At 44.9% G+C, this 71,684-nt stretch overlaps 12 non-coding genes across 12 annotated transcripts; all 12 read left to right on the plus strand.

Moving 5' to 3' along the window:
• Positions 1-26,624: 26,624 nt before the first annotated feature.
• On the plus strand, positions 26,625-26,706 carry TRNAS-AGA (transfer RNA serine (anticodon AGA)). Its single transcript has one exon. It is a non-coding gene; the product is annotated as a tRNA-Ser (tRNA).
• Positions 26,707-28,363: 1,657 nt separating this feature from the next.
• Positions 28,364-28,445, plus strand: TRNAS-AGA (transfer RNA serine (anticodon AGA)). The gene has a single exon. It is a non-coding gene; the product is annotated as a tRNA-Ser (tRNA).
• A 6,393-nt stretch (positions 28,446-34,838) lies between these two features.
• Positions 34,839-34,920, plus strand: TRNAS-AGA (transfer RNA serine (anticodon AGA)). The gene has a single exon. It is a non-coding gene; the product is annotated as a tRNA-Ser (tRNA).
• Positions 34,921-37,776: 2,856 nt separating this feature from the next.
• On the plus strand, positions 37,777-37,858 carry TRNAS-AGA (transfer RNA serine (anticodon AGA)). The gene has a single exon. It is a non-coding gene; the product is annotated as a tRNA-Ser (tRNA).
• A 1,286-nt stretch (positions 37,859-39,144) lies between these two features.
• TRNAH-GUG (transfer RNA histidin (anticodon GUG)) lies at positions 39,145-39,216 on the plus strand. The gene has a single exon. It is a non-coding gene; the product is annotated as a tRNA-His (tRNA).
• A 1,490-nt stretch (positions 39,217-40,706) lies between these two features.
• TRNAS-AGA (transfer RNA serine (anticodon AGA)) lies at positions 40,707-40,788 on the plus strand. The gene has a single exon. It is a non-coding gene; the product is annotated as a tRNA-Ser (tRNA).
• Positions 40,789-42,073: 1,285 nt separating this feature from the next.
• Positions 42,074-42,145, plus strand: TRNAH-GUG (transfer RNA histidin (anticodon GUG)). Its single transcript has one exon. It is a non-coding gene; the product is annotated as a tRNA-His (tRNA).
• Positions 42,146-42,440: 295 nt separating this feature from the next.
• On the plus strand, positions 42,441-42,522 carry TRNAS-AGA (transfer RNA serine (anticodon AGA)). The gene has a single exon. It is a non-coding gene; the product is annotated as a tRNA-Ser (tRNA).
• Positions 42,523-45,380: 2,858 nt separating this feature from the next.
• TRNAS-AGA (transfer RNA serine (anticodon AGA)) lies at positions 45,381-45,462 on the plus strand. Its single transcript has one exon. It is a non-coding gene; the product is annotated as a tRNA-Ser (tRNA).
• Positions 45,463-56,382: 10,920 nt separating this feature from the next.
• Positions 56,383-56,464, plus strand: TRNAS-AGA (transfer RNA serine (anticodon AGA)). Its single transcript has one exon. It is a non-coding gene; the product is annotated as a tRNA-Ser (tRNA).
• Positions 56,465-57,750: 1,286 nt separating this feature from the next.
• TRNAH-GUG (transfer RNA histidin (anticodon GUG)) lies at positions 57,751-57,822 on the plus strand. Its single transcript has one exon. It is a non-coding gene; the product is annotated as a tRNA-His (tRNA).
• Positions 57,823-62,568: 4,746 nt separating this feature from the next.
• On the plus strand, positions 62,569-62,650 carry TRNAS-AGA (transfer RNA serine (anticodon AGA)). Its single transcript has one exon. It is a non-coding gene; the product is annotated as a tRNA-Ser (tRNA).
• Positions 62,651-71,684: the final 9,034 nt, after the last annotated feature.

Genomic DNA, 71,684 nt, shown 5'->3' on the forward strand with positions numbered 1-71,684 from the left:
TTCCCATTGATTATAATTTAAAACATTTCTAGGTTGTGCAGATCTATGTAGAAAATGGTTACCATAGTGGTTATAACAGTACATACTATCATAATTTGTCGAACCCTGCAAATAATCATGTTTGGTAAATTTAGCAGACATCACTAAGTCAGACATCATATTATTTATACTTTCAAAGTCCCAATCATCAGCAAATGAGCTTGGTTTTGCAAAGTCACTCAACGAGATCTTAATTTGGTGTGGATATTTCAGGATTTCAACCGGACCATAAATTTCGTAGTCAGTGTTGTCCCATGCTACCCCACCCGGTATAGGATTGGCTGTGAAGTTGACTGAAGAAAGTTCTCTTTTCTCGACGTGTGAAGATGTGTGTGGTTTGAGGATCAAGTTGATTTTCTGACTTGCTGTGTCCATTTTAGCATATTTTCCCTCAATGAAGCGTCCCAAAGTTAGTACCATGATGAGCCAAAGTATGAGGATAAATGCACCAAAACCCACCCAAAATTCAATCCATGGAGAAATCAGATATGTTTCTTTCAGTTGTTTCAAAAGTACTTTAACTTTATCTTTAAAGGTTTTTGTTGATGGCTGTGATTTTGATTCAGTGAAGCCTTCAGAGGAATCATCGAAGTTTATGAAGTAGCCGGATGCAGTTCTGTCAATAGTTCCAATTGCTTCAGGATTGCTGTTTCTTGCATAGTCGTTTGTTACTTCATTATAGATTGGTGTGTCTCTGCTAAATGTTTTTATTTGGGTTTTCAGAGGTCTAAGTTCCATTGCATTGTTGCATAGTCCTTGTTGTAGTACTGTAGGCGTTTCGAATGTGATTAGCCTCTTAGATTGAACCTCTGTGTTTGTAGCAAATCTTGGTGTTCTACTACTTATCGGGAGTCCACTTGGCCTACTATTTGTTATCGGCCACATGATTGTGGTTTTACCAGGTCGATGGATACAACTCGGTTCTCCTTTTTACCAGCAAGCGGCGGTAGTACAACTGATCTTGTCCCGTTGACAGACAAGACAGGAACTGCTTTTCTGTAAGAAGGCCCAAATTCCTTCTTTACCGCGATCTTTTCTCTGACTAGATCCCCGACTTTTGGAATCCAGACAGGTCTTGCTGGGACAGGTGGTGGTTCTTCAGTGGTTGTTGGCTGCTGTTTCAACTTTATGTTGCTCAGGTCTTTTCTTGTTTCATTTAAGTCCTGCAAAATAGTAAGCATGGGCGGATCTAGCGGATCTCGCGTACGCGAACTTGCGGATTTACGGATTCGCAATCCACGAAGATCCGCGAACTCTAGCGGATTTGCGGATTTTCCCGTTTTTTGTGTTTGTGCGCGTTCGCGCCGATTTTGGGACAAGTTCGCAATTGCGAACTTACTTTTCGGCTCGCAACGGCCGCGACTATGTTGTTTCTACGTCTGGTTTATCATCACAGGTTCACAGCACCCTCTGTTTCACCACTGCCACCCTCTGGGACACCCATGCCACCCTCTGGTACATCCTCACTGCCACCCATTAGGTTTATTTATCACTGTAGATTATGGTGGTTGAAAAAAGCAAGCACACCTGCCCTTCTTCAACTGCCATCAATTAATTTGTGTTTCATTAATGTGTCAGTAATTTTGAAAGTTCCAGTCTGGCTGGCACCTGCTTCCTTCCTTATCTGTAATTTGCTTTTTGTTGCAGTGAAAATTTTTTTTCACAGGACCTTTATGGTCTACTTGTAGCTATTCTATGAGCCTGCTGTTTGGGTCATAGCAGGGTCATAGAATAGTTGCAAACTCTGGAGGGGCCCATCAGGAAGCACTACCTTGAATGTTACTAATGTTAAGTTTGAACTTTTGCACCTGCTCATTGCTTTCAGTTTAGCTAAAATCGTTTTTTTCTGCAATTTTGCGCGTTTTTTGGGGCGCGAATCCGTGCAAGATCGATTTCGGAAGCCGCGAATACGTGCGAATACAAAATTGTTTTTTTTGCGACGTGTATGTTCACGTGATCTTGCGCGTGTTCGCGAGGCGCTTCTAGCTATACGTTTGCCAAGTTACCCTATCGGTCGTACACGGGCGCGGCCATCTTGTTTGCGTGACGTATTCCGTTTCCGGCCGCTATGTGTAATCTCGCAAAGTGTGCTGCTCGCTAGTACAATTTCGCGCGTACTCGCAAGGAAAATCTCGCGCGAACTTACCCACGCGGTCGTGAACGGGCGCGGCCATCTTGTTTCTCATTCATTGCTATGGTTCTGGGCATGCTTTCTCTATCCTCTCTCAATCTCTGCCATCCTTTGCTTGTTTGAAGTTTTTTTGATCTAATTTTACTTATTATCTATCCCTCTATTTTTCTAGCTCTATATTTTTGTGTTTTCTGCAGCTTTTAGTTACTTTTAAACTACTTTTTTAAACTCTTTTCTTTTCTTCTTCACTATTCTATTTCTTGTTTATCATTTAACTCTATTTCTGCCCAGACCATGGTAAAGGGAGCCGGGAAGCACCCTGAGAAGGGGAAGGGTCCCGCACCCCGTGCCCGGCTCCCGTGCGGGCGTTTAAGGGGGGAGCAAGTGGTCCCGCGGGAGATCTTCAGCGCGGAGGAAGTGGCGGCACTGATCTTCCACGTCCAGCGCCGCCTCCCCAAGACGATCCTGGGAGGCGGCAAGATCGCGACTGGCTATGGCATCCGGGAGCGTCGCAAGCGGTGGGAGAAGGTGTGCCGGGCCATGTACAAGATCTCTGGGGTCCGGCGCACATATAACCAGGCCACCCACCGCTGGACCGATGTCATGGACCGGGAGCGGGACTTGCTGGACGCGCTCGGCGTAGAGGTCCCCGGGCTTGGTGAGTAGTAGTAGTAGTACATTTACTACTCTGTTTTATCCTGCTCTGTTATTTGCAAATCTTTGTTCTTTACCAAGAGCAATAATGCTGCCGATTACATTGAGGTAAATTATATTTCAAAATCTTCTATGCATTTCAGGTGCACTGCTCTCCTTCTCAGTAGCCTTGCTTGCTACTATGCTTCTTTGTGTTGTATGTTGTGTTCAGAAGCATTTCATTGGCCTGAGAAATTATGTATGAGTGTAGTGTAAAGATAAGAACTGCGTAATGCTAGACAGTAAGGGTCATATTTTCAATTACCGGCGCATCCCTGCAAAGTAGCAGGGATGCGGCAGTAATTGTGTGCCATGCCACCACCACCCATTGGCCCAAAACGTCACAGAAGCCTTACGCATCTGTGCCGTAAAGGCAGCGCATTGCTGGAGTTGCGTGCCAACGATGGCGCAGCTCCAGCAATGCTCTGGGGTACCCTATCTCCCCAATGCTGCATCAAGCCGTACGTCGGCTTCAAGCGCGCAGGGTTTGAGTCATGCATCATTGTCCTAAAAGTGACTGATTGACATCTTGTAGATTTCCCTCAGCCACTTTTAGGATTCGTTCCTGCGCAGGTACGTCCTCCCTTGCGCCGGAACGCCCCCTGATGGCGCAGGGCTTTACAACGTGATGCATCGCCCATATGCCCATATGTGTTTTTTTTTAATATATACGCCGCACCAACACAATGGCGAGTCTTTTGTTCTGCCGCTGCGTCACAAAAGGCACGCAACAATGGAGGAAAATGAGCCGCAACTTCCGCAAGGGACTTCTAAATCAGCCCCAACAGACTGAAGTCCAGTCCTTCCTTTAGACACATGGCTATAAGAAGAAATAGTGGCGGTGGTGGCGGGTGGATTGATAGTTTGAGTATTCACTGATCTGCAAGCAGGATGGACTTTGTCTGTCACTTCGCGTGCTGCGCACTGCTGCCTGCAGTGCCAGGCCTAGGCAAACCTCTTTAGTAGTCTGTTTATTGAGTTACATAGGAACTTTCTAAGTCAACGTTCCGCAAATCAGGCAATACGAATAATGTAGTATACCACATGAGATAGATCCCGTGGAATAGTTGTCTATCTATTTGCTATTTTTCCAAAATATTTTGTTATTGTTCTTTTGAAATGTTTGATTTGGTTGAAAAATCTCATCCATGTTTTCTGTTTTTTCTTTCTTTCATGTTGTACATCAGCTCCCCCCAAGGGCAAGAGGACACAGGAGGAGGGTGCTGAGGATGCAGGCCAGGATCGGGCAGGCGAGGGCTCCTTTGCTGGCCCCAGTAAGTTTACATTTTAATAAACAGTACCTATTTTTTCCTAGCGTTCCTCATTCGATTTTTTCTAAATCGTCTTTGATCTTCTTGTAGACTGGATATAAATTCTTATCCTTCCTCGAATATGACTCCCTGTGGTATTACTAGACTATTCTTATTAGTCTGTCTGTGTAGCTAACTAAGATTGGACATTTGGCAATTCCATTGGACTCCCATTCTATTCAGCAATACCTCTATGCACTGTCTCCTTACTGACTAGATAGTGTGGCAGAGTCATTCAGCTCCCGAAGTCACCGATTATAGATCCCCAATGATCTCTAGATTATCGTACGCAGGACAAGAGAGTAGTACGGAGTCGCAGCACAGTCAAGAAGTGTCAGAGGCACTCATGCTTGCAAAAATTCCAAAACCTTTAGCTCATCCCCTCTAGTCTGGAGGAACAAAAACCACAGAGTCTATTTAAGTTTAAAAGCTTTATTAAAAGTAAACACATTTATTAAAATCTACTTTGTCATAAAACTATTTAACTGAAAACGGAAAAGTGGTTAGTGCTGACGATTAATTGGACACATTTCTTGTGGTCTAGCCGAGCTCTCACCTGGTTTGAACTTGATCCTGGTCGTGTTCTTAGGAGTCAAGCTTCTGTCTGTTAGGAGAAAAAGTGGTGCGTGTTAAAAATCAAAAGCAAGCATTCATCAGTTGTGCATAAAAGTGCAGCAAGACAACAGCCTTCCCTGGAAAATGGGACATTTTTACTATGGAGTAGACAGTCACAAATTATTACATTGTATTCTGTTTTTTTAACATTTCTCCTAGACCAAATATTATATAGTAGTGAGTGGTGTATTCTAACATTCTTAAATGTACTTTGTAGGTGTAACATCTGGTGACGGGGCCAGCGTGGAGGTGGCTGTGTTGGGCGAGGACTCGGAGCACTCTGGGGAGGAGGCGGTGCAAGAGCCGGCGGACGTTCCTGTGGGGGTTCAAACGGTGGTGGCGGAAACAGGTAAGCTATATATTCCTTACTTATTGAGATTGAAGACTGCATAGTGTGCTTTCTGCACGGGTGTATTACAATTACAAATCAACCAGGTAGTAGCCTCCTCGAAATGTACTTCGACTTAGCTGTGAAGTTTTTGGTGAGAAGAATCCCAATAAGTTCTTAGACGAACGTGATGGATGGGATGAACGAAAAGCGAAAGAAGGGTGTAAGTAAGTGGGACGCGAACTTGTATGATGGCTGGCAAAGAAGAACGATATGTGTTTGCTTGGCCCCCGAGGTGGCTGGGAAGGAAAGAATATGGTATGGTGCATGGCTGGGTCAATGATGAAGCAAGGATGGGTGGAAGGACAGCAGCCTGGGTGGGTGAAACAGAAACTGTATGTGTGTGTATACTTTGACTGAATGGATGCCTGGAGCATGGTATTCTCTGACTCTTAGATAGCACATGTGTATCTAGAGAGAGTAGATGGTCGCCAGGTGAAGTAAGTGTTACCTTGAAGAGCATGTACCACCGCACCCGCACGTCCGTTCCAGTGCAGGGAAGGCAAGGAAAAGAAATTGTAAATGTGTCCAATACTACCATGAATAGTAGCAGTACTTTGTATTGCGTTTGCAATCACAGCATATATCTGGTTATTACGGTGGACACTCCGTACCTCTCTTAATAACTTTAGTTTACTTGTAGTACGTCATTCATGTGTGGGTGTATCACTGTTCACTCAATATTAAGCAAAGCACCTAAAGTCATCTCATATGTCATCAAATACGTCCCATGTGAAGTGATAGATAATCAAATTAGTTAGCTTCTTCATTTTCCTTTTCTAGTACTCATTTGCACTGTAGGGTGAAAGGTAAATTAATTAAGCAGTAGCCCTTGTAACAGAGTATTCTCAGTGCCACCCGTAATAGAAAAGTAATAGCTTCACCACCTGCATGTACTGGACCGGTACAGTAACGCAAGTCTGTCTCACTCATCATGGTGTGCAACTTTTTTTCTCGGGTGCAAGTTCACTGTGCTGTCCATGTCATTCTGCCGGCTTGCATAAGATAACGTACCAATTTCCCTAAACAAGAGAGAAGAAGAAGAATAAGACTGGTGTACTGTCATAGTCGACTGTAATGGAAGTCCATAGTGGTCGTAGAATTTGTTCATTAAACTACCACTAATGTTAGTGCAAGGATGCAGAAGTGGGAGGTTACATAGATACTGTCCTCAATAGTTATGTACTGTGCTTTCAATTTGCTACTTGTACTCTGTGACCCAACTTTCGGCTCAATCACTTTGTGTTATTAATAAGGAGCATTGGTTACAGACTATGTCTTTCTTTCTTCATATAGTTGCTCCTTCCAAATCAACAACACGGAGGGAGCAGGCTAGATTGGCCCGGCAACGGAGGCTGGAGGCCACTGTCGCCGAATATCGGCGGCTGGTGGCCCTGGAGGAGGAGGAGGACACGCAGTCGAGCGGGGCAACAACGACATCCTCGATTGTGACCACTGCATCCTCCTCCGTGACTAAGCCAGCGGGACCGAGCCGGGCTAAGAAAGACGACCGCCACCGCCAAGCAACCGAAATACCAGCTGCCCCCCACAGGAGCTGCAAGGAACGCCAACGCCGCCTACGAGTCCGCATGTCCAACCTGGAGCAGGAGGTCCTGAAGTATAAGAACTTGGTTAAGGGCCTCCGCTCCGAGCTTGCCACCCTCCGCAAGGAGTATGATGCCCATGCCGCATCATGCACCAGCACCAGCACCCTCCAGTAGTGGAGTGTCCCTTGCCCTTTTTTTATAGACTTTTGGGGGGTGGGATTTGGGAGTTGGGATCGTTTTGGGACGTTTCAAAGACAATCGTTGGGGTTAGGGTGGGTGAGGGAGATTATTTTGTTAGGGCTAAATAAATATATTTTTAAACTTTATCTGACCATACCTGTTTTTTACTGCTTTTCAGTCTGGTGGGTGGGGGGCGGGGGTGTAACAGTAACTTTGTTTTCCTGAACAGTCGTAGGACTTTAGTAGTACAACCGTCAATCTCTTGTCTACTCCGAAATAATACTCCATTATACTACCTCCCACCAAACGCTTATCTTACCTGTAATTTGTGTTAGAAATTAGTGCTAGGCCCAGGGCTGGCTCCAGGTGAAATGGGGATTAACGTTGTCAATCCTGGGCGGGTGACATTTCCTCATTGCGGTGGTACTAGTGGTGTGACACAGTGGCAGTTGCATGCCTATGGAAAAAAAGAAAACGAAACCTTGTTTGTCCTCCTTACTGTAGCATTACAACGGTTACGGTACGATCGAGAAAATAGCAGGTGACAGTACACTAGAACAGTGCCATAATGTAGCCTAACAAATGGTAAAGTATTTGCTTGCAAGTATAACTAGTACTTGCGTTGAATTTATTTGACATTGGCTACCACTACTAGAAGATATAGTACTGAAGCTGAGTAAGTCTAGAAGATATCCTCGTATTCCTTCACCAGCCTGTTGCTATGACCTTATCCTCCCCAGCAAGTGTGTGGAATTATTGATGTCATTTTAGTCAGACATCAAGCAAAACAACACAGCCCGGGGGAAGAGGGTTAGGGTTTGTAAAATGGATGGGAATGGGGGTTTCTTTTTGGGTAGGTTTTGTTGAGAGAAGAAAAAAAAAGCAGAGCATGGACAAACAATAATTGAAGATACAGACAATCTTTGGTTACAAACTAAAGGTAAGCACATGCAGTCACACTCATAGAATAAAAGACAACAATGGATACTGTATCTGTATTGCGTATGTTGTTGGAGTTGTCCTGTTGAATTTGGTAAGTAAGTTGCATGCAGCAAACAATTCCTCTTATTGGCGGCACTCCTCCATTCCAGCTGACGCTTCGTCCATCAATGTGGCTGGTGACCACTGACAGAAGACACCCTGTCCACTGCCTGCCTGGCGGATGTTGACTGAAACCCGGCCTGTAATTATTGAACGGAAAACAGGAAGTGCTATTACAATACCACTGATAAATAAATAAAAGGTATGTACGCTGTGTGGTTAAAAAAGTGACACTTTGATTTCCCTAATAGACAGTACAATATTTTTGAAATTGCGTGCTCTGTCTGAGTCACCTTTTTAAGGATCAATAAGTATGGCCAAAATATTATAGCGGATCTTTCCCCTCAAGGTAGGTGTACTGTAAACTGTGTTTTAGAACAAAATTTGACCTTCCCAGCAATGCTCCCACCAAGACCCTTACTAAAGCCAGTCGCAAAATAGTAGAAGAACCCCAATCAGATCTCCAAAAACGATGCCTAGCAGAAAAATGGTTACAAAACGTACTTTGAAAGTAACAGTAGGCCCAAATACAGACCGTGGATTGTATTCAAACCACTTGCAAGCAAGCAAAAGTATCCATAGCCAGCATCGCTCCAACAGTGCTCTACAACAACAGAACTGCGTTGCAATAGAACCCCCCGAAACACATGCAATCCTGCTGCTAGGGCTAACCCTAACGAACCCTAACTTACAAAAAGTGCCAAAACTGGTGTTTCCTTATGGATTTTGTCCAACAAACTTCTAGCCGGTATTAGACCTTCCCAGGAATGCCCCAGGCAAGACCCGCCAACCCACCCGCAAAAAAACACCCGACAACACCCCCAAACAGCGAAAAAGCTAAATCTCATACTTACAATGTCTCTCGGCCTTCGGTCCAAACGCGGCGCTGTGCAGCTAGGTCATCATCATCATCAATCATCATAACTCCTGTTTTCCACCACGGATTTCCTGAAAAGCAAATGCAATCAAGATTAGACTGTCGCAGCAGTGCTTCGACAGAGACCCCGGCCGCAACCCACCCACGAACAGCAGGAAGCCCCCCAAAACGCTACATTGAGCAAGATGTCAGAAGAAATAGCAAAAAAAAAGGCTGTTCCTTATGGATTTTGTCCAAAACACTTCTATCCGGTATTAGACCTTCCCAGGAATGCCCCAGGCAAGACCCGCCAACCCACCCGCAAAAAAACACCCGACAACACCCCCAAACAGCGAAAAAGCTAAATCTCATACTTACAATGTCTCTCGGCCTTCGGTCCAAACGCAGCGCTGTGCAGCTAGGTCATCATCATCATCAATCATCATAACTCCTGTTTTCCACCACGGATTTCCTGAAAAGCAAATGCAATCAAGATTAGACTGTCGCAGCAGTGCTTCGACAGAGACCCCGGCCGCAACCCACCCACGAACAGCAGGAAGCCCCCCAAAACGCTACATTGAGCAAGATGTCAGAAGAAATAGCAAAAAAAAAGGCTGTTCCTTATGGATTTTGTCCAAAACACTTCTATCCGGTATTAGACCTTCCCAGGAATGCCCCAGGCAAGACCCGCCAACCCACCCGCAAAAAAACACCCGACAACACCCCCAAACAGCGAAAAAGCTAAATCTCATACTTACAATATCTCTCGGCCTTCGGTCCAAATGCGGCGCTGTTCAGCTAGGTCATCATCATCAATCATCATAACTCCTGTTTTCCACCACGGATTTCCTGAAAAGCAAATGCAATCAAGATTAGACTGTCGCAGGCTCGCAGCAGTGCTTCGACAGACACCAAAAATTACCCACAAACACCCGGAACCCCGCCAAAGAGCACCTCAAAGGCAAGCAAGTCAGCAAAAACGGCAAGAAATTTCCACCTCATATTTGGTCCAAAACACTTTTGTCCATTATTAGAGCTTCACAGCAATGGGCCCAAATCCGTCAACTCACCCGCAAAGAAGTACAACACCCCCACAAGTGCTGAGTCTTTCTTCATTGGGCGTAATCCAGCACTCTGCTTGGAGGGAAATCGCAGTCTGGAGGAGGAGGATAGAGGAGCATGTTCTTCAGAACTTGTGAACCTGAGGAATGTAGACTGCGGCACCTTCAAATCAATAAGCAAACAAGTGAAGACAGTTCTGATGATGGTCTTGTTTTTGGGATTAGGTGATTAAAGTTTGAATTAAATTAACTGTGCAAAACAAAGAAAGAGAGACACAAAGCACACAGGAATAAAAGTGAAAAGGACGAAAAAGAAAGTTCTTGATTGATTGTCTCATTTTCAGGGCTCGGTGTCAGGGAATAAGAACAAGATTTCGTCATCATACTCTGCGAATTCAGGCTGGATGAGGTCAGTGCCACCGAACAGAGAACAAATCCCCTCATCTACGTTGCCGTCCTCCTCGTCTTCATGCGGCGTGCTTTCTCGTACTTTGTAATCTGGTGGTATGAGGTGCTGATTCATCTTGATCATTGTCAGCCGCTCCACATTTTTGGGCGAGAGGCGGCTCCGTTTGGGAGTTACAATGCCACCAGCAGCACTGAAAACACGTTCAGAAGACACACTTGCGAGTGGGCAAGACAAATAGTTTATAGCCAGGTTGAAGAGCTGTGGCCACAGTTGTTTTTTGCCATGCCAATACTGCAATGGCTCATCATTAAGAAAGACCTCTGTTGAGTCATTCAGATAGTCCTGCACCATCGACTCAAGGTCATCAACGGTTCCTCCACTTTGCTTACTTTTTGCTGTGGCTGTGACATTTTTTCGAGAACCATACCCAAGCAAACTTAGCCAATCCTCTACAACAGCCACTGTTTTTGTTGTGTGTGGTGCAGATGATCCAGTTGCCGGTGTCTTTAACGGCTGAGAGGTCACTTGTGCCCCAGCCACAGGTGCAAAAGTGGATTCTTGTGACTGGGGATGGCCTGCTGATGCTGATGCTGATGTACTGGCTTCTCCTTCAATAACCTGCCGTTCTTTTTCATACCTCTTGGCTGACCAGGCTAACCAATGTTTGTACTTTTGAACATCTGCATCAGCAAAAGGAAAGAATGCTTCGCCTGCCAGCGCCTTTTTGTAGCGTGGATCCAGAATAGTAGCACAAATGTAATGCTGATCTGACTTGATCTTTTCAAGACGTTCATCACCACGTAGGCGCTCTAATAATTTCTCAGACAAAATAAAATGGTCTTTTTTTTTTCATCTTTTTCAAACTCAGAAGACACCGCCATCAGTTGGTGCTCCAGCATGCACAACAATGGGATAGCTTTTCCCAAATTACAGTCCTCCTGGCTGACTGCACGCGTGAAGAACTCAAAAGGACGAAGCATGTCTGTCAGGCTTTTAACTATGTCCCATTGCGCCGCACTCATCCGCAGGGCCTCCTTCTGAGATGTACCCTCTGTGAAGAAATAGTGATCGAGTACCGTATACTGCTCATACAGACGCTCAAGCATGTAGAAGGTTGAGTTCCAACGTGTTGCCACCTCCTGGATGAGTGCTTTCACTGGCATTCCACGTATAAATAGCAGTCTCCGCAGATGCTTCCGGGCCTTAAAAGAATGGCTGAAATGGTTGCACATTTTGCGGCAGGTGGCCATTACCTCGAACGCTGTACTCTGTTTATCCATCAAGAATTTTTGAACTACCAGGTTGATACAGTGCGCCAAACACGGCACTCTAACATGGTCACCCTTCAACATGGCCTTACCTACATTGGCGCCATTATCCGTGGAAACATAACCAATCTTGAGTTTTAGGGGGGATAGCATTTTCAACACCTTTTTGTTAAACTCTTCCAAAAGGTTTTCTGCTGTGTGACTTTTCTCCAAGCCAAACATGGCTAGTGTTGCATGTTTCCGAGCAGCTTTGAAAACTTTGTCCGGGTCAACACCTGCGTTTAGCTTTGCTATAACACCTGAAAAAGAGACCCAGTGTGCAGTGATGCACATGTAATCAGCGCCTGCGCCACTGGTCCACATGTCTGTTGTCAGATGTATTGTGTGAACAGCACTCTTCTGCAAAGCTGCCCCAATCGCCTCCAGCACATCTTCATGTAGTGCTGGAACCACAACTCTGGCAAAATAGAACCAGCTCGGAACCTTCCATTTAGGGCAGAGCGTTGCCACTAATTCAAGAAAACCTACCGCTTCTACAAAAGAAAAAGGTAGAAGGTCCACAGCTAGCATTTTAGCCAGCTTAGTGTTATACAGACGCGTCAGTGGGTGGTTGCGTTCATATGGCACGTCTGAAGTAAGCATTGTTCTAATGTTGCCCTGGACCAAGCATTTACGGGCTGATAATGACTTCGTTGACCCAATTTTGCTCGCTGGTGAACTTTTGTGCGTTGGTGTCTCACTCACTCCAACACTCTTAGTGTGCCTCACATTGGGTGTGCTGCTGACAGGGGTACTGGGTGTGAGGGAAGTGTTTGACACGTCTTCTTCCTGCTCGTCATCATCAGATGAAACATCAACGTTTCCTTGAATTTGGCCTTTCTTGATTGCATCTAGGTGCGCAAACCATTTGACAGTGTGCTGTCTCCTAAGATGACCTCTCTGGCCTCCGGTACCATAGTTGGTACCTGGCTTACCGCGACTAACTGCTTGCTTACAAATGGTACAAATGGCAAACTTTGGATTTTTTGGACAAACAGTAAAGAAGTCCCAAACTGGGGACTTGAAGTGTCTGTGGGACATGGAGGAGGCGGCGATACTGGTGGTGGTGGTCATGAAGCTAATGCCAGATGAAGTGGAGGATGTGGATTGCCCAACTTTTGTACGTTTTGCACTTTCACCGCCACTAATTAAGGTCGAGGTTGACGGAGGTCTCTTCTTGCCAGAAAGAAATATGGAAGCGGGACGAGTTGGTGTACTACTTAACTCCAATGATTGTGGTGTTTCCACTGCCTCCTCATCGACAACATCATCATCATCATCACGCTCAGCAGCTCTTCGGGCTAGGGTCAAAATGTCTGTTTGCTGCATGCCCGCTGGGGCTGCAGTGACCTTTATGATGACTGGGTCGTTGTTGGCAGAGTCTTCATCAGCAGCAGTATCCGCCACTTCTTGTTGAGACTCATCACACTCCATAACTCTGAGACTTTGGACGAGCTTCCTTTTACGCTTAACTACCTGTGTTGGATCATGGTGTGCCTCACTCTCAGACGGCTGTGGTGCTGGTTCCCAAGTTTGATCCGTATCATCAGAAGGAGGTGTGCTTGAAGAGGATGTAGACACCACCCTTGATCTCTTCCTTGCTAGGGGTGTGGAAGACAATGAAGGATCATCAGGAGGAGTGGCTTCCTCAAATGATACCTCGCCTTGATTGTCGATTTCCTGATGTGCCCCTACTTCGGGAGGAACAACTATTGTGGGCACTTGTTGTGACCCTCCATGCACCTCTGCTTGCACATCTCCTTGCGCTGCCTCTCCTTCCACATGTACTTGGGCTTGTACTTGCACATGTGATTGTTGTTGCGGCTGTGGTTGTTCAACACTCATCAGATGAGCTGCAACAACCTGTGTTGATTGAGGGACATTGCTGCTGCTTTCTTGCGATGAGCCAACATCACTGGTCGATGGTGATTGAAGAACTATACTGGCTGCCTCTGCAGCACTCAAGGGCTTGGACTTAAGTTGGCGTGGTGGTGGTGGTGGCACTGAGCCCAATGGAGCGGGGGTGCTGCTGCCAGCTTGGTCCCCAGCAGATCCCGCTGCTGCTGCTGCAGGCATACTTTTTTTTTTACTCCCAAAAAAAGGGGCGGGCGGCACACCAGTGTCCTTGGTAACTTGCTTCTTCTGCTCCTTACTGGCACCTTTCTTGCTAGAGGAGCTACGGGTTACTTTTTTTGGGGCCATCTTCTTCAGAGCAGGTCAGCAGGCAGCAGTTGCACGAGTTGCAGAGGGTTCTGTGTCCAGACGTGACGTCGCGTGACGTTATGCTGCACACACCGCTGCAGGACTTCTTCCTGGCACTGGTGGTTCTCTTGAGTCTTCTTGTGCACCTAAAAGCAATGGAAGACAGAGGAACATCAGTTCAGTTATACACCCCAAAAAATCGACAAAACACAGAAAAATGAGCACAATCCCATGCCATCCATGATGTTTACATTGAAGACACCCCACAGAAAGACTAGGGACATGCAAGTATGCAACACTCACTACCCCTGGGCATAATGGATGAAAAGTAGGCAAAATAAGTGCAGGCCTCAGACACTGTCTCTCCTCAAAATGGCCCCCTTACACCCCAAGCACATGTTGCTTGTACCAGCCAGCACTCAAGATGGCCACCACCACCACCCACATGGCCAGTCCACATCAACAGTACACCCCCAAAAAACAGAAAAACAGCCAGAAATCACCACAATCCAATGCCATCCATGATGTTTACATCAAAGAGAGTGAGACCACACCACAGGCACACTCAGTCCATGCACCACCACCACCCCTGGGCAAGCAAAAGGCCACACCAGCAGCCCCCCAAAAACGACAAAAAACAATAAAATAAGCACAATCCCAGCCCATCCATGGCCTCAATTATGTTTAAATTCAAGAAGACACCCCTCAGAAACACTAGGCCCATGCAACACTCACTACCCCTGGGCATAAGGGATGAAAAGTAGGCAAAATAAGTGCAGGCCTCAGACACTGCCTCTCCTCAAAATGGCCCCCTTACACCCCAAGCACATGTTGCCTATACCAGCCAGCACTCAAGATGGCCACCACCACCACCCACATGGCCAGTCCACATCAACAGTACACCCCCAAAAAACAGAAAAACAGCCAGAAATCACCACAATTCAATGCCATCCATGATGTTTACATCAAAGAGAGTGAGACCACACCACAGGCACACTCAGTCCATGCACCACCACCACCCCTGGGCAAGCAAAAGGCCACACCAGCAGCCCCCCAAAAACGACAGAAAACAATAAAATAAGCACAATCCCAGCCCATCCATGGCCTCAATTATGTTTAAATTCAAGAAGACACCCCACAGAAAGACTAGGCCCATGCAACACTCACCACCCCTGGGCAAAGGGCCACACCAGCAGGCCCAAAAAAACGACAAAAAACAATAAAATCTGCACAATCCCAGCCCATCCATGGCCTCAATGGTGTTTAAATTCAAGAAGACACCCCTCAGAAACACCAGGCCCATGCAACACTCACTACCCCTGGGCATAAGGGATGAAAAGTAGGCAAAATAAGTGCAGGCCTCAGACACTGCCTCTCCTCAAAATGGCCCCCTTACACCCCAAGCACATGTTGCCTGTACCAGCCAGCACTCAAGATGGCCACCACCACCACCCACATGGCCAGTCCACATCAACAGTACACCCCCAAAAAACAGAAAAACAGCCAGAAATCATCACAATCCAATGCCATCCATGATGTTTACATCAAAGAGAGTGAGACCACACCACAGGCACACTCAGTCCATGCACCACCACCACCCCATGGCAAGCAAAAGGCCACACCAGCATCCCCCCAAAAACGACAGAAAACAATAAAATAAGCACAATCCCAGCCCATCCATGGCCTCAATTATGTTTAAATTCAAGAAGACACCCCACAGAAAGACTAGGCCCATGCAACACTCACCACCCCTGGGCAAAGGGCCACACCAGCAGGCCCAAAAAAACGACAAAAAACAATAAAATCTGCACAATCCCAGCCCATCCATGGCCTCAATAGAGTTTAAATTCAAGAAGACACCCCTCAGGAACACTAGGCCCATGCAACACTCACTACCCCTGGGCATAAGGGATGAAAAGTAGGCAAAATAAGTGCAGGCCTCAGACACTGCCTCTCCTCAAAATGGCCCCCTTATACCCCAAGCACATGTTGCCTGTACCAGCCAGCACTCAAGATGGCCACCACCACCACCCACATGGCCAGTCCACATCAACAGTACACCCCCAAAAAACAGAAAAACAGCCAGAAATCACCACAATCCAATGCCATCCATGATGTTTACATCAAAGAGAGTGAGACCACACCACAGGCACACTCAGTCCATGCACCACCACCACCCCTGGGCAAGCAAAAGGCCACACCAGCAGCCCCCCAAAAACGACAAAAAACAATAAAATAAGCACAATCCCAGCCCATCCATGGCCTCAATTATGTTTAAATTCAAGAAGACACCCCACAGAAAGACTAGGCCCATGCAACACTCACCACCCCTGGGCAAAGGGCCCCACCAGCAGGCCCAAAAAAACGACAAAAATCAGCACAATCCCAGCCCATCCATGGCCTCAATGGTGTTTAAATTCAACAAAACAGTTGTATCATGCACCCATAACCAACCCTGGTCCTACTGGATACTGTGGCTACCCACAATATAATTTATTTAATTTTCTGAAAAAGTTCCAAAATTGTACTTGCAGCAACTGTAATGCCCCAAACAAACTTACTTGTGAAAGTTGATTTCTAATCCAAAAGTGATCCAAAGACAGTCAAAAAGGCCTCAAATCCAAATATCCAGCAGCACCCACAAAAAGTAATCCTTCCAGCTCCAGATCCAAATGAAAGTGACCAGGAGATGGACAAAGCACTGGGAGGAGCCTGCTGGACAGGAACAGGAAGTTGGAGACTGTGGGGCACTTCCTTCCTCCCCCCCCCCCAAATGGACTCCTTGCAAAAAGAAAGGCCATGCAAATGTCAACCTGAGGAGTGATTCTGATAAAAATCATCATTTTCTGAAGGTTTATCCTGTTTGCTGGTGATTTTCTTGTGCGAAATTGCAAAATCTCTACTTCGCAAGTGCGAGATTGTTCCTTTCCGCCGCAACTACGTGTTCGCAATTGCGAACTCTCGCGAGATGTGCTGTGCAAGGTGGCAAGCCGCGATTACGTATTCGCGGGAGCCAAACTCCCGCGGGAACACGCAGCAAGATCCAAAATGGCGCAGCACTCTCAAAATATGATAGAGAAAAACAACTCGGCAAACGCTAAATGACGGAAAGTGAACGCCGTGCACCACGCCGCGCGCCGCAACCAAGCAAAAAATCCGCCGCGAGCGGATTCACGGATTTTCGACAAATTCGCGAGCGTTCGCGGATTGCGAATTTGCCGAAAATCCGAAAAATCCGCGAGCGGAGCGGATTTTACGCCCATGCTTACAAAATAGCCAAACGATCTTTGATATCAAAGCTTTTTTCCTTCACCACTGAAGTCTGACTGTCGAGGTCTAAGACTAATATCCTAGTTCCAAATAATAATTCGTACGGACTGAATCCCTTCAGAGAATTTCTTGGCAGGTTATTTAGACTACGTTGGACACTTATTAGATGTTTGACCCACCCAGCTCCCGAACCTAATATCCTTTCTGTTATAGATAGCTTTATGCCTTGGTTTTTTCTTTACACCATCCCGTATCCCTCAGGAAGGAAGTGAGAAGAGTCCCGCTGTGCTATGCTCATTTGGCCATGTTTCCCCTCACGCTGGAGGGCTAGAGTGAAAACAATGGTCAAACGTAGCATGCTCTTAGCGTATATGCCATTTAGACTCGCAAATCTTTGTATAACAGTCCAGACGTCAGCCGAGTGCTGGTGATCTACATTATAAGTGGAAACTAGCCTGTATATGTTAATCGGACGCTTTGCTTTTTACTGTTGATCTTTTCTGGAGTGAAACGACACGGTATTACACCGTTTCTCTCACCACTGCGATTTCTGTTACAGTTTGGGCAGTTCTTTACAAAAATGGTATGATGCAGGCTCATGCCTGGCCACCAGTACCTTGATTGTAATTCTTCCAGAGAATCTTTTAGTTTGAGGTGTCTTAGACCCTCGCCCATATGCGCGTCTGCTATTAACAAGTTTCTCCTGTCCATGTTTGGAATCACTCTATCTCCCACTCCAGGGATTCGAGCAAAAGGGACGGAGTTTGCATCGATTATGTATGTATAATTGAGTGGATAGTTGATCGGTAGCGCTGAGCAGTCGCCTTTTGATGACGTTTTCACCGCCAGCACTGTTTCACCGTCAATATACTTCACTGTACGCTTTTTTCTAGCTACGGAAGCCGATTTAGTTGCTACCGCTGTGGCTGTCTCAGCCAATGAATTCCCTGCAACGTGAACGCCATCACGCTGATGACTCAGTGAGTGTGTCACGTGAGTCTTTGGTAGTTCTTTTTGTAAAAGAGCTATTTGTTCCCAAAGCAGTTTTTGCTTTATTGTTGCACCTGTGTCATCTTTGTAACCGTTTTGAATCCATGTCTGCAAATCGTTGTTATATGATTTGACGCAGTAATATGAATCGGACACTATAAGTGTCGGGAATTTGCGATCCGCATTATCTAGCGCCATTTTCAATGCTATTATTTCAGTCTGTTGTTCTGAATTAGTTTCTACTGAGTGTGTTTTTGTTAATAGAGGTCTTAGTTTACCTCCGCGCCACACTTCTTTTGTAATCTCACATGTGGGGTTGTATGCTTGTTCTCCCCAAACGGAGGGTTGAGCATGTCCGTCTGTATAGATTACACAAGCGTATTGTCGTAAGGGCAGAATGTCGATTGGCAGAGGGAATGTTCTTTCATATTCTAGATTTTTTAGTTCCTCTAGTTCTGGATCAAAGTAGTAGTATACTTTGTCCGTTGTAATTGAATTCACCCATTGTATCCATTCTGGATTCAATGTTGTTGTTGGTAAATTACACGGTGTTGTTAATGCCTCAAAGGCTGATTCTGCTGTTCTGACTGTGATACGTCTACCGTCAGCTCGATCTTTTTCTGTAGCTATTGCGGTTTGAACTGCATGAACAATTTTTTCTTTAATGCTGAACTTCTTTTCAGCTTCTGTGTACAAGTGTGATTTGAATGCAATCGGTACCTTTTCTCCCTCATTAGAGGTCAGGTATGTGAATCCGCATCTTCCTGGGATGACTCGAATCACAAGATTGCGTGTGTTATCACGTGTATCTAATTTTGTTTTAATTAACATGTCTGTTTGTAAGGATCTCAAAATTTCTGTGTGTATTTGAGTCCAATTGGTTCTTTTAAAATCTGGTTTTATTAGATCATAAAGGGGTTTGACCCTTTCTGCGTAATTTGCAATGTATGTTCTTCCGAAATTTAGGAAGCCTAGAATTGACTGTAGGTTTTTTAGTGTTCTAGGTGCTTGGAGTACGGCACATTTCTCTAGGAAATTGTCAGCCAGGCTTTTGCCTTCACTTGATAATTCATATCCTAAGAACAGGACTGTTAGATGGGCAATTCTGGATTTTTTAAAGTTGAATTTGTAACCCTCTGCTGCGAACCCAAGTATTATGGTGTTCACTCTCTTCAAGTGAGTATCCAAGTCATCATCTGTTAAGTATATGTCGTCGACATACGATAATGCTTCGTCATCATATGTTTGTAGTAATTCTGTTACTCTTGCTGAGAATACCCCTGGGCTATTCTTGTACCCCTGGGCTAACCGGCAGAATTGTTTTTGAGTGCCATTTATTGAGAACGCAGACAAATATCTGCTCTCTGGTGCTATGTTTTGACAAAAGAATCCATTAGAGATGTCTAATGTTGTTTTGTATTTTTTGCGCACTATGTTATTCATTAGTGCAGCACTATGCGAGTTTTGCACTGCAAAAGTTTTGCAACATGAGTTAAGGTGTCGGTAATCCAAAACTAGACGATATGAATTGTCTGGTTTGGAGACTGGAAACAAAGGGTTGTTCATTTGTGAGGTGCAAGTTTCAATCACCCCCTGGTATTTTAATTGATCTAGAATTTCTTTTACCTGTTTTTTAGCTTCTTGCTTAATTGGGTACTGTCTTTGTGCAGTAGGTTGTGATTTTAACTGGATTTTGTGAGGAGGAGAGTCCTCATCCCATCCTACATGATTTTTATATAAAGCAGGAGCTAGAGCTACTGCCCACTTTCTGGCAAGTGTATATTTTTTATGAATTGGGATATGATTTGAGAAGGCAGGCATAATTATTTCTTCGCCATGAGGGCACTCCCTGACAAACTCTGGTGGCCAGTCTTTTTCAGCTAGAAGGATGTCATAGCCCTTGGAGAGATTATCCCAAAATAGTCCCCTTATTTTTCTAGTCTTATCCCCTTCTATACGTAATGTTATTTCATATATTTTGTGAGGTTTTCTAACTCTGGTGTCTGCAGTTTCCACTTGAAGATATTCATTTGTGTCCACTGTCTCCAGATGATTCATAAGGACTTTGCGAGCTATGCTCACTTCTGCTGCGCTGTCTAGCATTGTCTGAGCCCATTCTCCGTTTTTCAGTTGTGTCCTCAGTATTCTCGGCATTGTTAACTACTTTAATACTGGCTACCTTCTTTTTTGGAAATTGTAATTTCTTTTTTAGATGAGCAGGTTCCTTGTCTTTGGACTTGGCGTGCTCTTCTCTTTGTTCTGATCGTCCTCTTCTTTCCGATTTCCGCGAGGAAGTCTGAAAAGATTGAGAGGGACGTGTATCAATGTCTTGATATCTATCAGGCTTCTTTATATTATCCCTATTTCTAAGGTTATATCTTTTCCCAGAGGGGTCACTTTGGGGTGACCTGTGTCTTTGGTTCGGAGATTTTTCTCTCCGCCTAGGAGACCTTCCTCTGGACTGGAATTTCTTTTCTTTAGGATTGGATTGTTTGTTTCCATCCCAGCTCTTTTTTTGTGATGTTGAATTATTGTTAAAAAATATTTTTTCAGGACTTTCAATCAGTTGTGGTTTTACTGGTATTCCACCTAAACTATCTCTACCTAGTTCCTCATAGGATTTTTCTATAATTCTGGCAATTTCAGCTGGTTGGTCTGCTATATCTGACTCCTTTAACCTCTGGCGGATCGCCACGTTTGCTGCTTCTCCCTTCATGTTGGCTAATAATATAGCCGAGACCTGCTTGAAGTCTTTTAGTAATTTCATACCAAGAGTTAAAGCTGGTTCTGGACCGTATTCGTCTTGAATTTGTTTTAGCACATCTGGTATTACCGAAATGGATGGAACACCGTGCGTTTTTGTGTAGATGGAAGCAAAGACTGTACCCCAAGTGTCACAGTCCTCCACGTGTGGTGCGATTCCCATTGGAAGACAGATAGTCAGAATCCTGTGTTTTTCTAACGGGGTGGTGTCTGGAAACACCGCCTCTATTTGGGTGATTTTTTGTGCTAACCAGAATGGTATTTGTTCCCGTTTAGCTGGTACTTTACCTAGGCAGGATTGTATGTTCTGTGGTGTAATTTTATTTGTGTTCCCCTGGTGAGGGGTCAGCTGTGGAATTTTAATTGCTGGTTGAATTGTTGAAGTCCGCATCACATATTGGACTAATTGTCTATGTACTTTTATTAATTGTTTTAGCTGTGTTAAAAGCTCTGGTGCAGGCATTCTTTCGATGTCTGGATGTGGTGTGTATCCGGCTAGGACCGGCCACCTTGCTCCTGGTCTACCTAAGGGACCGAGCCTGGTGATGTGATTATTATGTTTTAGGGCGCCATTAAATAAGAGCAGGTGCTCTTGAAATTTAAGTGGTACTTCCACCTCCTCGAAAGGAGTGTACTCATTAGGAGGTTCCTCTGTTTTGTAATAGTGGAAGTACTTTGTTACAGCATTTGCTGCTGGAAAATGTATCCATGAATAGTATACCTCTGTCTGCCGATATTCGTTTGCCTCTATTACGAATATGACTGTGCCACCTCTAGGTGTCAGTCCATTTTCTATAAGTTTTAAGGTTATAGATCTCCTTTTGATGACCGGGATGAGTATTATATCCGGGTCTGTTTCTTGCATAGTATTATCAGCTGCTACTATTTCAGCTGCTAATCTAGCTGTCTCTCTTTCTTCATCACTGTCTACCATTTTACCGACAGGAAGGTTATTACTTTTGTTTGCAGATCAGGTTTCTTATGGAAACAAAGATTAGATGCACAATATTTTGGAACAGTGTATCCTTCAACGTTGACTAAACCAAGTACCATACATAGGAGTTTCCTCCTGCGAGGTTTGGCGGATATTACCTTTCACCCACTCCAGACGTCTTTGGAGTATTATGGGAAAAAAGGGGTCTGAGTGAAAAAGCACGACTGAGTTACTCTAAATGTCTTACGTTAGTTTTATCACCCTTCCAAATACGTTGGGCGCCATGTAGTGTAGTTCCTATTATCCCAATAGGCTCTGCGCATTGGAATAATACCTTCAATAGTATAGGCCTAGACCAGACGTTAACTAGGTCTACTACTGTCGTTATTAGACTTAAAGTTTGGGGTTTGCCAGCTAGCTCAGAGTTCACTAGAAACTTTCTCGAATAGGCAAGGAGGAGTTGAACCTCCCTGGATAGACAAGAAGGGATTTAGTTTCTGACAACCATAGAACATGACAACTTTGCTCTCCCCTAATCAAGAGTGTATCTCTAGAGTCGTGTGAAAACAAAAGACGACTTATTTTACTCAGTCAGTACGTGCATTCTTAGTCTCACCAGATTGTAGAGAAAAGGAAGAGACGGGCGTGTTTAATAAAAGATGTTATTTATTGATCAGTCTCTTCTGTCATACAAGAGAAATGGATCGATATTATTGCAATACTTATGGTTAAGTAAAGTGCATACATTAAAAGCAGAAGTATAAAATAATACTGTAAAAACATTGATATGGTTTCTAAGCCATATGAAGGTTTAAAATTAATAAAATGAATACATACACGTATACATTTGACTAATCGTACTCAACTGGTGTTTCTAACTACGCCTACCCCGTGTACCTGACCTAAGCCTAATACGTGGGCGGGGATAGAAAGTTACAGTTTAAGTTAAGTTTGTTTTGCCAAGTGACTGACTAAAGAATTCTCTGCAAGGGGTTATTCAGTTCTGTACCTGGAATCTAGGATGAATGAGGGATGGTATCTCTCGTCTCTGGTCTCGATATTCCAGGCTGCCTGCGAGGGCTACCCGGAAGCGCCGGAGCTGGATTTCTCGGCAGGAGAAAAGGCAGCTTCTTGTTCTCAGCGCGTCAGGAAGGCGGGGCTGCGCCAGCGGGGTCTGCTCTGCTCTGGGCTTCGGCAAGTCTGGCTGCTCCGATCTCGTCACCACCGCGTGTGTTTGCATAGCGCAATATCGGTAATATTTATACCTTTAAGGTGCCGAGATTGACGTAAGGATGGACATAGATACGTCAATAAGGATGTCATACGACCTGGTCGTTAGCACATTCTTTTGCTGAAGTTCTCGGTGAAATCAAAACAATGGCCGCAGGGTTTTTCCCAGGTCTGTCATAGGTTTGATTTGTTTTGAGAACTCCGTATGCCTTATCAGGGGCTGGAGGAATATCGCTTGTCTAATTAGATGGCAAGCGTTATGACCTAATCAGATAACACGTTCCTGTGCCGTAGTGTGGCTTAATCAGATAACGGTTCCTGCATCATGGGGGTTTTCTGCCTCATGGGATGGCTGCTAGTTAACTTGTTAACCAGAATAGGGTCAGGAATAGGGGGATCGATACAGAACCTATAGGAATACATCACAACGGCATTTTGGTTGGCAATGTCACGGCAGTTGGGTTTTTCTTTTACAGAATTACCAAATGTACCAGTTGTTTTTGTAAAATGTCTATTAAAAACAGATCCTTTAAAATATTTAAACAATCTAACGACAAATTATTTAAACACACATGATTATAAGATGTAGCCTTATTTTTGTTTTTAGGAGAGAACGTGCCTGCTGAAAAAAACATTATTTTTAAAAAGTGCATTGCAGAATATCAGGAATTTGCTGTGGGACACCTTGAAAACTTTCATACAGATTATTTGCACAAAACTTACAGTCAGTTGTTGTGGCCGAGTGGTTAAGGAGAAGGACTAGAAATCCATTGGGGTCCCCCCGCGCAGGTCCGAATCCTGCCAACAACGAGAAACTTTTTAACATCGGCTACAATTTCAGAAGTTAACCTTTAGAATTTCTTCCATGTCAGTTTTATAAATAGGTGGCTTATTTTGGTGTCACTATTGCCCTTTCACATATTTATTATCGCTACCCCTTTCATATCTTTGCTATAACTCTCATCCTACATTAGCGCTGGTGCAAACACTTCTAATTATTATACCCTGGCTCTCTCAGTCATACCATTCATGCACTTGAAACTTACTTTACCAGTAAAAGAAGCAAATAGAAAAATAAAACAAAAGTGCTTGCTGGATTAGGCAAACACACTTCATAAAACTGCATTTTCTTTTCTATTCTCCCCGTGTTACAAGCTTAACTGCTCCCTGTTTAATTTCTCTTAGCCTGCTGTCCCAGGAAGAGAATTTTATCTACAGGCTCTTTCCGTGTTTTTTTCCTAGTCTTACTTTCCCTTTTCTTAGATTTGTAACTGTTCCTTTACCTGCTCTATTTAGGCGCCATTAATCTCATTTGAGCTCCTTGAACCTGCTGCTGTTTTCTCCACACCTCATACTGCCTTTTCCCTCTTTCTCTTTTTCTCTGAGGTTGGTGGCTACTTTCCAAAGCTTCTGATGCCCCAATGTTCCTTCATCTTGTTGTCAGACGTGAATTGGAAAAGCAACCAAATTAACAAGCCTTTACCACTCATACATGGCAGAGGTTTATACTTTAATTCAATGACCTAAGAAAAGCGTGTTGTGGGGCCCCTACGAGCCATGGTGCTTGCTTCATCATAATTAGGCACGCAGTCATTAGCCACAGCTCTGATCATGAGTCACTGAGGTCAGTTTCAATAATTCCTCAAAAACCTAACCATGCAGTCCCCCCTAACTGTGTAGTTATCTTGCTTTACTGCTGTTTGTGTGATTAGCTGGGAGGAGCTCACGGCAGCATCCTCCCTATAAAAGTGTAGATGGACCGCTCCTTAACTCTTTCTTGCTTCACATACAGATGGCTTGAGGAGGTACAGGGGAGATGCAGGTCTACTAGACAGAATAGAAGATCTGCGCCAGGTGTGTTTCTCTGCATTGGTGTCCCATCACAGGCCCACAAGTGTATGTGTGATCTTTGACTCCTGGCAGTTCACAAGCAGGCGGCCAGGAAACGGTTTCAGCCTATCAACCACTGAGGAGACAAAGCCTTTGTATAAGGAATGAGGAAGCAATGAACACATTCAGCCTATCACAGGAGTTCCCTGAGTGTTCCGAATTATAAATTCTCCATGTCACTGTATGTTATTGAGCCCAAGTAGCTTGCTGTGATCGTATAGTGGTTAGTACTCTGCGTTCTGGCCGCAGCAACCTCGGCTCGAATCCGAGTAACGGCATTGTGGTTGGCAATGTCACGGGAGTTGGGTTTTTCTTTTATAGAATTACCAAATGTACCAGTTGTTTTTGTAAAATGTCTATTAAAAACAGATCCTTTAAAATATTTAAACGATCTAACGACAAATTATTTAAACACACATGATTATAAGATGTAGCTATATTGTACCTACTGACATAAATTATCGTTCTTGAACCTATTTGCGGTGGGGGGAAATGGAGCTCTCCCCAATGCCATTCAGAATGCAGTTGCAGTTGAGTGACCTGTGTTGCGGCTGTCTAGAGGGAATGCACAAATGTAGCTGTCTCGCAGCCCAATCCAGACGTCAATTGGAGACAGGGTTTCAGGCAAATAGAGCAGTAAGTGCAGAGAAATGCTCACTCTCTAAAAATGGCATTTATAAAATAGTAAAGTTAAATCCAACCTCACCAGTAAATAGGATTTATCAATAAATAAATATAGCGTCTCCTCTCTGATATGGAATTAACCCCCAAAAAGTATAAGGGAATACCCAATGCTAACCTATGAGAGGGGTAGACCTCACTGTAGTGAAAATTGTAATAGACTGTTTGGTACTACCAGGACATGCAAACTACCACAGTACATGTCTTACCTTTTACTTACATAGCATGATGCCCCTAGGACTACCTAGGGCCTACCTTAGGGGTTAATTATATGTAATAAAATTGGAGTTTAAGGCTTGGCAAGTAGTTTTAAATGGCAAGTCGAAGTGGCAGTACACTGCAGCACAGGCACTGCAGTAGCAGGCTTGAGACAGGTTTGAAATGCTACTTCTTTGGGCGGCACAATCAGTCCCTGGGTATATGGTATACCACTTTACAAGGGGCTTTCAAGTCAATTAAATCTGTCAGTCAGGTATACTCCAATTACACACATGATTAGGGAAGAAGCACGTGCACTTCAGCACTGATTAGTAGCGATGAAGTGATCAGAGTCCTAAGGCCAACAAAAAGATACAGCAAAATGAGTAGGTGAAAAGCAATAAGGTAGGGTTGAGGCCACCTTAAGAATGCAAGGTCTAACAAAAACAAACTAAGGATAACATGAGTAAAACATCAGGTTTCTCTACGGCATTTGGTGAGACAAGTGTGCCTTCTTTTATGTTCCATAAATGCAATCTTTCCCTGACCCCTTTATTATATAGCTCTTCAAGTAAAAAAGATAATGCACTTACAAAGGAGCCTCAAATACTCAAAGATGGTAGACTTCTGTAATATGGGCCATAGACTAAAAGCAGCACGAAAACAGAGTGCAATAGGGTCCCAAAAACTTGAGTGCCACATGAGAGTATGCATGAAAGCCTATCCTTTTCCAAACTAGAGATATACTCATGCAATTTTTGTTTTTAGGAGAGAATGTGCCTGCTGAAAAAAACATTATTTTTAAAAAGTGCATTGCAGAATACCAGGAATTTGCTGTGGGACACCTTGAAAACTTTCATACAGATTATTTGCACAAAACTTACAGTCAGTTGTTGTGGCCTAGTGGTTAAGGTGATGGACTAGAAATCCATTGGGGTCTCCCCGCGCAGGTTCGAAGCCTGCCAACAACAAGAACATTTTTAACATCGGCTACAATTTCAGAAGTTAACCTTTAGAATTTCTTCCATGTCAGTTTTATAAATAGGTGGCTTATTTTGGTGTCACTATTGCCCTTTCACATATTTTTTATCGCTACCCCTTTCATATCTTTGCTATAATTCTCGTCCTACATTAGCGCTGGTGCAAACACTTCAAATTATTATACCCTGGCTCTCTCAGTCATACCATTCATGCACTTGAAACTTACTTTACCAATAAAAGAAGCAAATAGAAAAATAAAACAAAAGTGCTTGCTGGATTAGGCAAACACACTTCATAAAACTGCATTTTCTTTTCTATTCTCCCCGTGTTACAAGCTTAACTGCTCCCTGTGTAATTTCTCTTAGCCTGCTGTCCCAGGAAGAGAAATTTATCTACAGGCTCTTTCCGTTTTTTTTTCCTAGTCTTTCTTTCCCTTTTCTTAGATTTGTAACTGTTCCTTTATGTGCTCTATTTAGGCGCCATTAATCTCATTTGAGCTCCTTGTACCGGCTGCTGTTTTCTCCACACCTCATACTGCCTTTTCCCTCTTTCACTCTTTCTCTGAGGTTGGTGGCTACTTTCCAAAGCTTCTGATGCCCCAATGTTCCTTCATCTTGTTGTCAGACGTGAATTGGAAAAGCAACCAAATTAACACGCCTTTACCACTCATACATGGCAGAGGTTTATACTTTAATTCAATGAGCTAAGAAAAGAGTGTTGTGGGGCCCCTACGAGCCATGGTGCTTGCTTCATCATAATTAGGCACGCAGTCATTAGCCACAGCTCTGATCATGGGTCACTGAGGTCAGTTTCAATAATTCCTCAAAAACCTAACCATGCAGTCCCCCCTAACTGTGTAGTTATCTTGCTTTACTGCTGTTTGTGTGATTAGCTGGGAGGAGCTCACGGCAGCATCCTCCCTATAAAAGTGTAGATGGACCGCTCCTTAACTTTTTCTTGCTTCACATACAGATGGCTTGAGGAGGTACAGGGGAGATGCAGGTCTAATAGACAGAATAGAAGATCTGCGCCAGGTGTGTTTCTCTGCATTGGTGTCCCATCACAGGCCCACAAGTGTATGTGTGATCTTTGACTCCTGGCAGTTCACAAGCAGGCGGCCAGGAAACAGTTTCAGCCTATCAACCACTGAGGAGACAAAGCCTTTGTATAAGGAATGAGGAAGCAATGAACACATTCAGCCTATCACAGGAGTTCCCTGAGTGTTCCGAATTATAAATTCTCCATGTCACTGTATGCTATTGAGCCCAAGTAGCTCGCCGTGATCGTATAGTGGTTAGTACTCTGCGTTGTGGCTGCAGCAACCTCGGTTTGAATCTGCGTCACGGCATTGTGGTTGGCAATGTCACGGCAGTTGGGTTTTTCTTTTACAGAATTACCAAATGTACCAGTTGTTTTTGTAAAATGTCTATTAAAAACAGATCCTTTAAAATATTTAAACGATCTAACGACAAATTATTTAAACACACATGATTATAAGATGTAGCCTTATTTTTGTTTTTAGGAGAGAATGTGCCTGCTGAAAAAAACATTATTTTTAAAAAGTGCATTGCAGAATATCAGGAATTTGCTGTGGGACACCTTGAAAACTTTCATACAGATAGATTATTTGCACAAAACTTACAGTCAGTTGTTGTGGCTGAGTAGTTAAGGCGATGGACTAGAAATCCATTGGGGTCTCCCCGCGCAGGTTCGAATCCTGCCAACAACGAGAACCTTTTTTACATCGGCTACAATTTCAGAAGTTAACCTTTAGAATTTCTTCCATGTCAGTTTTATAAATAGGTGGCTTATTTTGGTGTCACTATTGCCCTTTCACATATTTATTATCGCTACCCCTTTCATATCTTTGCTATAACTCTCGTCCTACATTAGCGCTGGTGCAAACACTTCAAATTATTATACCCTGGCTCTCTCAGTCATACAATTCATGCACTTGACACTTACTTTACCAATAAAAGAAGCAAATAGAAAAATAAAACAAAAGTGCTTGCTGGATTAGGTAAACACACTTCATAAAACTGCATTTTCTTTTCTATTCTCCCCGTGTTACAAGCCTAACTGCTCCCTGTGTAATTTCTCTTAGCCTGCTGTCCCAGGAAGAGAATTTTATCTACAGGCTCTTTCCGTGTTTTTTTCCTAGTCTTTCTTTCCCTTTTCCTTGATTTGTAACTGTTCCTTTACGTGCTCTATTTAGGCGCCATTAATCTCATTTGAGCTCCTTGTACCTGCTGCTGTTTTCTCCACACCTCATACTGCCTTTTCCCTCTTTCTCTCTTTCTCTGAGGTTGGTGGCTACTTTCCAAAGCTTCTGATGCCCCAATGTTCCTTCATCTTGTTGTCAGACTGTTGGAACTGGGGTCACCAGTCCCCTAGGGTAGCATGGCACGAGCGGGTAGGCATCCGAAAGCACATGTGTTAAGCGATCATGCAGCACACACTCACACTAAGACAGAAACCTGGGCACGCAATAAATGACTCCACTCCAGAGCTTGTATAAAAACAAGTGATTTGTATTAAGATAAATAATCAGATAGATAGAGCAGGATCAGGGAAATCATAAATTCATTTAAAATACATGTGTCTCAAAACTTGCGATCAATATTAGATGAATAAATATCCGTTCTGCAATAAATATTAAATATTGGATCAATAAATAGTTAAATACATTTTTAGTGGGACACAGGCCCGACCTACGCCTTGCTTCTTGGTCAGTACCTGAAAGGAATACAACTCAAAGTCATAAGAACCACACTGCATTAAGCATCAATATCCATTTCCTCAGGTAAACAAAGGGACAGTTCCATAACAGAAACATCTCCCCGCTGTAGGAATAAACAATTTGTTAAGTGTAGTTCAAACATTTCCTTAAATATGAAACATTTCATTTGCCACAAAAGTATGTGGACGTAACTCTCCTCCTGTAATAGGAATTAAACATTTCATTAAGAATAATTATTCCATATAACAAGGTTGGGCATCCCTTTGGGAGAACTTCTCATTGGGCCCAGCTAACCATTGCATTAGCCAGCACTAACTAGGAGAAAACATTGCAATCTAGGTAACCATCCCCTTGTGCAGGTTTAACTGTATCAGGGCTACACCAACATTCCATCAGGGAAGTAGAAATCCCTACATTGAGCAGGTGTAAGTAGATCTCTGTTATAGCAGGGATATGAGACCCTTCCCTGGGCAGGAGTAAACATTGCCTCAAATGAGGTCAACACCTTTCATTAGGCATAAAGTATTTCTTTAGGCATCACACACCATCCTATTACCTGATGCCTGAACAGGCAGGGCCTTCCCCCTATTAATCAGGAGCTTACAGGTAAAACATTTCCTGCAATAGAGATAATCAGTTTAGCAGAAGTAAAACACTTCACTGAGGGTAAAACATTTCATTAACCATTTCCTTAGGCAGGAATGAAACTCCTATGGCAGGAATAAAAACACACCACTGCGGATAAAACATCTCATTAGGCAGTGTAACTATATCCTTATAGCATTAACGTTCCCCTACTCAGCAATCAACAGTTAACAACTCTTCAAGGCAGAGATAACCATTTTTAACAGGCAAGCCTGAGCTTAGAAGACTTGGTTTATGCATGTAAAGCCTTTTAGTAAATGTAAACATTTCTTTTAAAGCAAGGAGCACCTCACTCCATAACTGTGGGCATGTGCTCCACCTTTCAACCAACATGAATAAATGTTTCATTAGTCAGCAGACACAGTTCATTATGCAGCTGTTGGCGTTTCCACCCCCAGGCCAGGATCAACATTCTAATTCCTACATTAAGCAGGCATAAACCTTTTAGCACCCAAGAGTAATCCTGTAAATAAGTAGAGGTTATAACACTGGGGCAGGGGTGTAATAAAACTTCTATAGTTCAGAATAATCCTGGTTCCAAGCAGGAATAACCACTTCAAAACTCTTCCCCAATCATAGGTAACATCCCCCTAATCAGGAGTAAACATTACAGGGAAGGAATCAGGCATAGGCATTTCATTAAGTAACTTATAAATAGAACATTACTCATTGCTAGAGAGCAACATCTCATTAAGCAAGCACAGGCCTTGCTTTAGATTAGTAAAACATTTCTGTTAATTAAGGTGAACATTTCACTAAGCAATTCAGTAAAGCATTCTCAATGAGCACTTTACTATGCCTTGGACTCCCCTATGCAGGGCTAAGCCATCGCAGGTGATCTCAGTATGTCTTTAGGCCTACGCCGGAACCAGGGCCCAAACAGTTAATGAATGGCAAGCCTGTCCTCAGGCATAAACAGTAACTTAATGGCCTCCACGTCACTAGAGGCACATAGGGGCCAACACGTGGGCACTTAAGGTCAAAAATACAGCGTTTCTCTGGGGCCTACAAGAGAGCGCTTGGAGGCACAATTACAGCGCTTCTATGGGACATTCAAGAAAGCGTTCGGAGTGAAATTACAGCGCTTCCCTGGGCACTACCTCAGTTCCTCACATGACAGCGCTTGGCCACAGGCAATGCTGGGGACAGCGCTTCAGCAGGCAATCAGGTTTAGATAATAGCACCCTGCAGGTACAGCACTTCACAAGGCAGCAACCCCCTTCAGTACCTCAGCACTCTTCACAGGGACAGCAAAGGAGCGTTGGGGGAGCAGGGAGTCAGCGCTTCAGAAGGCAGCAACTTCTAGAGCCACAGAAGTTCTTGGTGACACAGCACTTCAGGGGGATAGCGCTTTTCAGGATTCACAGCGCTACGATATAGCAGGCAATTCACAGCAGAGGTAGCGCTCGGCAGACAGTTCATTCCAGGTAGCGCTGCTGAAGGGCACCACAGAATATAGCGCTTCAGGCAGGAATCACGCCCAGGATTCTAGCGCTTCACAGACAGCAGGGTGCAGGGCTATAGCGCTTTGGCCCACACAAGGTGGGGGCAAGACCAGCAGGTCTAATACCATTCAGTTCAGGGTGCTGCAGTTCAGGCAAATATAGCGCTTCAGAAGGCAGCACCCCCCTCCATTACTTCAGCGCTCTTCACAGGGTCAGCAAGGGCAGCGCTAGATATACAGGACAGGTGACACCCCAGTAGCAGGTTAGCAAGGGAGACCCCAGGTGACATCAGGAAACGCAGGGTCAGTACCGCGCCAATACCGGTTTGCTTCTTCAAAAGTCCTGTGATGATTTATTTCTTCTTAGCTCTTTAGGTTTCTTGCGCCCTTGTAAATAGAGGCTTAGTTTCTTGTTGGCGTGATGTTTCTTGCGCCCTTGTAAATAGAAGCTTAGTTTCTTGTTGGCGTGATGTTTCTTGCGCCCTTAGTTTTGTTGCTTGGTTTCTTGTTCCTTGAAGGGGGGAATAGTTTGGTGGCTGGTGTTCCAAGTTCTTCTCAGCCAATCCCTTCAAGTGGTCCCTGGGGGTTCCCTGCCACGGGGTTAGGTCAGTGAGGATGCCTCAATACTTGTAAAGCAGCACACTAGGCCCTGTCATTCCAGCATCATAAGACCCTGCCCTGACCCCCACTGCCTATCCTCCTGCGTAGGTACTTCCCCAGGTCTCCCCTTAGTCCCTCTGACAGGAAAGTTTACCTTCCTTTCCTCATACAGTGCCAGTTGACAGTTGGCAGTGGCAGTTGGTGTCACCTCACCTGTTCCAGAAGGTTCCAGGGGGTTCTAGGAGGTTCCACCATTCTACCTGTGGGCAGGCTGGCAGGCTAAGTTGATACATTGTTTGGAGGGTTCCAGCCAGGCCCTAGCCACTAGAATGCGCCCACTAAACCCCGCTGCAGCAGCAGTGGTCAGTGGCAGCCATGTTAGGGGTATAAGACACCTGCATCTTAACATCAGTTTCACAGTACACAGGGCTTTCCTCACTACACAAGGCCTATACATTGTTGTTACCATGAGGGCATTCTGATTTAAAAGGGAAATAAAAAGGCGAAAAATTTTGGGGAAAGGGCCAAGTCTCACACAGACGTTAATTGGAAAAGCAACCAAATTAACAAGCCTTTACCACTCATACATGGCAGAGGTTTATACTTTAATTCAATGAGCTAAGAAAAGCGTGTTGTGGGGCCCTTACGAGCCTTGGTGCTTGCTTCATCATAATTAGGCACGCAGTCATTAGCCACAGCTTTGATCATGGGTCACTGAAGTCAGTTTCAATAATTCCTCAAAAACCTAACCATGCAGTCCCCCCTAACTGTGTAGTTATCTTGCTTTACTGCTGTTTGTGTGATTAGCTGGGAGGAGCTCACGGCAGCATCCTCCCTATAAAAGTGTAGATGGACCGCTCCTTAACTCTTTCTTGCTTCACATACAGATGGCTTCAGGAGGTACAGGGGAGATGCAGGTCTACTAGACAGAATAGAAGATCTGTGCCAGGTGTGTTTCTCTGCATTGGTGTCCCATCACAGGCCCACAAGTGTATGTGTGATCTTTGACTCCTGGCAGTTCACAAGCAGGCGGCCAGGAAACGGTTTCAGCCTATCAACCACTGAGGAGACAAAGCTTTTGTATAAGGAATGAGGAAGCAATTAACACATTCAACCTATCACAGGAGTTCCCTGAGTGTTCAGAATTATAAATTCTCCATGTCACTGTATGTTATTGAGCCCAAGTAGCTCGCCGCGATCGTATTGTGGTTAGTACTCTGCGTTGTGGCCGCAGCAACCTCGGTTCGAATCCGAGTCACGGCATTGTGGTTGGCAATGTCACGGCAGTTGGGTTTTTCTTTTACAGAATTACCAAATGTACCAGTTGTTTTTGTAAAATGTCTATTAAAAACAGATCCTTTAAAATATTTAAACGATCTAACGACAAATTCTTTAAACACACATGATTATAAGATGTAGCTATATTGTACCTACTGACATAAATTATCGTTCTTGAACCTATTTGCGGTGGGGGAAATGGAGCTCTCCCCCATGCCAATCAGAATGCAGTTGCAGTTGAGTGACCTGTGTTGTGGCTGTCTAGAGGGAATGCACAAATGTAGCTGTCTCGAAGCCCAATCCAGACGTCAATTGGAGACAGGTTTTCAGGCAAATAGAGCAGTAAGTGCAGAGAAATGCTCACTCTCTAAAAATGGAATTTATAAAATAGTAAAGTTAAATCCAACCTCACCAGTAAATAGGATTTATCAATAAATAAATAAAGCTTCTCCTCTCTGATATGGAATTACCCCCCAAAAAGTATAAGGGAATACCCAATGCTAACCTATGAGAGGGGCAGACCTCACTGTAGTGAAAAATGTAATAGACTGTTTGGTACTACCAGGACATGCAAACTACCACAGTACATGTCTTACCTTTTACTTACATAGCATGATGCCCCTAGGACTACCTAGGGCCTACTTTAGGGGTTAAATATATGTAATAAAATTGGAGTTTAAGGCTTGGCAAGTAGTTTTAAATGGCAAGTCGAAGTGGCAGTACACTGCAGCACAGGCACTGCAGTAGCAGGCTTGAGACAGGTTTGAAATGATACTTTTTTGGGCGGCACAATCAGTCAGGTATACTCCAATTACACACATGATTAGGGAAGAAGCACGTGCACTTCAGCACTGATTAGTAGCGATAAAGTGATCAGAGTCCTAAGGCCAACAAAAAGCAACAGCAAAATGCGTAGGTGTAAAGCAATAAGGTAGGGTTGAGGCAACCTTAAGAATGCAAGGTCTAACAAAAACAAACTAAGGATAACATGAGTAAAACATCAGGTTTCTCTACGGCATTTGGTGAGACAAGTGTGCCTTCTTTTATCTTCCATAAATGCAATCTTTCCCTGACCCCTTTATTATATAGCTCTTCAAGTAAAAAAGATAAAGCACTTACAAAGGAGCCTCAAATACTCAAAGATGGTAAACTTCTGTAATATGGGCCATAGACTAAAAGCAGCACGAAAACAGAGTGCAATAGGGTCCCAAAAACTTGAGTGCCACATGAAAGTATGCATGAAAGCCTATCCTTTTCCAAACTAGAGATATACTCATGCAATTTTTGTTTTTAGGAGAGAATGTGCCTGCTGAAATAAACATTATTTTTAAAAAGTGCATTGCAGAATACCAGGAATTTGCTGTGGGACACCTTAAAAACTTTCATACAGATTATTTGCAAAAAACTTACAGTCAGTTGTTGTGGCCGAGTGTTTAAGGCGATGGACTAGAAATCCATTGGGGTCTCCCCGCGCAGGTTAGAATCCTGCCAACAACGAGAAACTTTTTAACATCGGCTACAATTTCAGAAGTTAACCTTTAGAATTTCTTCCATGTCAGTTTTATAAATAGGTGGCTTATTTTGGTGTCACTATTGCCCTTTCACATATTTATTATCGCTACCCCTTTCATATCTTTGCTATAACTCTCGTCCTACATTAGCGCTGGTGCAAACACTTCAAATTATTATACCCTGGCTCTCTCAGTCATACCATTCATGCACTTGAAACTTACTTTACCAATAAAAGAAGCAAATAGAAAAATAAAACAAAAGTGCTTGCTGGATTAGGCAAACACACTTCATAAAACTGCATTTTCTTTTCTATTCTCCCCGTGTTACAAGCTTAACTGCTCCCTGTGTAATTTCTCTTAGCCTGCTGTCCCAGGAAGAGAATTTTATCTTGAGGCTCTTTCCGTGTTTTTTTCCTAGTCTTTCTTTCCCTTTTCTTAGATTTGTAACTGTTCCTTTATGTGCTCTATTTAGGCGCCATTAATCTCATTTGAGCTCCTTGTACCTGCTGCTGTTTTCTCCACACCTCATACTGCCTTTTCCCTCTTTCTCTCTTTCTCTGAGGTTGGTGGCTACTTTCCAAAGCTTCTGATGTCCCAGTGATCCTTCATCTTGTTGTCAGACGTGAATTGGAAAAGCAACCAAATTAACAAGCCTTTACCACTCATACATGGCAGAGGATTATACTTTAATTCAATGAGCTAAGAAAAGCATGTTGTGGGGCCCCTACGAGCCATGGTGCTTGCTTCATCATAAGTGGGCACGCAGTCATTAGCCACAGCTCTGATCATGGGTCACTGAGGTCACTTTCAATAATTCCTCAAAAACCTAACCATGCAGTCCCCCCTAACTGTGTAGTTATCTTGCTTTACTGCTGTTTGTGTGATTAGCTGGGAGGAGCTCACGGCAGCATCCTCCCTATAAAAGTGTAGATGGACCGCTCCTTAACTCTTTCTTGCTTCACATACAGATGGCTTGAGGAGGTACAGGGGAGATGCAGGTCTACTAGACAGAATAGAAGATCTGCGCCAGGTGTGTTTCTCTGCATTGGTGTCCCATCACAGGCCCACAAGTGTATGTGTGATCTTTGACTCCTGGCAGTTCACAAGCAGGCGGCCAGGAAACAGTTTCAGCCTATCAACCACGGAGGAGACAAAGCCTTTGTATAACGAATGAGGAAGCAATGAACACATTCAGCCTATCACAGGAGTTCCCTGAGTGTTCCAAATTATAAATTCTCTATGTCACTGTATGTTATTGAGCCCAAGTAGCTTGCCGTGATCGTATAGTGGTTAGTACTCTGCGTTGTGGCCGCAGCAACCTCGGTTCGAATCTGAGTCACGGCATTGTGGTTGGCAATGTCACGGCAGTTGGGTTTTTCTTTTACAGAATTACCAAATGTACCAGTTGTTTTTGTAAAATGTCTATTAAAAACAGATACTTTAAAATATTTAAACGATCTAACGACAAATTCTTTAAACACACATGATTATAAGATGTAGCTATATTGTACCTACTGACATAAATTATCGTTCTTGAACCTATTTGCGGTGGGGAAATGGAGCTCTCCCCCATGCCAATCAGAATGCAGATGAATGCAGTTGCAGTTGAGTGACCTGTGTTGTGGCTGTCTAGAGGGAATGCACAAATGTAGCTGTCTCGCAGCCCAATCCAGAGGTCAATTGGAGACAGGTTTTCAGGCAAATAGAGCAGTAAGTGCAGAGAAATGCTCACTCTCTAAAAATGGAATTTATAAAATAGTAAAGTTAAATCCAACCTCACCAGTAAATAGGATTTATCAATAAATAAATAAAGCTTCTCCTCTCTGATATGGAATTACCCCCCAAAAAGTATAAGGGAATACCCAATGCTAACCTATGAGAGGGGCAGACCTCACTGTAGTGAAAAATGTAATAGACTGTTTGGTACTACCAGGACATGCAAACTACCACAGTACATGTCTTACCTTTTACTTACATAGCATGATGCCCCTAGGACTACCTAGGGCCTACTTTAGAGGTTAATTATATGTAATAAAATTGGAGTTTAAGGCTTGGCAAGTAGTTTTAAATGGCAAGTCGAAGTGGCAGTACACTGCAGCACAGGCACTGCAGTAGCAGGCTTGAGACAGGTTTGAAATGCTACTTCTTTGGGCGGCACAATCAGTCCCTGGGTATATGGTATACCACTTTACAAGGGGCTTTCAAGTCAATTAAATCTGTCAGTCAGGTATACTCCATTTACACACATGATTAGGGAAGAAGCACGTGCACTTCAGCACTGATTAGTAGCGATAAAGTGATCAGAGTCCTAAGGCCAACAAAAAGATACAGCAAAATGCGTAGGTGAAAAGCAATAAGGTAGGGTTGAGGCCACCTTAAGAATGCAAGGTCTAACAAAAACAAACTAAGGATAACATGAGTAAAACATCAGGTTTCTCTATGGCATTTGGTGAGACAAGTGTGCCTTCTTTTATCTTCCATAAATGCAATCTTTCCCTGACCCCTTTATTATATAGCTCTTCAAGTAAAAAAGATAAAGCACTTACAAAGGAGCCTCAAATACTCAAAGATGGTAAACTTCTGTAATATGGGCCATAGACTAAAAGCAGCACGAAAACAGAGTGCAATAGGGTCCCAAAAACTTGAGTGCCACATGAGAGTATGCATGAAAGCCTATCCTTTTCCAAACTATAGATATACTCATGCAATTTTTGTTTTTAGGAGAGAATGTGCCTGCTGAAATAAACATTATTTTTAAAAAGTGCATTGCAGAATACCAGGAATTTGCTGTGGGACACCTTGAAAACTTTCATACAGATTATTTGCACAAAACTTACAGTCAGTTGTTGTGTCCGAGTTTTTAAGGCGATGGACTAGAAATCCATTGGGGTCTCCCCGCGCAGGTTCGAATCCTGCCAACAACGAGAAACTTTTTAACATCGGCTACAATTTCAGAAGTTAACCTTTAGAATTTCTTCCATGTCAGATTTATAAATAGGTGGCTTATTTTGGTGTCACTATTGCCCTTTCACATATTTATTATCGCTACCCCTTTCATATCTTTGCTATAACTCTCGTCCTACATTAGCGCTGGTGCAAACACTTCAAATTATTATACCCTGGCTCTCTCAGTCATACCATTCATGCACTTGAAACTTACTTTACCAATAAAAGAAGCAAATAGAAAAATAAAACAAAAGTGCTTGCTGGATTAGGCAAACACACTTCATAAAACTGCATTTTCTTTTCTATTCTCCCCGTGTTACAAGCTTAACTGCTCCCTGTGTAATTTCTCTTAGCCTGCTGTCCCAGGAAGAGAATTTTATCTTCAGGCTCTTTCCGTGTTTTTTTCCTAGTCTTTCTTTCCCTTTTCTTAGATTTGTAACTGTTCCTTTATGTGCTCTATTTAGGCGCCATTAATCTCATTTGAGCTCCTTGTACCTGCTGCTGTTTTCTCCACACCTCATACTGCCTTTTCCCTCTTTCTCTCTTTCTCTGAGGTTGGTGGCTACTTTCCAAAGCTTCTGATGTCCCAGTGTTCCTTCATCTTGTTGTCAGACGTGAATTGGAAAAGCAACCAAATTAACAAGCCTTTACCACTCATACATGGCAGAGGATTATACTTTAATTCAATGAGCTAAGAAAAGCATGTTGTGGGGCCCCTACGAGCCATGGTGCTTGCTTCATCATAATTGGGCACGCAGTCATTAGCCACAGCTCTGATCATGGGTCACTGAGGTCACTTTCAATAATTCCTCAAAAACCTAACCATGCAGTCCCCCCTAACTGTGTAGTTATCTTGCTTTACTGCTGTTTGTGTGATTAGCTGGGAGGAGCTCACGGCAGCATCCTCCCTATAAAAGTGTAGATGGACCGCTCCTTAACTTTTTCTTGCTTCACATACAGATGGCTTGAGGAGGTACTGGGGAGATGCAGGTCTAATAGACAGAATAGAAGATCTGCGCCAGGTGTGTTTCTCTGCATTGGTGTCCCATCACAGGCCCACAAGTGTATGTGTGATCTTTGACTTCTGGCAGTTCACAAGCAGGCGGCCAGGAAACGGTTTCAGCCTATCAACCACTGAGGAGACAAAGCCTTTGTATAAGGAATGAGGAAGCAATGAACACATTCAGCCTATCACAGGAGTTCCCTGAGTGTTCCAAATGATAAATTCTCCATGTCACTGTATGTTATTGAGCCCAAGTAGCTCGCCGTGATCGTATAGTGGTTAGTACTCTGCGTTGTGGCCGCAGCAACCTCGGTTCGAATCCGAGTCACGGCATTGTGGTTGGCAATGTCACGGCAGTTGGGTTTTTCTTTTACAGAATTACCAAATGTACCAGTTGTTTTTGTAAAATGTCTATTAAAAACAGATCCTTTAAAATATTTAAACGATCTAACAACAAAATAATTTAAACACACATGATTATAAGATGTAGCTATATTGTAACTACTGACATAAATTATCGTTCTTGAAACTATTTGCGGTGGGGGGAATGGAGCTCTCCCCCATGCCAATCAGAATGCAGTTGCAGTTGAGTGTCCTGTGTTGTGGCTGTCTAGAGGGAATGCACAAATGTAGCTGTCTCGCAGCCCAATCCAGACGTCAATTGGAGACAGGTTTTCAGGCAAATAGAGCAGTAAGTGCAGAGAAATGCTCACTCTCTAAAAATGGCATTTATAAAATAGTAAAGTTAAATCCAACCTCACCAGTAAATAGGATTTATCAATAAATAAATAAAGCTTCTCCTCTCTGATATGGAATTACCCCCCAAAAAGTATAAGGGAATACCCAATGCTTACCTATGAGAGGGGTAGACCTCACTGTAGTGAAAAATGTAATAGACTGTTTGGTACTACCAGGACATGCAAACTACCACAGTACATGTCTTACCTTTTACTTACATAGCATGATGCCCCTAGGACTACCTAGGGCCTACCTTAGGGGTTAATTATATGTAATAAAATTGGAGTTTAAGGCTTGGCAAGTAGTTTTAAATGGCAAGTCGAAGTGGCAGTACACTGCAGCACAGGCACTGCAGTAGCAGGCTTGAGACAGGTTTGAAATGCTCCTTCTTTGGGCAGCACAATCAGTCCCTGGGTATATGGTATACCACTTTACAAGGGGCTTTCAAGTCAATTAAATCTGTCAGTCAGGTATACTCCAATTACACACATGATTAGGGAAGAAGCACATGCACTTCAGCACTGATTAGTAGCGATAAAGTGATCAGAGTCCTAAGGCCAACAAAAAGATACAGCAAAATGCGTAGGTGAAAAGCAATAAGGTAGGGTTGAGGCCACCTTAAGAATGCAAGGTCTAACAAAAACAAACTAAGGATAACATGAGTAAAACATCAGGTTTCTCTACGGCATTTGGTGAGACAAGTGTGGATTCTTTTATCTGCCACAAATGCAATCTTTCCCTGACCCCTTTATTATATAGCTCTTCAAGGAAAAAAGATAAAGCACTTACAAAGGAGCCTCAAATACTCAAAGATGGTAGACTTCTGTAATATGGGCCATAGACTAATAGCAGCACGAAAACAGAGTGCAATAGGGTCCCAAAAACTTGAGTGCCACATGAAAGTATGCATGAAAGCCTATCCTTTTCCAAACTAGAGATATACTCATGCAATTTTTGTTTTTAGGAGAGAATGTGCCTGCTGAAATAAACATTATTTTTAAAAAGTGCATTGCAGAATACCAGGAATTTGCTGTGGGACACCTTGAAAACTTTCATACAGATTATTTGCACAAATCTTACAGTCAGTTGTTGTGGCCGAGTGGTTAAGGCGATGGACTAGAAATCCGCTGGGGTCTCCCCGCGCAGGTTCGAATCCTGCCAACAACGAGAAACTTTTTAACATCGGCTACAATTTCAGAAGTTAACCTTTAGAATTTCTTCCATGTCAGTTTTATAAATAGGTGGCTTATTTTGGTGTCACTATTGCCCTTTCACATATTTATTATCGCTACCCCTTTCATATCTTTGCTATAACTCTCGTCCTACATTAGCGCTGGTGCAAACACTTCAAATTATTATACTCTGGCTCTCTCAGTCATACCATTCATGCACTTGAAACTTACTTTACCAATAAAAGAAGCAAATAGAAAAATAAAACAAAAGTGCTTGCTGGATTACCAAACACAATTCATAAAACTGCATTTTCTTTTCTATTCTCCCCGTGTTACAAGCTTAACTGCTCCCTGTGTAATTTCTCTTAGCCTGCTGTCCCAGGAAGAGAATTTTATCTACAGGCTCTTTCCGTGTTTTTTTCCTAGTCTTTCTTTCCCTTTTCTTAGATTTGTAACTGTTCCTTTATGTGCTCTATTTAGGCGCCATTAATCTCATTTGAGCTCCTTGTACCTGCTGCTGTTTTCTCCACACCTCATACTGCCTTTTCCCTCTTTCTCTCTTTCTCTGAGGTTGGTGGCTACTTTCCAAAGCTTCTGATGCCCCAATGTTCCTTCATCTTGTTGTCAGACGTGAATTGGAAAAGAAACCAAATTAACAAGCCTTTACCACTCATACATGGCAGAGGTTTATACTTTAATTCAATGAGCTAAGAAAAGCGTGTTGTGGGGCCCCTACGAGCCATTGTCCTTGCTTCATCATAATTGGGCACGCAGATATTAGCCACAGCTCTGATCATGGGTCACTGAGGTCAGTTTCAATAATTCCTCAAAAACCTAACCATGCAGTCCCCCCTAACTGTGTAGTTATCTTGCTTTACTGCTGTTTGTGTGATTAGCTGGTAGGAGCTCACGGCAGCATCCTCCCTAGAAAAGTGTAGATGGACCGCTCCTTAACTTTTTCTTGCTACACATACAGATGGCTTGAGGAGGTACAGGGGAGATGCAGGTCTAATAGACAGAATAGAAGATCTGCGCCAGGTGTGATGCTCTGCATTGGTGTCCCATCACAGGCCCACAAGTGTATGTGTGATCTTTGTCTTCTGGCAGTTCACAAGCAGGCGGCCAGGAAACGGTTTCAGCCTATCAACCACTGAGGAGACAAAGCCTTTGTATAAGGAATGAGGAAGCAATGAACACATTCAGCCTATCACAGGAGTTCCCTGAGTGTTCCAAATTATAAATTCTCCATGTCACTGTATGTTGTTGAGCCCAAGTAGCTTGCCGTGATCGTATAGTGGTTAGTACTCTGCGTTGTGGCCGCAGCAACCTCGGTTCGAATCCGAGTCACGGCATTGTGGTTGGCAATGTCATGGCAGTTGGGTTTTTCTTTTACAGAATTACCAAATGTACCAGTTGTTTTTGTAAAATGTCTATTAAAAACAGATCCTTTAAAATATTTAAACGATCTAACGACAAATTATTTAAACACACATGATTATAAGATGTAGCCTTATTTTTGTTTTTAGGAGAGAATGTGCCTGCTGAAAAAAACAATATTTTTAAAAAGTGCATTGCAGAATATCAGGAATTTGCTGTGGGACACCTTGAAAACTTTCACACATATTATTTGCACAAAACTTACAGTCAGTTGTTGTGGCTGAGTGGTTAAGGAGATGGACTAGAAATCCATTGGGGTCCCCCCGCGTAGGTTCGAATCCTGCCAACAACAAGAAACTTTTTAACATCGGCTACAATTTCAGAAGTTAACCTTTAGAATTTCTTCCATGTCAGTTTTATAAATAGGTGGCTTATTTTGGTGTCACTATTGCCCTTTCACATATTTATTATCGCTACCCCTTTCATATCTTTGCTATAACTCTCGTCCTACATTAGCGCTGGTGAAAACACTTCAAATTATTATACCCTGGCTCTCAAAGTCATACCATTCATGCACTTGAAACTTACTTTACCAATAAAAGAAGCAAATAGAAAAATAAAACAAAAGTGCTTGCTGGATTAGGCAAACACACTTCATAAAACTGCATTTTCTTTTCTATTTTCCCCGTGTTACAAGCTTAACTGCTCCCTGTGTAATTTCTCTTAGCCTGCTGTCCCAGGAAGAGAATTTTATCTACAGGCTCTTTCCGTGTTTTTTTCCTAGTCTTTCTTTCCCTTTTCTTAGATTTGTAACTGTTCCTTTACGTGCTCTATTTAGGCGCCATTAATCTCATTTGAGCTCCTTGTACCTGCTGCTGTTTTCTCCACACCTCATACTGCCTTTTCCCTCTTTCTCTCTTTCTCTGCGGTTGGTGGCTACTTTCCAAAGCTTCTGATGCCCCAATGGTCCTTCATCTTGTTGTCAGACGTGAATTGGAAAAGCAACCAAATTAACAAGCCTTTACCACTCATACATGGCAGAGGTTTATACTTTAATTCAATGAGCTAAGAAAAGCGTGTTGTGGGGCCCCTACGAGCCATGGTGCTTGCTTCATCATAATTAGGCACGCAGTCATTAGCCACAGCTCTGATCATGGGTCACTGAGGTCAGTTTCAAAAATTCCTCAAAAACCTAACCATGCAGTCCCCCCTAACTGTGTAGTTATCTTGCTTTACTGCTGTTTGTGTGATTAGCTGGGAGGAGCTCACGGCAGCATCCTCCCTATAAAAGTGTAGATGGACCGCTCTTTAACTCTTTCTTGCTTCACATACAGATGGCTTGAGGAGGTACAGGGGAGATGCAGGTCTACTAGACAGAATAGAAGATCTGCGCCAGGTGTGTTTCTCTGCATTGGTGTCCCATCACAGGCCCACAAGTGTATGTGTGATCTTTGACTCCTGGCAGTTCACAAGCAGGCGGCCAGGAAATGGTTTCAGCCTATTAACCACTGAGGAGACAAAGCCTTTGTATAAGGAATGAGGAAGCAATGAACACATTCAGCCTATCACAGGAGTTCCCTGAGTGTTCCGAATTATAAATTCTCCATGTCACTGTATGTTATTGAGCCCAAGTAGCTTGCCGTGATCGTATAGTGGTTAGTACTCTACGTTGTGGCCGCAGCAACCTCCGTTCGAATCCGAGTCACGGCATTGTGGTTGGCAATGTCACGGCAGTTGGGTTTTTCTTTTACAGAATTACCAAATGTACCAGTTGTTTTTGTAAAATGTCTATTAAAAACAGATCCTTTAAAATATTTAAACGATCTAACAAATAAATTATTTAAACACACATGATTATAAGATGTAGCTATATTGTACCTACTGACATAAATTATCGTTCTTGAACCTATTTGCGGTGGGGGGAATGGAGCTCTCCCCCATGCCAATCAGAATGCAGATGAATGCAGTTGCAGTTGAGTGACCTGTGTTGTGGCTGTCTAGAGGGAATGCACAAATGTAGCTGTCTCGCAGCCCAATCCAGACGTCAATTGGAGACAGGTTTTCAGGCAAATAGAGCAGTAAGTGCAGAGAAATGCTCACTCTCTAAAAATGGCATTTATAAAATAGTAAAGTTAAATCCAACCTCACCAGTAAATAGGATTTATCAATAAATAAATAAAGCTTCTCCTCTCTGATATGGAATTACCCCCCAAAAAGTATAAGGGCATACCCAATGCTAACCTATGAGAGGGGCAGACCTCACAGTAGTGAAAAATGTAATAGACTGTTTGGTACTACCAGCACATGCAAACTACCACAGTACATGTCTTACCTTTTACTTACATAGCATGATGCCCCTAGGACTACCTAGGGCCTACCTTAGGGGTTAATTATATGTAATAAAATTGGAGTTTAAGGCTTGGAAATTAGTTTTAAATGGCAAGTCGAAGTGGCAGTACACTGCAGCACAGGCACTGCAGTAGCAGGCTTGAGACAGGTTTGAAATGCTACTTCTGTGGGCGGCACAATCAGTCCCTGGGTATATGGTATACCACTTTACAAGGGGCTTTCAAGTAAATTAAATCTGTCAGTCAGGTATACTCCAATTACACACATGATTAGGGAAGAAGCACGTGCACTTCAGCACTGATTAGTAGCAATAAAGTGATCAGAGTCCTAAGGCCAACAAAAAGATACAGCAAAATGCGTAGGTGAAAAGCAATAAGGTAGGGTTGAGGCCACCTTAAGAATGCAAGGTCTAACAAAAACAAACTAAGGATAACATGAGTAAAACATCAGGTTTCTCTACGGCATTTGGTGAGACAAGTGTGCCTTCTTTTATGTTCCATAAATGCAATCTTTCCCTGACCCCTTTATTATATAGCTCTTCAAGGAAAAAAGATAAAGCACTTACAAAGGAGCCTCAAATACTCAAAGATGGTAGACTTCTGTAATATGGGCCATAGACTAATAGCAGCACGAAAACAGAGTGCAATAGGGTCCCAAAAACTTGAGTGCCACATGAAAGTATGCATGAAAGCCTATCCTTTTCCAAACTAGAGATATACTCATGCAATTTTTGTTTTTAGGAGAGAATGTGCCTGCTGAAATAAACATTATTTTTAAAAAGTGCATTGCAGAATACCAGGAATTTGCTGTGGGACACCTTGAAAACTTTCATACAGATTATTTGCACAAAACTTACAGTCAGTTGTTGTGGCGGAGTGGTTAAGGCGATGGACTAGAAATCCATTGGGGTCTCCCCGTGCAGGTTTGAATCCTGCCAACAACGAGAAACATTTTAACATCGGCTACAATTTCAGAAGTTAACCTTTAGAATTTCTTCCATGTCAGTTTTATAAATAGGTGGCTTATTTTGGTGTCACTATTGCCCTTTCACATATTTATTATTGCTACCCCTTTCATATCTTTGCTATAACTCTCGTCCTACATTAGCGCTGATGCAAACACTTCAAATTATTATACCCTGGCTCTCTCAGTCATACCATTCATGCACTTGAAACTTACTTTACCAATAAAAGAAGCAAATAGGCGTGGCCAAGATAGCGGAGTCAGCGGATGCGTCTCGCTACAGCTCCTGCCAACGGCCTGAATTAGGCACCGGTTCCGGCACCTTTTCTGACCGAACTCACTGGTCTGGGCTGCCGGAGCGGACCAGCAAGCAGCTTCGTGGGGCGCCGTGGACGGAAGTGCCACGGAACAATGGCCCGGAGGAGTGGAGAGCCCATCCCCCCCTCCGTCCTGAAAGCGAGGCCGAAGTACAACGGAAGGTGCAGCCGAGCGGAGGTACCCAGCCGGGCCTGAGAAGGGGCCCATCCGCAAGCTACTGTTCCAGGTGCGGAGCCTCCTGCGGGTGCTGCCGGGGGAACGGACGAGGGGTAGAAACTGCCCTGGCGACAGGACGAGTGCGTCAGCCCTGCAGACAGCGGAGGATGGCGGCGGCAGCACGCAAGGACCACGGAGGTGAGCGCGGCCCCTGCGCACGACAGGCGGGGGGCGCCGAGGCGGCCCTGGAGCAGTGTGGGGGTGTGTGGGGCAGCGAGCCTCCCAGCGGGCATTTCGGCCCGGGGTCTGCTGCGCCCTGCCTATATTGAACTGTTTGGGCCCCCGTGAGGGCCCCAGTCCCGGGGCATCCCCTCCCTCCCTGTGCACCGAGCGGAGCCTCCCGAGGATCTTCATTGGGGAAGCCTGTTGAGCGCATCAGGGGCCCTCACCTGGAGCTGTTTGGCCCTAGGCACCGCCCGGGGGGCACATGTCCTGGAACCAGCGGCCCCTGACCCTCGGCGGATAAAAGCGGCACCCAGCTTCCCAGGCGGCCCGAACTTTCTTCCTCCTCAAGGGTCCTGATCCCACAGCTTGGGCTCTACGTCTGGCTTGCCGCTGGGAGCCGAGCTCGAGACGGAAAAGACGTGCCACGATCCTGCGCCACGATTTGAGGAGGGGTCTTTGAGAGAGAATAGCCCGATGGGGGGCCCAACGGTTGGTGGCAAGCTCGCCGCGACTAGTGAACAGCGACCAGACAGGGGGCCACGGAGGAAGGGGCGCCTGGGCCCCCGCAACGGAGGAATGTCCACGAGTAGGCCGCCCCGAGGCAAGACAGTGAAGGAGATGTTTGCTAAATCGCACTCCCCTCAGCTGAAGGACGCCACGGCCCTCGCACCGAAGAACGCGGAACAGGCCCTGGAGGAGGGTGCGGAACCCATTACGAAGGCCTTCCTGGAGTCCCCCTTCGCCACCCTGAGAGACGACATCCAAACCCTTAAGACTGAGTTCTCCAGTGAGATTCGAGAGGTGCGACGCGAAATGGACGGCATAGGCGAACGGGTGGCGGATTTGGAGACCAAGGGCGGCGAGGGGGAACGGAACTCTCAACTCAGCAACAGGAGATCATTCGCCTACACGATCAACAGGTGGATCTGCAGCTTCACCTGGAAGACCTGGAAAACCGCTCTAGGCGGCATAACATACGCATTCGCAATGTGGCCACATCTGACGCTACTCAAGATGTATTTCGCTATGCCAAGGAACTCTTCAACCACGGGCTGGGGAGGCCTTTAGACTCACCCCTGCAGCTTGACAGGGCCCACAGGACTGGCCCGCCCCGTGCGGCAACGGCCCCACCGCCCGACATCCTGGTGTGTGCCAGGATTACCGCACTAAGGAGGAAATTCTTCACAAAGCGCGCCAGTCACATCCGATAGCATTTCAGGGCACGTCGCCATTGCTGTTTCAGGACTTGGCGGCGCTTACGCTGCACAAACGCCGGCTCTTCAAGCCAGTTACCTCCTTCCTACAGCAGAAGGGTATTCTGTACAGTTGGGGCCACCCCTTCCGTCTAATCTTCAGACTGGACAATAAGCAATACCAACTCCGATCGGTGGCTGAAGCTTGCTCTCTGCTTGGCATCGAGACACCGACAGAGGATACGGAGGCCCAGGGGCCCATGCCGGAGACCGAGGGGAGGAGGCCACAATGTAGCCAACAGCGACGCAGGAGACGAGTCAAGAAACCTCCGGCGACGGAAATTGCGGCCACAGATGGTAGTTCGGGCCCCACGGGATGACCGCCTCAGGACATCGTCTGATTCACTTGTCCTCTCTGGCCTTCTGGCCGTTGGCGGGAGAGAGGCTCCCGGACAATCCAGTAAGACTACCTTACTTTATTTTCTTTTACTACTTTTCATCCCTGGATGAGCGACTATGACTTTCTTTTGGACACTCCATGATAGTTGGCAGTTGGGGGGGAGGGGGGTGGATCCTTGGGTGAGTTCTTTGGGGTTGGGCGAAGGGGAGGGGGGGACTCGTGGTTCATGGTCGACGGGCTGAATGAAGAGATGAGGCAGCAGGGGTGGAAAGGGCGGCAATGCTGGGAGGTGGGTGGGTCTGCGAGTGCGGGTTTGGGGCGCCGGACTGATGATATGCTACTAGTCACTACTTCGTTGAACAACAATGGGTGACTTGGTTGTACTCACTCTCAATGTGAGAGGTTTGAACAATCCAGTGAAACGTAAGGCGGTACTCTTGCTTCTAGAGCGTTCCAAGGCTGACATCTGCCTATTGCAAGAGACACACCTCCTAGCTAGGGACTGCCACCGCCTCCATTCTAACAAATTTCCACTGCAATTTTTCTCCTCCTGCACAGAGAAAAAGGCCGGAGTAGCAATCCTGGTGGCACGCATATTCAGGGGTTTGGGTTTTGGGTAAGATGGCAGAAATTAAAGGCCGGTTGCTGGTTTACAGGTTTGCGTTAGGAAACCTAAACTACATGATTGGTTCGATTTACGGTCTAAATGAAGGCCAAGAAAAGTTCATACACTCCGCGCTTACAGAGGCGACTGACACGGTAGACCGTCACATTTTGCTGGGGGGTGATTTGAACTTGGTCCTAGACAACTTGCTAGATCGCTCCTGTCAGCGCGTTAGCCAGGTGGGCGCCTTGTCTCCGTCAGGCTTGGCTCGCTTGAGGGATCTTGGGCTTGTTGATGCATGGCGCGAGCTTCATCCTGGCGAAACAGACTACACGCACTTCTCAGCAGCGTGTAGGACCTATGCGCATCTAGATTACCTGCTTGTCTCCACTGCGGCTCGCCCACTTGTCACCAATGCAGAAATCGGAACAGCGTCGCTATCTGATCCCGCGCCGGTCACGGTCACCCTGACAGGGCCACGAGAGCCACGTTTCGGCAGGGTGTGGAGACTCCGGGACTCCTTGCTTTATAGGAAAGACATGGTTACTAGAATCCAGGCCGCCATAAAGGACTATCTGTCCCACACAATAACGAGGATACGACGCTTACAACGCAGTGGGCTGCTCTCAATCTATCTCGCTTTCCTCCGCGGAAAATAAGGAGCGCCAGGTCAAACGGGACGAACTCACCCAAAAGCAAATTCACAGTAGGACGGGAGCTCCGAGAATTTGGAGACAATTACGGACTGCCCGTCAACAACTGGCTGCACTTGACATTGACAGGGCGGAGTACGCAGCTTTATGGCTGAAACATGCCTACTACACTGAAGGGGATAGATGTGGGCGCCTCCTGGCACACAAATTACGTACGGTAGCCCAGAAACGTGAGGTTAAGGAACTGAAGGGGCCCGATGGCACCAGAGTCACCGGTGACCGTGCAATCGCGGAGGCTTTCAGTGACTTCTATGCCACTCTCTATGAGGCGGATCCGCCTAACCCAGAGGCAGAATTGGCCTTTCTCGAGGAGGTACCGTTGCCAGCCCTGACCCAGGAACAGGTGGATAATTTGGAGAGAGACATCCGCCCGGAGGATGTTATCTCGGCAATCTCTCGGCTCAAACTCGGGAAGGCGCCGGGGCCGGATGGCTTCCCGGCGTGCTTCTACAAGACCTTTTGTATTCAACTCGCACCCCTCTTGGCCAGACTCTTTACATCATTCGCAGAGGACGGGGCGATCTCCCGGGACTTGCTCGAAGCAGCCATCGCGGTCATACCCAAGCCAGACAAAGATCCGACTGACTGTGGGGCTTACCGGCCCATTTCCCTTTTAAACGTCGATCTCAAATTATACACAAGCGTCCTCGCTTCTAGGTTGGGCCCCTACATGGGAGGCCTTATTCAGCCGGATCATTCTGGCTTCATCCCCGAGCGCCAGACTTCTGACAACACCAAGCGGGCCCTCCATCTCATTGAGAAGGCGTCCCGTACGCAGGGCAAATATATGATGCTAGCCATCGACGCAGTGAAGGCCTTTGATAGGGTCCATTGGCCATATCTCGAGAAGGTCCTTCTAAAAGCGGGAATGGGTCCCAAATTCCGGGCCAGAGTACTTAATTGCTACAAATTTCCCTCGGCCTCCGTTAGAGTCAATGGCTTGTCCTCCCCGCGTTTCCAGATTGAGAGAGGCACCAGGCAGGGGTGCCCGCTGTCTCCTCTCCTGTTCGCCCTCTATATGGAGCCGCTGGCACAGCTCATCCGAACTGCCCCGGAAATTAGAGGCATCAAATTCGGGGCAGACGTCCATGTCATCAATCTATACGCTGACGACGTCTTGTTGTCACTTGCGGACCCCCGGGGCTCTCTCCCTGCCTGCATGACCGCCCTAGACAGGTTCGGAGGCGTGTCGGGCTTCAAGGTCAACTGGACGAAATCGGTGGCCCTTGACCTAACCCTTGCCGCAGACACACGCGCCACGCTGCAGGCCCGGTTCCCTCTGCGATGGGCCACGGAGACGGTTCCCTATCTGGGGATCAACCTGGCGGCCTCCCTTCAGACCACAGTGGACGTTAACTACACCCGCCTCCGGCAGAAGGTTCGGCAGGAGCTGGGGCAGTGGAAACACTACCCGTTGTCCTGGTTGGGCAGGGTTGCGGCGATCAAGATGACGGTCCTACCCCAGATTCTGTATGTTTTTCGCACTATACCTCTCGCCCCCCCAACAGGATGGATTAAGCTGGTGCAGTCTGATCTTTCCCAATTTGTTTGGAACGGAAGGAAACCGCGCCTAAAAGCCCAAATAGCGATGCTCACGCCAGAACAAGGGGGGATCGGGATTCCGAACTTGGCCGCTTACTTCCAGGCGGCACAACTACGCTTCTTGGCGGAGTGGGTCCAATGGGAGTCTGGGAAACACTGGTTATTTCAAGACCAGGCAGTAGCGGGGCGCACATTACAAGAGATCCCGTTTATGCGCAAAATACATAGGCCCCGCAACTTGTACACCTCCCACATTACGCGAGTCCCGCTGGAGATCTGGGATCGGGTGGGAGTGGACCTCGGTCTCACAACCGCCCCCTCTCCCCTCACCCCCATTCTTGATAACCCTGACTTTCAACCGGGGCTGGACGCAAAGGCCTTCGAACGATGGAAGTTGGCCGGCTGTGGCTCCCTTTGCCAGATATACGGTCCGGAAGGGATAATTCCATTTCCGCAACTACGCCAGGACTTTGGCCTCCCGGAGACCGAACGACTCCATTACTTTCAAGTTAGGCATTGGGCCCTCGGTAAGACGGTAAGACCAGACGCAGATCGGAGACTGACGAATTTCGAATATTGGTTGATCACCCGCAAGTCGGACAAGCAGCTAATCTCTGACTTATATAAAATGCTCACACTCAAACACCAGCACACATACAGCGCGAGTAGAGCACGGTGGGAGAGGGAGATGGGGAGGACATTTACTCATAAAGAGTGGGAGGGTATATACTACAGGGCTTGACATTCAGCATACCATATGGGGCTCACGGACACTCTAACGAAGGTGGTGACCTACTGGTACTACACCCCAGAACGCCTATATGAAATGGATAGTACCAAAGACCCCCTGTGTTGGCGAGGCTGCGGACAGCTAGGCACCCTCACGCACATTCTTTGGGACTGCAGCCTATTGCAGGAGTACTGGCGTCAGGTTCTGGATGATGTGGACAAACACTTTGACACTGAAATCCCGCGTTTCCCATCCTACGTCATTCTAGGGCTCCCAAATGCACTGACCTACCCCCTACACTCACGAAGGGGGCGCTTGATAGCCATTGCTCTGGGCTCGGCGCTACAGAACATTGTAACCCACTGGCGCACGACCCACGTCCCCACATATCAAGGGTGGCTCCACCGCCTGTGGCTGGTCCTGGGTATGGAAAGACTTTCTCTGTATAAAGCTGGGGAAGGAGCGAGGTACGCGGAACTCTGACAGCCGTTTCTAGCTCTTCTGTCCTCGGAGTTTGTGGAAGTCACCTGTCCGAGGTATTTTCGATTGCTAAGGTTGACTGAGATTGCCCCAACGGAGGGGAACGCCATGCCTGCCCTCAAATCAGGAACGGGATGAAGTATGACTAGCCGGAACGAGACCATGGATCACCGGGGGTATGGGGGGGTTGGAGGGGGGAGCAGTGGGGTTGGGGTTTGGGTTTGTTGGGGTTGGAGTTTCTGGGCGAGGGGGGGACTGGTTACGGGATGGGGCGGGTTGAGGGGGTCTAGGGACGGGGGATGATAGTTTTATAGTGTGTTGACCGATGGCACGGTTGTGCGATGGGCATAAGCCATATTTTAGGTCACCATCAGAGGGTGCGGGCTGAAGACAGGAGTTGGAGCTGCCCTCATTATCGTTGCATTTTTTTTTTTAAACGCGGCCGGCCCGGTTGGGTTGTAGGCGGCTTGCTGTGTTTAACTACAATTTCTATATACTGCATACCCTACCCTCTGAGGCACTCGCATCCTAGCTCTACTGACCTGATTGACAAGCACCCGTGTGTGTTGATACCTGTATCGTGTTGATTTCTTCAATAAAAAACATTTATTACTAAAAGAAGCAAATAGAAAAATAAAACAAAAGTGCTTGCTGGATTAGGCAAACACACTTCATAAAACTGCATTTTCTTTTCTATTCTCCCCGTGTTACAAGCTTAATTGCTCCCTGTGTAATTTCTCTTAGCCTGCTGTCCCAGGAAGAGAATATTATCTACAGGCTCTTTCCGTGTTTTTTTCCTAGTCTTTCTTTCCCTTTTCTTAGATTTGTAACTGTTCCTTTACGTGCTCTATTTAGGCGCCATTAATCTCATTTGAGCTCCTTGTACCTGCTGCTGTTTTCTCCACACCTCATACTGCCTTTTCCCTCTTTCTCTTTTTCTCTGAGGTTGGTGGCTACTTTCCAAAGCTTCTGATGCCCCAATGTTCCTTCATCTTGTTGTCAGACGTGAATTGGAAAAGAAACCAAATTAACAAGCCTTTACCACTCATACATGGCAGAGGTTTATACTTTAATTCAATGAGCTAAGAAAAGCGTGTTGTGGGGCCCCTACGAGCCATGGTGCTTGCTTCATCATAATTATGCACGCAGTCATTAGCCACAGCTCTGATCATGGGTCACTGAGGTCAGTTTCAATAATTCCTCAAAAACCTAACCATGCAGTCCCCCCTAACTGTGTAGTTATCTTGCTTTACTGCTGTTTGTGTGATTAGCTGGGAGGAGCTCACGGCAGCATCCTCCCTATAAAAGTGTAGATGGACCGCTCCTTAACTCTTTCTTGCTTCACATTCAGATGGCTTGAGGAGGTACAGGGGAGATGCAGGTCTACTAGACAGAATAGAAGATCTGCGCCAGGTGTGTTTCTCTGCATTGGTGTCCCATCACAGGCCCACAAGTGTATATGTGATCTTTGACTCCTGGCAGTTCACAAGCAGGCGGCCAGGAAATGGTTTCAGCCTATTAACCACTGAGGAGACAAATCCTTTGTATAAGGAATGAGGAAGCAATGAACACATTCAGCCTATCACAGGAGTTCCCTGAGGGTATACAACCTTTACCACGCAACTTTTACCACGACCTACCTTTACCACGCAATTTTTACAACGCAGGATCCATTACAACGAAGTACCATTACAACGCATGTATTTACAAGGCAGATACTTTTACCACGCATACCAGTACAACGTAAGTATTGGTAAGTATATAATGTTATCAAAAATATTATAAGTTTGGGTTTTTGGGTAAAGGGGTATTTTTAGAGTTTAGGGTCAGTTTTGGGTTTTTGGGTAAAGGGGTATTTTTAGGGTTCAGGGTCAGTTTGGGTTTTTTGGGTAAAGGGGTATTTTTAGGGTTCAGGGTCAGTTTTCACTTTTTGGGGTAAAGGGGTATTTTTAGGGTTCAGGGTCAGTTTTCAGTTTTTGGGTAAAGGGGTATTTTTAGGGTTCAGGGTCAGTTTTCAGTTTTTGGGTAAAGGGGTATTTTTAGGGTTCAGGGTCAGTTTTCAGTTTTTGGGCAAAGGGGTATTTTTAGGGTTCAGGGTCAGTTTTCAGTTTTTGGGTAAAGGGGTATTTTTAGGGTTCAGGGTCAGTTTTCGGTTTTTGGGGTAAAGGGGTACAGGATAAATTCAATTAAATTAAATAATTTAATTAAATTAAATAAAAATAAATTAATTAAATTAATTAAATTAAATAAATTAATTACATTAAATTAAATTAAATAATTAAATTAAATTAAATAAAAATAAATTAAATTAAATTAATTAAATTAAATTAAATTAAATTAATTAAATTAAAATAAATTTAATTACATTAATTAAATTAAATTACAATAAATTAAATTAATTAAATTAAATTACATTAAATTAAATTAATTAAATTAAATTAAATTAAATTAATTTAATTAAATTACATTAAATTACATTAAATTAATGAAAATCAATTAAAATAAATTGATTATATTAAATTACATTAAATTAAATTAAATTAAATTAAATTAATTTAATTTAATTTAATTTAATTAAAATAAATAGAATTACATTAATTAAATTAAATTACAATAAATTACATTAATTAAATTAAATTACATTAAATTACATTAAATATATTAAATTAAATTAAATTAAATTAATTAAAATAAATTAAATTAAACTAAATTAATTTTAATTAATTTACATTTCAAAAAATATTATATACTTACTAATACTTACGTTGTAATTGTATGCGTTGTAAAGGTATCTGCGTTGTAAATACATGCGTTGTAATGGTACTTCGTTGTAATGGATCCTGCATTGTAAAAATTGCGTTGTAAAGGTAGGCGTGGTAAAAGTATGCGTTGTAACGTCATACATCCTTCCCTGAGTGTTCCGAATTATAAATTCTCCATGTCACTGTATGTTATTGAGCCCAAGTAGCTTGCCGTGATCGTAGAGTGGTTAGTACTCTGCGTTGTGGCCGCAGCAACCTCGATTCGAATCCGAGTCATGGCATTGTGGTTGGCAATGTCACGGCAGTTGGGTTTTTCTTTTACAGAATTACCAAATGTACCTGTTGTTTTTGTAAAATGTCTATTAAAAACAGATCCTTTAAAATATTTAAACGATCTAACGACAAAATATTTAAACACACATGATTATAAGATGTAGCTATATTGTACCTACTGACATAAATTATCGTTCTTGAACCTATTTGCGGTGGGGGGAATGGCGCTCTCCCCCATGCCAATCAGAATGCAGTTGCAGTTGAGTGACCTGTGTTGTGGCTGTCTAGAGGGAATGCACAAATGTAGCTGTCTCGCAGCCCAATCCAGACGTCAATTGGAGACAGGTTTTCAGGCAAATAGAGCAGTAAGTGCAGAGAAATGCTCACTCTCTAAAAATGGCATTTATAAAATAGTAAAGTTAAATACAACCTCACCAGTAAATAGGATTTATCAATAAATAAATAAAGCTTCTCCTCTCTGATATGGAATTACCCCCCAAAAAGTATAAGGGAATACCCAATGCTAACCTATGAGAGGGGCAGACCTCACTGCAGTGAAAAATGTAATAGACTGTTTGGTACTACCAGGACATGCAAACTACTACAGTACATGTCTTACCTTTTACTTACATAGCATGATGTCCCTAGGACTACCTAGGGCCTACCTTAGGGGTTAATTATATGTAATAAAATTGGAGTTTAAGGCTTGGCAAGTAGTTTTAAATGGCAAGTCGAAGTGGCAGTACACTGCAGCACAGGCACTGCAGTAGCAGGCTTGAGACAGGTTTGAAATGCTACTTCTTTGGGCGGCACAATCTGTCCCTGGGTATATGGTATACCACTTTACAAGGGGCTTTCAAGTAAATTAAATGTGTCAGTCAGGTATACTCCAATTACACACATGATTAGGGAAGAAGCACGTGCACTTCAGCACTGATTAGTAGCGATAAAGTGATCAGAGTCCTAAGGCCAACAAAAAGATACAGCAAAATGCGTAGGTGAAAAGCAATAAGGTAGGGTTGAGGCCACCTTAAGAATGCAAGGTCTAACAAAAACAAACTAAGGATAACATGAGTAAAACATCAGGTTTCTCTACGGCATTTGGTGAGACAAGTGTGCCTTCTTTTATCTTCCATAAATGCAATCTTTCCCTGACCCCTTTATTATATAGCTCTTCAAGTAAAAAAGATAAAGCACTTACAAAGGAGCCTCAAATACTCAAAGATGGTAGACTTCTGTAATATGGGCCATAGACTAAATGCTGCACGAAAACAGAGTGCAATAGGGTCCCAAAAACTTGAGTGCCACATGAGAGTATGCATGAAAGCCTATCCTTTTCCAAACTAGAGATATAAGATATACTCATGCAATTTTTGTTTTTAGGAGAGAATGTGCCTGCTGAAATAAACATTATTTTTAAAAAGTGCATTGCAGAATACCAGGAATTTGCTGTGGGACACCTTGAAAACTTTCATACAGATTATTTGCACAAAACTTACAGTCAGTTGTTGTGGCCGAGTGTTTAAGGCGATGGACTAGAAATCCATTGGGGTCTCCCCGCGCAGGTTGGAATCCTGCCAACAACGAGAAACTTTTTAACATCGGCTAAAATTTCAGAAGTTAACCTTTAGAATTTCTTCCATGTCAGTTTTATAAATAGGTGGCTTATTTTGGTGTCACTATTGCCCTTTCACATATTTATTATCGCTACCCCTTTCATATCTTTGCTATAACTCTCGTTCTACATTAGCGCTGGTGCAAACACTTCAAATTATTATACCCTGGCTCTCTCAGTCATACCATTCATGCACTTGAAACTTACTTTACCAATAAAAGAAGCAAATAGAAAAATAAAACAAAAGTGCTTGCTGGATTAGGCAAACACACTTCATAAAACTGCATTTTCTTTTCTATTCTCCCCGTGTTACAAGCTTAACTGCTCCCTGTGTAATTTCTCTTAGCCTGCTGTCCCAGGAAGAGAATTTTATCTACAGGCTCTTTCCGTGTTTTTTTCCCAGTCTTTCTTTCCCTTTTCTTAGATTTGTAACTGTTCCTTTATGTGCTCTATTTAGGCGCCATTAATCTCATTTGAGCTCCTTGTACCTGCTGCTGTTTTCTCCACACCTCATACTGCCTTTTCCCTCTTTCTCTCTTTCTCTGAGGTTGGTGGCTACTTTCCAAAGCTTCTGATGCCCCAATGTTCCTTCATCTTGTTGTCAGACGTGAATTGGAAAAGAAACCAAATTAACAAGCCTTTACCACTCATACATGGCAGAGGTTTATACTTTAATTCAATGAGCTAAGAAAAGCGTGTTGTGGGGCCCCTACGAGCCATGGTGCTTGCTTCATCATAATTGGGCACGCAGTCATTAGCCACAGCTCTGATCATGGGTCACTGAGGTCAGTTTCAATAATTCCTCAAAAATCTAACCATGCAGTCCCCCCTAACTGTGTAGTTATCTTGCTTTACTGCTGTTTGTGTGATTAGCTGGGAGGAGCTCACGGCAGCATCCTCCCTATAAAAGTGTAGATGGACCGCTCCTTAACTTTTTCTTGCTACACATACAAATGGCTTGAGGAGGTACAGGGGAGATGCAGGTCTAATAGACAGAATAGAAGATCTGCGCCAGGTGTGTTTCTCTGCATTGGTGTCCCATCACAGGCCCACAAGTGTATGTGTGATTTTTGACTTCTGGCAGTTCACAAGCAGGCGGCCAGGAAACGGTTTCAGCCTATCAACCACTGAGGAGACAAAGCCTTTGTATAAGGAATGAGGAAGCAATGAACACATTCAGCCTATCACAGGAGTTCCCTGAGTGTTCCGAATTATAAATTCTCCATGTCACTGTATGTTGTTGAGCCCAAGTAGCTTGCCGTGATCGTATAGTGGTTAGTACTCTGCGTTGTGGCCGCAGCAACCTCGGTTCGAATCCGAGTCACGGCATTGTGGTTGGCAATGTCACGGCAGTTGGGTTTTTCTTTTACAGAATTACCAAATGTACCAGTTGTTTTTGTAAAATGTCTATTAAAAAAAGATCCTTTAAAATATTTAAACGATCGAACGACAAATTATTTAAACACACATGATTATAAGATGTAGCCTTATTTTTGTTTTTAGGAGAGAATGTGCCTGCTGAAAAAATACATTATTTTTAAAAAGTGCATTGCAGAATATCAGGAATTTTCTGTGGGACACCTTGAAAACTTTCATACAGATTATTTGCACAAAACTTACAGTCAGTTGTTGTGGCCGAGTGGTTAAGGAGATGGACTAGAAATCCATTGATGTCCCCCCGCGCAGGTTCGAATCCTGACAACAATGAGAAACTTTTTAACATCGGCTACAATTTCGGAAGTTAACCTTTAGAATTTCTTCCATGTCAGTTTTATAAATAGGTGGCTTATTTTGGTGTCACTATTGCCCTTTCACATATTTATTATCGCGACCCCTTTCATATCTTTGCTATAACTCTCGTCCTACATTAGCGCTGGTGCAAACACTTCAAATTATTATACCCTGGCTCTCTCAGTCATACCATTCATGCACTTGAAACTTACTTTACCAATAAAAGAAGCAAATAGAAAAATAAAACAAAAGTGCTTGCTGGATTAGGCAAACACACTTCATAAAACTGCATTTTCTTTTCTATTCTCCCCGTGTTACAAGCTTAACTGCTCCCTGTGTAATTTCTCTTAGCCTGCTGTCCCAGGAAGAGAATTTTATCTACAGGCTCTTTCCGTGTTTTTTTCCTAGTCTTTCTTTCCCTTTTCTTAGATTTGTAACAGTTCCTTTACGTGCTCTATTTAGGCGCCATTAATCTCATTTGAGCTCCTTGTACCTGCTGCTGTTTTCTCCACACCTCATACTGCCTTTTCCCTCTTTCTCTCTTTCTCTGAGGTTGGTGGCTACTTTCCAAAGCTTCTGATGCCCCAATGTTCCTTCATCTTGTTGTCAGACGTGAATTGGAAAAGAAACCAAATTAACAAGCCTTTACCACTCATACATGGCAGAGGTTTATACTTTAATTGAATGAGCTAAGAAAAGCGTGTTGTGGGGCCCCTACGAGCCATGGTGCTTGCTTCATCATAATTGGGCACGCAGTCATTAGCCACAGCTCTGATCATGGGTCACTGAGGTCAGTTTCAATAATTCCTCAAAAACCTAACCATGCAGTCCCCCCTAACTGTGTAGTTATCTTGCTTTACTGCTGTTTGTGTGATTAGCTGGGAGGAGCTCACGGCAGCATCCTCCCTATAAAAGTGTAGATGGACCGCTCCTTAACTCTTTCTTGCTTCACATACAGATGGCTTGAGGAGGTACAGGGGAGATGCAGGTCTAATAGACAGAATAGAAGATCTGCGCCAGGTGTGTTTCTCTGCATTGGTGTCCCATCACAGGCCCACAAGTGTATGTGTGATCTTTGTCTTCTGGCAGTTCACAAGCAGGCGGCCAGGAAACGGTTTCAGCCTATCAACCACTGAGGAGACAAAGCCTTTGTATAAGGAATGAGGAAGCAATGAACACATTCAGCCTATCACAGGAGTTCCCTGAGGGTATACAACCTTTACCACGCAACTTTTACCACGACCTACCTTTACCACGCAATTTTTACAACGCAGGATCCATTACAACGAAGTACCATTACAACGCATGTATTTACAACGCAGATACTTTTACCACGCATACCAGTACAACGTAAGTATTGCTAAGTATATAATTTTATCAAAAATATTATAAGTTTGGGTTTTGGGGTAAAGGGGTATTTTTAAGGTTTAGGGTCAGTTTTGGGTTTTTGGGTAAAGGGGTATTTTTAGGGTTCAGGGTCAGTTTTGGGTTTTTGGGTAAAGGGGTATTTTTAGGGTTCAGGGTCAGTTTTCAGTTTTTGGGGTAAAGGGGTATTTTTAGGGTTTAGGGTCAGTTTTGGGTTTTTGGGTAAAGGGGTATTTTTAGGGTTCAGGGTCAGTTTTGGGTTTTTGGGTAAAGGGGTATTTTTAGGGTTCAGGGTCAGTTTTCAGTTTTTGGGGTAAAGGGGTATTTTTAGGGTTCAGGGTCAGTTTTCAGTTTTTGGGTAAAGGGGTATTTTTAGGGTTCAGGGTCAGTTTTCAGTTTTTGGGTAAAGGGGTATTTTTAGGGTTCAGGGTCAGTTTTCAGTTTTTGGGTAAAGGGGTATTTTTAGGGTTCAGGGTCAGTTTTCAGTTTTTGGGTAAAGGGGTATTTTTAGGGTTCAGGTTCAGTTTTCAGTTTTTGGGTAAAGGGGTATTTTTAGGGTTCAGGGTCAGTTTTAGTTTTTTGGGGTAAAGGGGTACAGGACAAATTAAATTAAATAAAATAATTAAATTAAATTAAATAAAAATAAATTATTAAATTAAATTAAATTAAATAATTAAATTAAATTAAATAAAAATAAATTGAATTAAATTAATTAAATTAAATTAAATTAAATCAAATTAATTAAATTAAAATAAATTAAATTACATTAATTAAATTAAATTACAATAAATTAAATTAATTAAATTAAATTACATTAAATTAAATTAATTTAATTTAATTTAATTAAATTAAATTAATTTAATTAAATTACATTAAATTACATTAAATTAATTAAATTCAATTAAAATAAATTGATTATATTAAATTACATTAAATTAAATTAAATTAAATTAAATTAATTTAATTAAATTAATTAAATTAAAATAAATTAAAGTACATTAATTAAATTAAATTACAATAAATTAAATTAATTAAATTAAATTAAATTAAATTAATTTAATTAAATTACATTAAATTACATTAAATATATTAAATGAAATTAAATTAAATTAATTAAAATAAATTAAATTAAATTAAATAAATTAAATTAAATTAAATTAATTTTAATTCATTTACATTTCAAAAAATATTATATACTTACTAATACTTACGTTGTAATGGTATGCGTTGTAAAGGTATCTGCGTTGTAAATATATGCGTTGTAATGGTACTTCGTTGTAATGGATCCTGCGTTGTAAAAATTGCGTGGTAAAGGTAGGCATGGTAAAAGTATGCGTTGTAACGTCATACATCCTTCCCTGAGTGTTCCGAATTATAAATTCTCCATGTCACTGTATGTTATTGAGCCCAAGTAGCTTGCCGTGATCGTAAATTGGTTAGTACTCTGCGTTGTGACCGCAGCAACCTCGGTCGAATCCGAGTCACGGCATTGTGGTTGGCAATGTCACGGCAGTTGGGTTTTTCTTTTACAGAATTACCAAATGTACCAGTTGTTTTTGTAAAATGTCTATTAAAAACAGATCCTTTAAAATATTTAAACGATCTAACGACAAATTATATAAACACACATGATTATAAGATCTAGCTATATTGTACCTACTGACATAAATTATCGTTCTTGAACCTATTTGCGGTGGGGGGGAATGGAGCTCTCCCCCATGCCAATCAGAATGCAGTTGCAGTTGAGTGACCTGTGTTGTGGCTGTCTAGAGGGAATGCACAAATGTAGCTGTCTCGCAGCCCAATCCAGACGTCAATTGGAGACAGGTTTTCAGGCAAATAGAGCAGTAAGTGCAGAGAAATGCTCACTCTCTAAAAATGGCATTTATAAAATAGTAAAGTTAAATCCAACCTCACCAGTAAATAGGATTTATCAATAAATAAATAAAGCTTCTCCTCTCTGATATGGAATTACCCCCCAAAAAGTATAAGGGAATACCCAATGCTAACCTATGAGAGGGGCAGACCTCACTGCAGTGAAAAATGTAATAGACTGTTTGGTACTACCAGGACATGCAAACTACTACAGTACATGTCTTACCTTTTACTTACATAGCATGATGCCCCTAGGACTACCTAGGGCCTACCTTAGGGGTTAATTATATGTAATAAAATTGGAGTTTAAGGCTTGGCAAGTAGTTTTAAATGGCAAGTCGAAGTGGCAGTACACTGCAGCACAGGCACTGCAGTAGCAGGCTTGAGACAGGTTTGAAATGCTACTTCTTTGAGCGGCACAATCAGTCCCTGGGTATATGGTATACCACTTTACAAGGGGCTTTCAAGTAAATTAAATCTGTCAGTCAGGTATACTCCAATTACACACATGATTAGGGAAGAAGCACGTGCACTTCAGCACTGATTAGTAGCGATAAAGTGATCAGAGTCCTAAGGCCAACAAAAAGATACAGCAAAATGCCTAGGTGAAAAGCAATAAGGTAGGGTTGAGGCCACCTTAAGAATGCAAGGTCTAACAAAAACAAACTAAGGATAACATGAGTAAAACATCAGGTTTCTCTATGGCATTTGGTGAGACAAGTGTGCCTTCTTTTATCTTCCATAAATGCAATCTTTCCCTGACCCCTTTATTATATAGCTCTTCAAGTAAAAAAGATAAAGCACTTACAAAGGAGCCTCAAATACTCAAAGATGGTAGACTTCTGTAATATGGGCAATAGACTAAAAGCAGCACGAAAACAGAGTGCAATAGGGTCCCAAAAACTTGAGTGCCACATGAGAGTATGCATGAAAGCCTATCCTTTTCCAAACTAGAGATATACTCATGCAATTTCTGTTTTTAGGAGAGAATGTGCCTGCTGAAAAAAACATTATTTTTAAAAAGTGCATTGCAGAATACCAGGAATTTGCTGTGGGACACCTTGAAAACTTTCATACAGATTATTTGCACAAAACTTACAGTCAGTTGTTGTGGCCGAGTCGTTAAGGCGATGGAGTAGAAATCCATTGGGGTCTCCCCGCGCAGGTTCGAATCCTGCCAAAAACGAGAAGCATTTTAACATCGGCTACAATTTCAGAAGTTAACCTTTAGAATTTCTTCCATGTCAGTTTTATAAATAGGTGGCTTATTTTGGTGTCACTATTGCCCTTTCACATATTTATTATCGCTCCCCCTTTCATATCTTTGCTATAACTCTCGTCCTACGTTAGCGCAAACACTTCAAATTATTATACCCTGGCTCTCTCAGTCATACCTTTCATGCACTTGAAACTTACTTTACCAATAAAAGAAGCAAATAGGCGTGGCCAAGATGGCGGAGTGAGCGGACGCGTCTCGCTACAGCTCCTGCCAACTGCCTGAATTAGGCACCGGTTCCGGCACCTTTTCTGACCGAACTCACTGGTCTGGGCTGCCGGATGCGTTCTAGCACCGGAGCGGAGCAGCAAGCAGCTTCGTGGGGCGCTGTGGACGGAAGCGCCACGGAACAACGGCCCGGAGGAGTGGAGAGCCCATCCCCCCCTCCGTCCTGAAAGCGAGGCCGAAGTACAACGGAAGGCGCAGCCGAGCGGAGGTACCCAGCCGGGCCTGAGACTGGGCCCATCCGCAAGCTACTGTTCCAGGTGCGGAGCCTCCTGCGGGTGCTGCCGGGGGAACGGATGAGGGGGAGAAACTGCCCTGGCGACAGGACGAGTGCGACAGCCCTGCAGACAGCGGAGGACGGCAGCGGCAGCACGCAAGGACCACGGAGGTGAGCGCGGCCCCTGCGCACGACAGGCGGGGGGTGCCGAGGCGGCCCTGGAGCAGTTTGGGGGTGTGTGGGGCAGCGAGCCTCCCCGCGGGCATTTCGGCCCGGGATCTGCTGGGCCCTGCCTATATTGAACTGTTTGGGCCCCCGTGAGGGCCCCAGTCCCGGGGCATCCCCTGCCTCCCTGTGCACCGAGCGGAGCCTCCCGAGGATCTTCATTGGGGAAGCCTGTTGAGCACGTCAGGGGCCCTCACCTGGAGCTGTTTGGCCCTAGGCACCGCCCGGGGGGCACATGTCCTTGAACCAGCGGCCCCTGACCCTCGGCGGATAAAAGCGGCACCCAGCTTCCCAGGCGGCCCGAACTTTCTTCTTCTTCGAGGGTCCTGATCCCACAGCTTGGGCTCTACGTCTGGCTTGCCGCTGGGAGCCGAGCGGGAGACGGGAAAGACGTGCCACGATCCTGCGCCACGATTTGAGGAGGGGTCTTTGAGAGAGAATAGCCCGCGGGGGGCCCAACGGTTGGTGGCAAGCTCGCCGCGACTAGTAAACAGCGACCAGACAAGGGGCCGCGGAGGAAGGGGCGCCTGGGCCCCCGCAACGGAGGAATGTCCACGAGTAGGCCGCCCCGAGGCAAGACAGTGAAGGAGATGTTTTCTAAATCGCACTCCCATCAGCTGAAGGACGCCACGGCCCTCGCACCGAAGAAGGCGGAACAGGCCCTGGAGGAGGGTGCGGAACCCATTACGAAGGCCTTCCTGGAGTCCCTCTTCGCCACCCTGAGAGACGACATCCAAACCCTTAAGACTGAGTTCTCCAGTGAGATTCGAGAGGTGCGACGCGAAATGGACGGCATAGGCGAACGGGTGGCGGATTTGGAGACCAAGGGCGACGAGCGGGAAACGGAACTCTCAACTCAGCAACAGGAGATCATTCGCCTACACGATCAACAGGTGGATCTGCAGCTTCACCTGGAAGACCTGGAAAACCGCTCTAGGCGGCATAACATACGCATTCGCAATGTGGCCACATCTGACGCTACTCAAGATGTATTTCGCTATGCCAAGGAACTCTTCAACCACGTGCTGGGGAGGCCATTAGACTCACCCCTGCAGCTTGACAGGGCCCACAGGACTGGCCCGCCCCGTGCGGCAATGGCCCCACCGCCCGACATCCTGGTGTGTGTCCAGGATTACCGCACTAAGGAGGAAATTCTTCACAAAGCGCGCCAGTCACATCCGATAGCATTTCAGGGCACGTCGCCATTGCTGTTTCAGGACTTGGCGGCGCTTACGCTGCACAAACGCCGGCTCTTCAAGCCGGTTACCTCCTTCCTACAGCAGAAGGGTTTTCTGTACAGTTGGGGCCACCCCTTCCGTCTAATCTTCAGACTGGACAATAAGCAATACCAACTCTGATCGGTGGCTGAAGCTTGCTCTCTGCTTGGCATCGAGACACCGACAGAGGATGCGGAGGCCCAGGGGCCCATGCCGGAGACCAAGGGGACGAGGCCACAATGGAGCCAACAGTGACGCAGGAGACGAGTCAAGAAACCTCCGGCGACGGAAATTGCAGCGGGTCAGCGTGCCGCGGTGGACGCAGTGGCCACAGATGGTAGTTCGGGCCCCACAGGATGACCGCCTCAGGACATCGTCTGATTCACTTGTCCGCTCTGGCCTTCTGGCCGTTGGCGGGAGAGAAGCTCCCGGACAATCCAGTAAGACTACCTTACTTTATTTCCTTTTACTACTTTTCATCCCTGGATGAGAGACTATGACTTTCTTTTGGACACTCCATGATAGTTGGCAGTTGGGGGGGAGGGGGGTGGATCCTTGGGGGTTGGGTGAGTTCTTTGGGGTTGGGCGAAGGGGAGGGGGGGACTCGTGGTTCATGGTCGACGGGCTGAATGAAGAGATGAGGCAGCAGGGGTGGAAAGGGCGGCAATGCTGGGAGGTGGGTGGGTCTGCCAGTGCGGGTTTGGGGCACCGGACTGATGATATGCTACTAGTCACTACTTCGTTGAACAACAATGGGTGACTTGGTTGTACTCACTCTCAATGTGAGAGGTTTGAACAATCCAGTGAAACGTAAGGCGGTACTCTTGCTTCTAGAGCGTTCCAAGGCTGACATCTGCCTATTGCAAGAGACACACCTCCTAGCTAGGGACTGCCACCGCCTCCATTCTAACAAATTTCCACTGCAATTTTTCTCCTCCTGCACAGAGAAAAAGGCCGGAGTAGCAATCCTGGTGGCACGCACATTCAGGGGTACGTTTTTGGGTAAGATGGCAGAAATTAAAGGCCGGTTGGTGGTTTACAGGTTTGCGTTAGGAAACCTAAACTACACGATTGGTTCGATTTACGGTCCAAATGAAGGCCAAGAAAAGTTCATACACTCCGCGCTTACAGAGGCGACTGACATGGTAGACCGTCACATTTTTCTGGGGGGTGATTTGAACTTGGTCCTAGACAACTTGCTAGATCGCTCCTGTCAGCGCGTTAGCCAGGTGGGCGCCTTGTCTCCGTCAGGTTTGGCTCGCTAGAGGGATCTTGGGCTTGTGGATGCATGGCGCGAGCTTCATCCTGGCGAAACAGACTACACGCACTTCTCAGCAGCGCGTAGGACCTATGCGCGTCTAGATTACCTGCTTGTCTCCACTGCGGCTCGCCCACTTGTCACTAATGCAGAAATCGGAACAGCGTCGCTATCTGATCACGCGCCGGTCACGGTCACCCTGACAGGGCCACGAGAGCCACGTTTAGGCAGGGTGTGGAGACTCCGGGACTCCTTGCTTTATAGGAAAGACGTGGTTACTAGAATCCAGGCCGCCATAAAGGACTATCTGTCCCACAACAATAACGAGGATACGACGCTTACAACGCAGTGGGCTGCTCTCAAGGCTGTGCTGAGAGGTGAATTTATCTTGCTTTCCTCCGCGGAAAATAAGGAGCGCCAGGTCAAACGGGACGAACTCACCCAAAATACCAGAGAGCTTGAGCAAATTCACAGAAGGACGGGAGCTCCGAGAATTTGGAGACAATTACGGACTGCCCGTCAACAACTGGCTGCACTTGACATTGACAGGGCGGAGTACGCAGCTTTACGGCTGAAACATGCCTACTACACTGGAGGGGATAGATGTGGGCGTCTCCTGGCACACAAATTACGTACGGTAGCCCAGAAACGTGAGGTTAAGGAACTGAAGGGGCCCGATGGCACCAGAGTCACCGGTGACCGTGCAATCGCGGAGGCTTTCAGTGACTTCTATGCCACTCTCTATGAGGCGGATCCGCCTAACCCAGAGGCAGAATTGGCCTTTCTCGAGGAGGTACCGTTGCCAGCCCTGACCTAGGAACAGGTGGATAATTTGGAGAGAGACATCCGCCCGGAGGATGTTATCTCGGCAATCTCTCGGCTCAAACTCGGGAAGGCGCCGGGGCCGGATGGCTTCCCGGCGTGCTTCTACAAGACCTTTTGTATTCAACTCGCACCCCTCTTGGCCAGACTCTTTACATCATTCGCAGAGGACGGGGCGATCTCCCGGGACTTGCTCGAAGCAGCCATCGCGGTCATACCCAAGCCAGACAAAGATCCGACTGACTGTGGGGCTTACCGGCCCATTTCCCTTTTAAACGTCGATCTCAAATTATACACAAGCGTCCTCGCTTCTAGGTTGTGCCCCTACATGGGAGGCCTTATTCAGCCGGATAAGTCTGGCTTCATCCCCGAGCGCCAGACTTCTGACAACACCAAGCGGGCCCTCCATCTCATTGAGAAGGCGTCCCGTACGCAGGGCGAATATATGATGCTAGCCATCGACGCAGAGAAGGCCTTTGATAGGGTCCATTGACCATATCTCGAGAAGGTCCTTCTAAAAGCGGGAATGGGTCCCAAATTCCGGGCCATAGTACTTAATTGCTACAAATTTCCCTTGGCCTCCGTTAGAGTCAATGGCTTGTCCTCCCCGCGTTTCCAGATTGAGAGAGGCACCAGGCAGGGGTGCACGCTGTCTCCTCTCCTGTTCGCCCTCTATATGGAGCCGCTGGCACAGCTCATCCGAACTGACCCGGAAATTAGAGGCATCAAATTCGGGGCAGACGTCCACGTCATCAGTCTATACGCTGACGACGTCTTGTTGTCACTTGCGGACCCCCGGGGCTCTCTCCCTGCCTGCATGACCGCCCTAGACAGGTTCAGAGGCGTGTCGGGCTTCAAGGTCAACTGGACGAAATCGGTGGCCCTTGACCTAACCCTTGCCGCAGACACACGCGCCACGCTGCAGGCCCGGTTCCCTCTGCGATGGGCCACGGAGACGGTTCCCTATCTGGGGATCAACCTGGCGGCCTCCCTTCAGACCACAGTGGACGTTAACTACACCCGCCTCCGGTAGAAGGTTCGGCAGGAGCTGGGGCAGTGGAAACACTACCCGTTGTCCTGGTTGGGCAGGGTTGCGGCGATCAAGATGACGGTCCTACCCCAGATTCTGTATGTTTTTCGCACTATACCTCTCGCCCCCCCAACAGGATGGATTAAGCTGGTGCAGTCTGATCTTTCCCAATTTGTTTGGAACGGAAGGAAACCGCGCCTAAAAGCCCAAATAGCGATGCTCGCGCCAGAACAAGGGGGGATCGGGATTCCGAACTTTGCCGCTTACTTCCAGGCGGCACAACTACGCTTCTTGGCAGAGTGGGTCCAATGGGAGTCCGGGAAACACTGGTTATTTCAAGACCAGGCAGTAGCGGGGCGCACATTACAAGAGATCCCGTTTATGCGCAAAATACATAGGCCCCGTAACTTGTACGCCTCCCACATTACGCGAGTCCCGCTGGAGATCTGGGATCGGGTGGGAGTGGACCTCGGTCTCACAACCGCCCCCTCTCCCCTCACCCTCATTCTTGATAACCCTGACTTTCAACCGGGGCTGGACGGAAAGGCCGTCGAACGATGGAAGTCGGCCGGCTGTCGCTCCCTTTGCCAGATATACGGTCCGGAAGGGATAATTCCATTTCCGCAACTACGCCAGGACTTTGGCCTCCCGGAGACCGAACGACTCCATTACTTTCAAGTTAGGCATTGGGCCCTCGGTAAGACGGTAAGACCAGACGCAGATCGGAGACTGACGAATTTCGAATATTGGTTGATCACCCGCAAGTCGGACAAGCAGCTAATCTCTGACTTATATAAAATGCTCACACTCAAACACCAGCACACATACAGCGCGAGTAGAGCATGGTGGGAGAGGGAGATGGGGAGGACATTTACTCATAAAGAGAGGGAGGGTATATACTACAGGGCTCGACATTCGGCATACCATATGGGGCTCACGGACACTCTAACGAAGGTGGTGACCTACTGGTACTACACCCCAGAACGCCTATATGAAATGGATAGTACCAAAGACCCCCTGTGTTGGCGAGGCTGCGGACAGCTAGGCACCCTCACGCACATTCTTTGGGACTGCAGCCTATTGCAGAGGTACTGGCGTCAGGTTCTGGATGATGTGGACAAACACTTTGACACTGAAATCCCGCGTTTCCCATCCTACGTCATTCTAAGGCTCCCAAATGCACTGACCTACCCCCTACGCTCACGAAGGGGGGGCTTGGTAGCCATTCCTCTGGGCTCGGCCCTACAGAACATTGTAACCCACTGGCGCACGACCCACGTCCCCACATATCAAGCGTGGCTCCACCGCCTGTGGCTAGTCCTGGGTATGGAAAGACTTTCTCTGTATAAAGCTGGGGAAGGGGCGAGGTACGCGGAACTCTGGCAGCCGTTTCTAGCTCTTCTGTCCTCGGAGTTTGTGGAAGTCACCTGTCCGAGGTATCTTCGATTGCTAAGGTTGACTGAGATTGCCCCAACGGAGGGGAACGCCATGCCTGCCCTCAAATCGGGAACGGGATGAAGTATGACTAGCCGGAACGAGACCATGGATCACCGGGGGGGGGAGGGGGGTTCAAGGGGGGAGCAGTGGGGTTGGGGTTTGGGTTTGTTGGGGTTGGAGTTTCTGGGCGAGGGGGGGACTGGTTACGGGATGGGACAGGTTGGGGGGGTCTAGGGACGGGGGATGATAGTTTTATAGTGTGTTGACCAATGGCACGGTTGTGCGATGGGCATAAGCCATATTTTAGGTCACCATCAGAGGGTGCGGGCTGAAGACAGGAGTTGGAGCTGCCCTCATTATCGTTGCATTTTTTTGGGAAACGCGGCGGCCCGGTTGGGTTGTAGGCGGCTTGCTGTGTATAACTACAATTTCTATATACTGCATACCCTACCCTCTGAGGCACTCGCACCCTAGCTCTACTGACCTGATTGACAAGCACCCGTGTGTGTTGATACCTGTATCGTGTTGATTTCTTCAATAAAAAACATTTATTACTAAAAGAAGCAAATAGAAAAATAAAACAAAAGTGCTTGCTGGATTAGGCAAACACACTTCATAAAACTGCATTTTCTTTTCTATTCTCCCCGTGTTACAAGCTTAACTGCTCCCTGTGTAATTTCTCTTAGCCTGCTGTCCCAGGAAGAGAATTTTATCTACAGGCTCTTTCCGTGTTTTTTTCCTAGTCTTTCTTTTCCTTTTCTTAGATTTGTAACTGTTCCTTTATGTGCTCTATTTAGGCGCCATTAATCTCATTTGAGTTCCTTGTACCTGCTGCTGTTTTCTCCACACCTCATACTGCCTTTTCCCTCTTTCTCTCTTTCTCTGAGGTTGGTGGCTACTTTCCAAAGCTTCTGATGCCCCAATGTTCCTTCATCTTGTTGTCAGACGTGAATTGGAAAAGCAACCAAACTAACAAGCCTTTACCACTCATACATGGCAGAGGTTTATACTTTAATTCAATGAGCTAAGAAAAGCGTGTTGTGGGGCCCCTACGAGCCATGGTGCTTGCTTCATCATAATTAGGCACGCAGTCATTAGCCACAGCTCTTATCATGGGTCACTGAGGTCAGTTTCAATAATTCCTCAAAAACCTAACCATGCAGTCCCCCCTAACTGTGTAGTTATCTTGCTTTACTGCTGTTTGTGTGATTAGCTGGGAGGAGCTCACGGCAGAATCCTCCCTATAAAAGTGTAGATGGACCGTTCCTTAACTTTTTCTTGCTTCACATACAGATGGCTTGAGAAGGTACAGGGGAGATGCAGGTCTAATAGACAGAATAGAAGATCTGCGCCAGGTGTGTTTCTCTGCATTGGTGTCCCATCACAGGCCCACAAGTGTATGTGTGATCTTTGACTTCTGGCAGTTCACAAGCAGGCGGCCAGGAAACGGTTTCAGCCTTTCAACCACTGAGGAGACAAAGCCTTTGTATAAGGAATGAGGAAGCAATGAACACATTCAGCCTATCACAGGAGTTCCCTGAGTGTTCCGAATTATAAATTCTCCATGTCACTGTATGCTATTGAGCCCAAGTAGCTCGCCGTGATCGTATAGTGGTTAGTACTCTGCGTTGTGGCCGCAGCAACCTCGGTTCGAATCCAAGTCACGGCATTGTGGTTGGCAATGTCACGGCAGTTGGGTGTTTCTTTTACAGAATTACCAAATGTACCAGTTGTTTTTGTAAAATGTCTATTAAAAACAGATCCTTTAAAATATTGTTGTTTTTTTTTTGTTTTTTTTTTTTGAAAACCTTTATTGTGACATAAGGCAAATACAATTGCAGGCCAGCAAGAGCACAGCAGGCCATTATCACAGAGACGGTCAATGCAAATCAATAAGTCAAAACACATACATCCCGCCTCCTCAATTCCACATCAACACCCAGGATACTGTCGCACCATAGTGGTACCAGGATAAGAGAGGTTTTTTGTTTTTTTTTAAAGTTCAGAGATAGAACAGGATCCGATGTCATACAATCTAGTAACACCAGAGGTAGGGGACATCACAAATCAGGATATGCACATTCGGGACCACTGCAGGAGGGGCGCAGGCACTAACGTGCACTAAACAGGATAGACAACAAATAGTACATTACGCCCCCCAATGCAGCACACGCCCGCCGTACCTAAAAAGGAACTATTATAACATCCCCCATACTGGCTTGAGACATAAGAACATCCGGCAAGCCCCCTACTACTCGGAATCCCAAAGATAAGAAAAAGAAAGAAAGGAAAGAAAAAGCCAAGCAGAGCAAGAGAGAAAAAGAGGCCCTAGAGACTGAAAAAGGGAAAGAAAAACAGAGAATACCCCCCACCCTGCACCCCTGCCTCCGGCTACGGCCTCCCCCTCAGCAGAGTGCCTGTCGCCCATTTTATGAAACCCGAGATTTAGAAGAGAGAGAAAAGAAACTACCACCCACCTAGACTAAAAGAGGAACCCAAGCGAGGGAAGGAAA

This window comes from Lissotriton helveticus, chromosome 12 (assembly GCF_964261635.1).
Source record: "Lissotriton helveticus chromosome 12, aLisHel1.1, whole genome shotgun sequence".
Classification (NCBI taxonomy): domain Eukaryota; kingdom Metazoa; phylum Chordata; class Amphibia; order Caudata; family Salamandridae; genus Lissotriton; species Lissotriton helveticus.